We start from the raw sequence: 72089 nt of genomic DNA, 5'->3' as shown, positions 1-72089 counted from the left end.
TCTGTCCCGAAGCAAGCACCAGCTAGCCTCGAGCTAGGCCCATTTACCAGCTAATTCTAGGGCTACAATACCTCCTTTGCCAATTGGCCATCACGACTGGACTGCCGACGTGMTCGCTCAATGTGGTCTCAACAGGCTATTATGTTACCATATCGCCGAAAAACCATCTACTAGCCACGGCCCGCTAGCTTTTTTCAACGCTTTGACCCCTGCTCGCCTAGCGTAGTAGTGACTACCGAACGGCACCCTGACTCACCTATTGCTGCTCTTTTGACCCTATGATCACCCGGCTACACAGCTGATGCCCCTGGACTGTTTCAATAACACGGTACCTCATTTTGTTTACCTGTCGGCCCCAGCCTTGAACTCAGGTCCTGTATGTACTACCTTACTGACCCGCTCTGCCCATCCATCGCCATTTCTCCATTGTTGTCTTAGCTCTCCTGATCAACACCAGTGATTGCTTTATGCCTCTCTCTAATGTCAATATGCCTTGTCTACTGCTGTCTCAGCTAGTTCTTGTTTTATTTCACTGTATAGCCCTCAGTCCCACTCAAAATGCCTTATATAGCTCTTTTGTCCCACCCCACACACATGCGGAGACCTCACCTAGCTTAACTGGTGCCTCCAGAGACTAAACCTCTCATCGTCACTCAACGCCTAGGTTTACCTCCACTGTACTCACATCCTACCATACCATTGTCTGTACATTATGCCCTGAATCTATTCTACCACGCCCAGAAATCTTCTCCTTTTATTCTCTGTCCCCAATGCACTAGACGACCAGTTCTTATAGCSTTTAGCCGTACCCTTATCCAACTCCACCTCTTTTCCTCTGGTGATGTAGAGGTTAACCCAGGCCCTGTAGCCCCCAGTTCCACTCCTATTCCCCAGGCGCTATCATTTGTTGACTTCTGTAACCAAAAAAAGCCTTGGTTTCATGCATGTTAACATCAGAAGCCTCCTCCCTAAGTTTGTTTTATTCATCTGCTTTAGCACACTCCGCCAACCCTGATGTCCTAGCCGTGTCTGAATCCTGGCCTAGGAAGGCCACCAAAAATTCTGAAATTTCCATCCCCAACTACAACATTATCCGCCAAGATAGAACTGCCAAAGGGGGTGGAGATTTCTGTCATGCTATTCCGGTCTGTGCCCAAACAGTAAAAGCTTCTGCTTTTAAAAATCCACCTTTCCAGAAATAAGTCTCTCACTGTTGCTGCTTGTTATAGACTCCCCCTCAGCCCCMAGCTGTGCCCTGGACACCATATGTGAATTGATTGCCCCCCATCTATTGTCAGAGTTTGAACTGTTCGGTGACCTAAACTGGGATATGCTTAACACCCCGGCAGTCCTATAATCTAAGCTAGATGCCCTCAATCTCACACAAATTATCAAGGAACCTCCCAGGTACAACCCAAAATCCGTAAACACGGGCACCCTCGTAGATATCATCCTGATCAACCTGCCCTCTAAATACATTTCGGCTGTCTTCAACAAGGATCTCAGTGATCATTGCCTGTGTCCGTAATGGGTCCGCGGTCAAACGACCACCCCTCATCACTGTCAAACGCTCCCTAAAACACTTCAATGAGCAGGCCTTTCTAATCGACCTGGCCCGGGTATCTTGGAAGGATATTGACCTCATTCCGTCAGTAGAGAATGCCTGGTTGCTCTTTAAAAGTACTTTCCTCACCATCTTAAATAAGCATGCCCCATTTGAAAAAATGTAGAACCAGGAACAGATATAGCCCTTGGTTCACTCCAGACCTGACTGCCATTGACCAGCACAAAAACATCCTGTGGCGTACTGCATTAGCATCGAATAGCCCCCGCGATATGCAACTTTTCAGGGAAGTTAGGAACCAATATACACAGGCAGTTAGGAAAGCTAAGGCTAGCTTTTTCAAACAGAAATGTGCATCCTGTAGAAGAAACTCCAAAAAGTTCTGGGACACTGTAAAGTCCATGGAGAACAAGAGCACCTCCCCCCAGCTGCCCACTGCACTGAGGCTAGGAAACACTGTCATCACAAATAAATCTACGATAATCTAGAATTTCAATAAGAATTTTTCTACGGTTGGCCATACTTTCCACCTGGCTACCCCTACCCTGGTCAACAGCTCTGCAACCCCCCACAGAAACTTGCCCAAGCCTCCCCCATTTCTCCTTCACCCAAATCCAGATAGCTGATGTACTGAAAGAGCTGCAAAATCTGGATCCCTACAAATCAGCTGGGCTAGACAATCTGGACGCTCTCTTTCTAAAACTATCTGCTGCAATTGTTGCAACCCCTATTACTAGCCTGTTCAACCTCTCTTTTGTATCGTCTGAGATCCCTAAAGACTGGAAAGCTACCGCGGTCATCCCCCTCTTCAAAGGGGGAGACACTCTAGACCCAAACTGTTACAGACATAGGTCTATCCTACCATGCCTTTCTAAAGTCTTCGAAAGCCAAGTTAACAAACAGATCACCGACCATTTCGAATCCCACTGTACCTTCTCCGCTATGCAATCTGGATTCCGAGTGCACCTCAGCCACGCTCAAGGTCCTAAACGATATCATAACCGCCATCGATAAAAGACAGTACTGTGCAGCCGTCTTCATCGACCTGGCCAAGGCTTTCGACTCTGTCAATCACTGCATTCTTATCTGCAGACTCAACAGCCTTGGTTTCTCAAATGACTGCCTCGTCTGGTTCACCAACTACTGCTCAGATAGAGTTCAGTGTGTCAAACCGGATGCCAATTGCACACTCCCTCTACTTGAGACGTCTGTGGCATTGTGCTGTATTTGTAAAGGTGGTCTTGAGTTTGTGTGACAAAACTGCACATTTTAGAGCGTCCTTTTTATTTGTACAGAGAAATTAGTTTGGCGCCGGAGGGGATGACTGCCGTTTTACGGGCTCCTAAACAACTGTGCTATTTTTGTTTGTTTTTTCACATTGTTTGTAATTCATTTTGTACATAATGTTGCTGCTACTGTTTCTTATGACCAAGAGCTTCTGGACATCAGAACAGCGATTTACTCACCTCGAACTGGACAAATACTTTTTTTCCTTTAACGAGTCCGATTGCGAAGGATATACTGCTTTCTCGAGACCAGGTCCCTGTCATTCGTGTGAAGAAAAGGCAGTGAAAAAAGGGGCGGAGGTCGGGGTGCCTCGTGAGAATTCATAGGCGAGTGAGTAAACCTCCTACCATCCGTACTATTAGTCAAAGTGCAATCATTGGAAAATAAACTGTACGATCTACGATTAAGACTATCCTACCAACTGGACATTTAAAAACGAATATCTTAAGTTATAATATAGAGCTGGCTGGGTTTTCCGTGCATCGGCAGGACAGAGCAGCTACGTTTGATAAGACAAGGGGCAGGGGTGTGTGTCTATTTGTCAATAGCAGCTGTTGCGCAATGTCTAATATTACAGAATTTTTTWGTTATTGCTTGCCCGAGGTAGAGTACCTCATGATAAGCTGTAGACCACACTATCTACCAAGAGAGTACTCATCTATATTATTCGTAGCCGTCTATTTACCACCACGAAGCGATGCTGGCACTAAGACCTCTCTCAACGAGCTGTATAAGACCATAAGCAAATAAGAAAATGCTCTTCCAGAAGCGGCACTCCTAGTGTTCGGGGACTTTAATGCAGGAAAACTTACATTCGTTTTACCTCATTTCTACCAGCATGTCACGTGCAACCTGAGGAAAAAGCTCTAGACCACCTTTWCTCCACACACAGAGACATATACAAAGGTCTCCCTCGCCCTCCATTTAGCAAATCTGACCATAATTCTATCCTCCTGATTCCTGGTTACAAGTAAAAACTAAAGCAGGAAGTACCAGTGACTCGCTCAATATGGGAGTGGTCAGATGACACGAGTTCTAATCTACAGGACTGTTTTGCTAGCACCGACTGGAATATGTTCCAGGATTCATCCAATGGCATTGAGAAGTACACCACATCTGTCATTGGCTTCATCGATGATGTCGTCCCAACAATGACCGTACGTACATATCCCAACCAGAAGCCATGGATTACAGGCAACACCTGCACCGAGCTAAAGGCTAGAGCTGCCGCTTTCAAAGAGAGGGACACTAATCCGGATGCTTATAAGAAATCCCGCTACACCCATAGACGAACCATCAAACAGGCAAAGCATCAATACGGGACTAAGATTGAATCCTACTACACAGGCTCTGACGCTCGTCGGATGTGGCAGGGCTTGCAAACTATTACGGACTACAAAGGGCAACCCAGCCGCGAGCTGCCCAGTGACGCGAGCCTACCAAATGAGCTAAATGCCTTTTATGCTCGCATTGAGGCAAGCAACACTGAAGCATGTATGAGAGCACCAGCTGTTCCAGACGACTGTGTGATCACGCTCTCCGTAGCTGATGTGAGCAAGACCTTTTAAACAGGTCAACATTCACAAAGCCGCGGGGCCAGACGGATGACCAGAACGAGTACTCAAAGCAGGTGCGGACCAACTGGCAAGTGTATTCACTGACATTTTCAACCTCTCCCTGAACAAGTCTGTAATACCTACATGTTTCAAGCAGACCACCATAGTCCCTGTGCCCAATAAAGCGAAGGTAACCTGCTTAAATGATTACCGCCCCGTAGCACTCACGTCGGTAGCCATGAAGTGCTTTGAAAGGCTGGTCATGGCTCACATCATCCCGGAATCCCTAGACCTGCTCCAATTCGCATACCGCCCTAACAGATCCACAGATGACGCAATCTCAATCTCACTCCACACTGCCCTTTCCCACCTGGACTAAAGGAACACCTCTGTGAGAATGCTGTTCATTGACTACAGCTCAGCATTCAACACCATAGTGCCCACAAAGCTCATCACTAAGCTAACGACACTGGGACTAAACACCTTCCTCTGCAACTGGATCCTGGACTTCCTGACGGGCCGCCCCAAGGTGGTAAGGGTAGGTAACAACACATCTGCCACGCTGATCCTCAACACTGGGGCCCCTCAGGGGTGTGTGCTTAGTCCCCTCCTGTTCTCCATGTTCACCCACAACTGCGTGGCCAAACTCGACTTCACACCATCATTAAGTTTGCTGACGACACAACAATGATGAGACAGCCTATAGGGAGGAGGTCAGAGACCTGGAAGTGTGGTGCCAGGACAACAACCTCTCCGTCAATGTGAGCAAGACAAAGGAGCTGATCATGGACTACAGGAAAAGGCGGGCTGAACAGGCCCCCATTAAATCCGACGGGGCTGTAGTGGAGCGGGTCAAGAGGTTCAAGTTACTTGGTGTCCACATCACCTACGAACTATCATGGTCCAAACACACCTAGACAGTTGTGACAACACCTTTTTCCCTTCAGGAGACAGCTAGCACTGCGATAAGCACTGTGCCTTAGACCACTGCGCCACTCAGGAGGCCCTTCTTAATGCTTTTGAGCCAATCAGTTGTGTTGTGACAAGGTATGGTTGGTATACAGAAGATAGCCCTAATTGGTAAAAGACCAAGTCCATATTATGGTAAGAACAGCTCAAACAAGCTAAAAGAAACGACAGTCCATCATTACTTTAAGACCTGACGGTCAGTCAATCCGGAAAATGTCAAGAACTGCTAAGATTTCTTCAAGTGCAGTCACAAAAAACATCAATCGCTATGATGAAACTGGCTTTCATGAGGACCGCCACAGGAAAGGAAGACCCAGTGTTACCTCTGCTGCGAATGATAAGTTTAGAGTTAGAGTTAATTGCACCTCAGATTGCATCCCAAATAAATGCATCAAGTAACAGTCACATCTCAACATCAACTGTTCAGAGGACACTGTGTGAATCAGGCCTTCATAGTCGAACTGCTGCAAAGAAACCACTACTAAAGGACACCAATAATAATGAGACTTGCTTGTGCCAATAAATGGACATTAGACTCATGGAAATCAGTCCTTTGGGCTGATGATTCCAAATTTGGGGATTTTTGGTTGCAACTGCCGTGTCTTTGTGAGATGCAAAGTAGATGAACGGATGATCTCCGCATGTGTAGTTCCCACCGTGAAGCATGGAGGAGGAGGTGTGATGGTGTGAGGGTGCTTATTTATAATTCAAGGCACACTTAACCAGCATGGCTACCACAGCATTCTGCAGCGATACGCCATTCCATCTGGTTTGAGCTAAACATTTCACGGTAAGGTCTACACCGCATGTGACAAATTAAATTTGATTTGAATAGGCATTTTGTGAGTATGGACAATTTCTGGGATCTTTTATTTCAGCTCATGATGCATGGGACCAACACTTCTACTTGTTGAGTTTTATATTTTTGTTCAGTGTAGATTCTTGCACCTAGTATTGCAGCTCGTTTTACCTTCCTCTTCACAGAACCATAAGCTCTGGAGGAAATGTGCTTCGAGGTTGTGGAATTTGTGCGTGTCTCTTCCTCCTCCAATGTGAGGGCTGTGCTGAGACTTTCTTAAAAATATATATTTTTTAACCTTTATTTAACTAGACAAGTCATTTAAGAACAAATTCTTATTTACAATGACGGCTTACCCCAGCCAAACCCGGACGACGCTGGGCCAATATGGGACTCCCAATCATGGCCAGATGTGATGCAGCCTGATTTCGAACCAGCTACTGCAGTGATGCCTCTTGCACTGAGATGCAGTGTCTTAGACCACTGCACCACTCTGGAGCCCTAGACTTCCTGAGCAAACATTGTTGTAACATGTGGAGAGCAAACAGTCATTTCCCACACAGCAGCCTGACTGGCAAATAACACTCACTATTCAACTGCAGAATGACAAATCGTGTTCACGATGGTTSTGTCCCAAATGGCACCCTATTCCCCATGTAGTACACTACTTTTGAGCAGGGCCCATAGCTCTCTGGTCAAAAGAAGTGCACTATATAGGGAATAGGGTACGATTTTGGATTCAAACTCACGTCTATCAGCACCAATGGAAAGTGGTCTAATAGGCCATGTTGATGTTTGAGTAAATTAGAAGAGTTGTTTGAATGTAAAAAATATTCGATAAAGACTTGTGCCTTCCTGTTCAATGAACTCGTCCAAAGGCAATTCCATGGAGGGAATATACACTACAGTATGTTGCCAAGGCTGTCATAGAGCCTTGGTGAGTACTCTGGGATTATAAGAGATATGGCTGAACCGCTTATAAACCCTTAATAAATTATTCTAAGAATAGTGAAGTGTTACCTCTTTGTCTCTCATGTTATGAAACATGTCAAACTTGTTTTCTGGTAATTGCAGTTTAAATGTCTTTAAGTACGAATGCCCCTCCCTGGCTCTTTCGGTGAGGTGACTGGTGACATAATGGTTAAGGCCAATTATACACACACACACAACCGGCTCTCAAGTCAGCCACACCAGCTTTCGCCATACTGCAGACGTCATGACTTCTAATGCATTTCTTGTTGATGTTAAGAAAGCTGACCTTAAATCAGTTGTTAAAGGTAGAAGGTAACCAGAGTCCTTCATATGAGACAGAGGAGTAGGATATAGTTTCTTCTTGACACTGATCTAACGTTAGTTTTGTGTTTCTCCTCTTAATGGTTAAGGTTAGGATTTAGGTATGGTAAGCTGATCCTAGATCTGTGGCTACGGGCAACTTTTATACTTTACTCCGATCTATCCAGTCACGCCCCAGTTGGGTTGACCAGGCCTGACTGTAGCCTCCTACTACCGACTCACAGGGTCAGAGTGACCACTAGGTCCTGTTTCCTAAAGCCAGCTGTGGTTGACAGTTCGAAAGAACCTCTGCAACAGTGATAGTAGACTACTACTGACTTACAGAGTCAGTGACTCCTACAGTAAGTCCTGTGGCTGAGTGTTGGAACCACTGCAACTCCAGTGTGTGTCACACAAAACCTCACTGGAGAAGAACCAAAGAGAACAGGACACATCAAAAGTTCAAGCCAGGGCTGTATTCACTAGAGCACACACGAAGTAGGCCTACTGTATATATTAGTATTGATGGTGTCAGCCCTATGACTTGATGTAGTAGTCCACTGTATTTCCTAAAACTGTCATTGTGGATTTGATATGTTCAATGTTGTTTTTATGCTTCTTTGCTGCAAACCAATTGCCCTCTGGAACAAATTAAGTTGAAACTTGAACTTCTTATTTTGCAACGGAAAGCGAAAACAAAAACGGCGTTCTTATTGGACAAGTCGAGGTAGCTAGTCTCTCCCTGTTTCTGTCCGAATTCTCCCGTTGGATGGGAGTCAACCATTAACATGGGCTATCAGAGCAGGCTGATAGGTCACACACACACACACACGTACGTATACACACACACACACACACACACACACACACACACACACACACACACACACACGGATGGCAGTGTAATGGCGTTGGTGGAGAATCTGGAATGTTCTCTCAGCATCTGGCTGGCTATCCTTGGATGGAGCTGTGTTCTTGTCTCCTATCTGCATGTCTCTCTTCTCACTGTCTGTTGAACCATATGGGCCCTGGTCATCAGTGGTGAACTTTATAGGGCGTGGGCTGCCATTTGGGACGCATCCAATGTTTTACTTTTAGGAGCTGGATATGAGTCACATGGTGTTGCCAAAAATGAGGAAACGGAGCCAGAGGGCAAAGCAGCACAAAAACATAGGCTTCAGGGTCCGTGGTCATACTCTTAGTCTCAGTACAGGCCCAGGAAAGAAAGTGCTTCAGGCTCTCCTTCATGCTGGGTTGAACTTAAAGATGAAACACGCATGACTTGAACTGTGTTCCCCTTAGTCAGTTGGTTGGCACTTAAGGGTTATGCATCTGAAAGTACTTCACATGAGGCTCACACACCACAGAGCACTGAAGTGTAGTCTGTGTCAAGGGTAGAGTGCCTTCACAAAGTATTTACACCCCTTGACTTTTTCTAAATGTTGTTGTGTTACAGCCTGAATTTAAAATGGATTCAATTTAGATTTTGTGTCACTGATCTACACACTTACCCCATAATGTAAAAGTGGAATTATGTTTTGAGAAATGTTTACAAATGAATTACAAATGAAAAGTGAGTCAATAAGTATTCAACCCCTTTTGTGATGGCAAGTCTAAATAAGTTCAGGACTAAAAATGTGTTTAAGAACTCACATAATAAATTGCATGGACTCACTCTGTGTGCAATAATAGTGTTTAACATGATTTTTGAATGACTACCTAATCTCTGTACCCCACACATACAATTGTCTGTAAGGTCCCTCATTCGAGCAGTGAATTTTAAACACAAATTCAACCACAAAGGTGTTTGTGTTGTGCCCGCCATCAGTTGAGACACATGTTTTGGCTAATAAACATACTAAAATATGAATAAAATTGAAATTTTGTCTTTCAAATGRTACCACAAAGATGGTTGGAGGTTCACACGAGAGAATGTTGACTTGAATGGGAATATCTGTTGTTTTAAATTATACTGTCAATCCTCCATAGGAAACCTATTGAAATCATATAAATATAGATAATACAACAGACATAACATTCAACGGTGGGTGGGCCGGCGGTCATCTTTGTGGTAGTAATTAGTAGTAAAAATGTCAATTTTATTTAAATTTCAATGGTGTGCCAGCTAATGGTCTGTGGTCTGAAGGGATAGGCCCATTCTATAAATGTTATTTCTATGATTGAAATGCCCCGCTTTATTCAAGAGCATGTTGTGTCTCAACCGATGAGGGCACAACACAAAATCCTCAGACGATGTGAAATAGGGTCTAAGCTACAGTACAACCTATGCGGATAGATAATTGACATTAAAGTTTTTTTTATTTTATTACAATTTTAATTTAAAATATTTATTTCAAGAAATAATAAAGTTGTTTGAGAAGAGTGTTTGTAAGCTTTTAAATTATATCAAACTCAACCGTTTATCTTTCCCAGTGATGAAGACATGGATGTTTCATGGTATGGTGGGGTATTCAAAATGGACAACTTTGAGCACCTTAAACTYCTGAATGTTTTGGGATTCAGGTCCAAAAAGTCACTTTCCGACCACTTCTTCCATGGGCAAACATGTATGGAAAGTTTTGTTTAAATCAAAATGGATGCTGTCAAATAGTTATTGAATTAAAATGGATTGACACATATACTATAGCTATTATATATTTTATTTGTTTTACCTAGCAAAGACCCTTATAGATGACCTGGAGCCAGTGGGTTTGGCGACAAATATGAAGCGGGGGCCAGCCAACGAGAGGCATACAGGTCGCATACAGGCAGTATATGGAGCTTTGGTGATAAAACGGATGGCACTGTGATAGACTGCATCCAATTTGCTGAGTCGAGTGTTGGAGGCTATTTTGTAAATGACATCGCCGAAGTCAAGGATTGGTAGGATAGTCAGTTTTACGAGGGTATGTTTGGCAGCATGAGTGAAGGATGCTTTGCTGCGAAATAGGAAGCCGATTCTAGATTTAATTTTGGATTGGAGATGCTTAATGTGAGTCTGGAAGGAGAGTTTACAGTCTAACCAGACACCTAGGTATTTGTAGTTGTCCACATATTCTAAGTCAGAACCGTCCAGAGTAGTCATGCTAGACGTGCAGGCAGGTGCAGGGCAGCGATCGGTTGAAGAGCATGCATTTAGTTTTACTTGTATTCAAGATCAGTTGGAGGCCACGGAAGGAGAGTTGTATGGCATTGAAGCTCGTCTGGAGGTTTGTTAACACAGTGTCCAAAGGGCCAGAAGTATACAGAATGGTGTCGTCTGCGTAGAGGTGGATCAGAGAATCACCAGCAGCAAGAGCGACATCATTGATGTAGAGAGAAAAGAGTTGCCTGAGAATTTAACCCTGTGGCACCCCCATAGAGACTGGCCAGAGGTCCGGACAACAGGCCCTCCGATTTGACACACTGAACTCTGTCTGAGAAGTAGTTGGTGAACCAGGCGAGGCAGTCATTTGAGAAACCAAGGCTATAGAGTCTGCCGATAAGAATGTGGGGATTGACAGAGTCGAAAGCCTTGGCCAGGTTGATGAATACAGCTGCACAGTATTGTCTTTTATCAATGGCGGTTATGATATCGTTTAGGACCTTGAGTGTGGCTGAGGTGCACCCATAACTTGCTCGGAAACCAGATTGCATAGCAACATACTGTGGTAGGCTGTATTGTAAATGCTGTATCGGGCTGGTGTTGGGCCCAACATGCATCAAMATGTTTAACATCATTATACAGTATGTTCACTAATCATGGATCAAATTAATAAATCCTAAGCAGTACTTTTAGCATTTCCTTTCATTAATTCAGCGTTTCCTTTTTTTAGGTTATGTATGCAGTTATAGTTTTTACTGTGTCACTGGTAAACAAATATTTTTGTGTGCACAAGAACAATTAATTTGTCAACATTGGAGGATTGACCGGATTCCGTTCTTCGTTTTATGACTTTGTGTATATAGCAACAATGCCTTATGGTAAAAACAATCTCTAAAATGCCCGCAAAGACATGACTCCGATCCATATGGGGATGTATTGATTAATCTCTATGACAATCTGAAGCTAAACTGCAGCCTATAATATTCGAGGGGATACAAAAAAATTATATTTGGTGTTCTGTCCCTATTAATTGAGCTTTTCTCTTTTTGAAACGAGAATATGTTTGTTTACACCCAGGCAGCTTTTAGGGAAGAACTTCTATTGGTTATACATTTTATTGTCTTGATTTTTGCCTTGCCTAGGGCGGCAGAACGTCCAGGACCAGCCCTGTATGTAAGCTTCAACAGCATTGTAATAGATGGAGTTGAATATGGCTACAGCATTACCAAAATATGACCTTTCTCTCATAGGAGCTGATATGTCATAGACGCCTGAGAGAAGCAGTCTTTTGTGTTCAGTAGAAAGGACGGAAAGGAGAAAGAGAAGGTGAGGTGTTGAGTACAGGCAAGGCTGACAAGGTTATTATACCCTGATGAAGACAACTTGTCTGTCGAAACGTTGGTTATTAGGTTAATAAATTATTGCATCTGAGCTCCTAGAGTGTGCGGCTCTATTTTATTTTTCAAGTGTTCTACTCCGCTAGTCAGCACCTCGCCTAAACAGGTGTGCGTTTCTTTCGCTAACAGATAAGGCTGACAAGGTAACACACACACACACACTAACAGCAGCAGCAGACGTCCGAAAAACAGAGACGTCACTGCGGTGCTGACAGTGTTTCTAACAGTGTTATCCTGGTGCCTGCAGCTAGCTGTGTGAGAAAATTACATTTTGGCACACATCAGGAAGTGTGTGTGTGTAGCCTACATTGTTATCCTGGTGACTGCAGCTAGCAGTTGGAGAAAATTACATTTTGGCACACGTCAGGAAGTGTGTGTGTGTAGCCTACAGCGACCAATGACATTTCAGCACATCCAACAGGTGCAGTTGTGATGGCCCTGGAGTGGATGGTTTGGAACAGCACTGTCAGTGGTGAAGGTAGAGGATACTGTATTCCCTAAAGGGAAATGTAAGAGCTCTGTTGAATGCACAGGTTGCTGCCATCACTTCACAGCACAGAGATCTATTTCCATCTATTTTCTTTGTGTGATAGGTGTGGTTGTGACGCATTAGAAGGTGATGGCTGAACAGAGGCTGTAGTGCTGAAGTGACATATTTGACAGCATAGAGATCTATTTCCATCTATTATCTTTGTGTGACGTATGTGACGTATGTGGAAGGTTCTCTGACCTAAAGTTTGGATCAAGTTGTCACATTGAACTTTCTTTAACGAAAAGATCATTAGAAAACAAATTACAGACTCCTCTTTGAATACCGGTATGTGTACTTTTTACAGAACTCCTGGCTGTTCCTGTACCCAATCCACCTTGTCATGTTGCTGTTACGACTGCAGCTGTAGACCCTTGACCTAACCTGACTTCACAGGGCGTGCTACCTTCTCCCGGATAGAGCCCCACCATCCTAACCGTTATCTACTCGGTACAGGCAGAAGAGGACAGGCCACCCCCTCTGAGCCTGGTTCCTCTCTAGGTTTCTTCCTAGGTTCCTCCCTTCTAGGGAGATTTTCCTAGACAATGTGCTTCTGCCTCTGCATTGCTTGCTGTTTGGGGTTTTAGGCTGGGTTTCTGTATAGCACTTTGTGAGAACTGCTAATGTAAAAAGGGCTTTTTAAAATAGATTTGATTGATTGATGGTCACTTCTTGTGTAACTCTGGATGACTGTCTGCGTGATCTCGGTTTTTCTTCACATGGTTGCCTGGGAAAAGGGATGGCAACCATCATGGTCAATTCACCCTGAAAACAAAGTTATTCTATTCAGTTCTATTCTATTGTACTCACCACAAACTCCAAAATGACCTAATCTGATTAGATATAGGCTACTCAAAAGACAGAGGACTGTTTCATATTCCTATTCTCTATGGAATTCAATATCTGACTTGGAATTCTCTATTCTACCCTATGTTGCAGAGCAAAGCACTGCAATGTTACACCTCTGGACATCCAGAAACCAGTGGAGGCTGCTTAGGGGAAGACGGCTCATCATACGGGCCGAAACAGAGCAAATGGATTGGCATTTGATACCATACCACTTATTCTGCTCCAGCCATTACCAAGAGCCCATCCTTCTCAATGAAGGTGCCACCAACCTCCTGTGCCAGAAACAGATGTGCATAGCTACCTTGAATATTCTCGAATGAAATCGTGTCCACAAAGGGGGCATGGAAATAATATGTGATGCTCACACCCTTGCCAGTGTGCCTAGTCTCCACATCTGTTGTAGTTTTAAGAACGAGCTTTCACCGTTCAAGCCAAGTAATTCCAACGAGTATTTAAACAACAACTCCCAGAAACACTTTCCATTGTGAGCTACAGACATCGTTGGTTCCATTGATTGAGTAGATTTAGCCAATTAGGAATCTTGTGGATTAATGATGGGATTCATGTTTAGTAGTGGCGGTGTGGCCGTGTTTAGCACAAATTGATTGCATTAGTTTTGGGACCGGGTTGCCTCCGGGATGTGAGCCAGGTGCCCCATTCAAAGTCCACGGCGAAATCGGCTCAAAACAAAAGTGACGTAATTAAGCACGAGAAGTAATGAAGGATTTTGATGAAAATGCTTTATCTGCCTTCCCAATGAATAACATATTTTATGGAAAATAAATGTTATTTGTTTGTGGACGATGCACCATGCTGCCTTGATGACAACATGACTGAACTGCGCAGATTACTGTTCGATTTGAGAAAGGCGCTCCTCCCTCACCGCTTTTGCCCGGCACGTCACGGGCCATGGACCGGTGCCGTGCTGTTCAGCATAATCGCACCAGCCCAATATCTAACAGGGACATGGGCACAAAATCAGAGTCGGTGTTTAAGCAAATGCCGTCAAACATCGGGCGAACGCGGGGAGGGAGGAGCACCATTCTCTAATCTGTGCGCGGCTCAGTCATTTTGTCAACATAAAATAAATGTTTGCATTTAAAAAAACAAATCTTTGGGAAAGCAGATAAAGCGTTTTTAAAATAAAAATCAATCACTTTTCCATGGGAAAAMACAGAATCCTACCAATTTACACACGTACTTAATTAAGTCACTTTTGTTTTGAGCCGATTTCGCCGTGGGTTTTGAACCGGGCGCCTGGCTCACGCCGGGAACAGCCCGGTTTAAAATCGAAAGCAATTAATTTTCAGTCGTTGCAAAACACCTCTACACGGGCGACCGGGCGATATTAATCGAACCCCCTCACTGGCCCGATGCGAGCCAGCTCAAAGTGCCACGACTCCATTTAAAGGAAGAGGATTCCCAGACGGACTGCCTGAAAGAGATAATTTTGGGAAATAGCTGCATATTTGACTTCAGATTGAAAGAAATTCAACGACAAAATCCGTGCTTCTTCAACCGCCTCCAGAAGCGGTCTACAGTAGCTACATCAGCAGGTATATATAAAAAATAAGGTATGAATTCTGAAGAGCTCTAGAATACTATTCTGAAAAATCAGAACCTTATTCCATATTTCATATGGATGGAAGTCAGACTAACTAACTAGCTGTTTGGCTAATGATGCCTGTAACTATTTAGCATGTGATTCTTACAAGGCAGCAGCTGACAACTTCGCAATTKTATAATAATAAACTAGCAATGAAACTAAGTTAACTGGCTAAAAAGTCAGCTAACTAACGTGTTGTAGCCTACTAGCCTAGCTAACGTTAGCTAGCCAGCTCCTAGCTGATCATTCTCAACTCGAGATGTGATGTAGCGACATAGCAGATAAACTCTGTGTAACGGTAGTTACATAGATTTGGGGAGTTGCGAATTCTCAGCTGGCTATCTCGACTTTCTTGCTAATGCGTTAGCTTTGCTAGTTACGACAGTTTCCCACAAGATGCCAGTTAGTCATGACACAACTTAATTTCCATTTCATGCCATGATAAAATATTTCGAAATTACATGACAGCGTTTTTATGACAAACATGCTGAATACAGGACCTGACTGACCACCGCATTTGGGGCTCCAGGGCACCTACCGAAACTTTTTTTTGGGGGGGGCAGTAGGAATTTGGCACTATATAATGCCAAGCACACACACATCTCCCCCAGCTGCACAGCGTGAGATAATTGAAGTGTACGTAGCCTACTCTTTTGGTGATCCAGAAAAATAAGAGAACACTTATGTGACTGTTTTATGAAAATCTGGGAATATTTGGCCAAGGAAACATTTCTGGTTGGTGTCAGGGAATGTAAACTGTTAGGGAGACTTTTAAAACAGGATTGAATAAAGTAGCAGTAAATATGTTGAATGAGCGTTTGACAAAATTACCTTATGTCTTGAAGTCTAATATGGTTATTTACTTACTTTCGTAGCTCTTTGTTAGATGCACGCTTTTTGTAAGTACCGGTAGTTAACTCTCCACTCCTAGTTTAGCTGGAATGTAGCCCGAAAGGATTTTACAAATGTATTTGGTTGACAATATGAAATTGGCCAACGCCTCTTCTTGCACTGCGCAGAATTTTTTTATTTTTAATTTCACCTTTATTTAACCAGGTAGGCTAGTTGAGAACAAGTTCTCATTTACAACTGCAACCTGGCCAAGATAAAGCAAAGCAGTGCGACACAAACAACAACACAGAGTTACACATGGAATAAACAAGCGTACAGTTAATAACACAATATAAAAAAAGAAAGTCTATATACAGTGTGTAAATGGCGTGAGGAGGTAAGGCAATAAATAGGACATAGTAAGTAGCAAGTAATTACAATTTAGCAAAATTAACACTGAAGTGATGGATATGCAGATGATGATGTGCAAGTAGARATACTGGTGTGCAAAAGAGCAGAAAAGTAAATGAAAACAATATGGGGAAGAGGGAAGGTAGATTGGGTGGGCTATTTACAGATTGGCTATGTACAGCTGCAGCGTATCTGTTAGCTGCTCGGATAGCTGATGTTTAAAGTTAGTGAGGGAGATATAAGTCTCCAGCTTCAGCGATTTTTGCAATTCGTCCCAGCCATTGGCAGCAGTGAACTGGAAGGAAAGGCGGCCAAGAGAACTGGAAGGAAAGGCGGCCAAAGGAGGTGTTGGCTTTGGGGATGACCAGTGAGATATACCTGCTGGAGCGTTTGCTACGGGTGGGTGTTGTTATCGTGACCWGTGAGCTGAGATAAGGCGCAGCTTTACCTAGCAAAGACTTATAGATGACCTGGAACCAGTGGGTCTGGCGACAAATATGTAGCGAGGGCCAGCCGACGAGAGCATACAGGTCGCAGTGGTGGGTGGTATATGGGGCTTTGGTGACAAAACGGATGGCACTGTGATAGACTGCATCCAGTTTGCTGAGTAGAGTGTTGGAGGCTATTTTGTAAATGACATCGTCGAGGATCGGTAGGATAGTCAGTTTCACAAGGGTATGTTTGGTGGTGTGAGTGAAGTAGGCTTTGTTGCGGAATAGGAAGCAGATTCTTGATTTAATTTTTGATTGGAGATGTTTAATATGAGTCTGGAAGGAGAGTTTACAGTCTAGCCAGACACCTAGGTATTTGTAATTGTCCACATATTCTAAGTCAGAACCGTCCAGAGCAGTGATGCTAGTCGGGCGGGTGCAGGCAGCGATCGGTTGAAAAGCATGCATTTAGTTTTACTAGAGCTTAACTTCTCTGCGCTACAGATCCCTTTTACGGGATCACTTTTCTAAACAACCGCTAGAATTGCAGGGCGCCAAATGCAAAAATATTACAAAAAATATTTATAATCATGCAATCACAAGTGAAATATACCAAAACACAGCCTAGCTTGTTGTTAATCCACCTATCGTGTCAGATTTTGAAAATATATTTTACAGCGAAAGAAATCCAAGCTTTTGTGAGTGTAGCTCTCAATGCTACAACAGCTAGCCCCAAATTAGCATGGTCACGAAAGTCAGAAAAGCAATAAAATTAATCGCTTACCTTTGATAATCTTCGTATGTTTCCACTCACGAGACTCCCAGTTACACAACAAATGTTATTTTTGTTCGATAAATATTACTTCTATCACAAAAAAACGCTATTTGGGTTGCGCATTATGTTGAGAAAACCAAAGCCGTGTTCCGTTCGACAAATTTCAAAAAGTATCCGTAATGGTCGTAGAAACATGTCAAATGTTTTTTATAATCAATCCTCAGGTTGTTTTTAACAAACATAATCGATAATATTTCAACCGGACCATAACCTATTCTTTAAGAGACAAAAGGAAAATGGAGAGCTCCTCTCGCGCGCGCAGGAACTATTCAGAGGACACCTGACTACTTATGAAACATCTCGCTCATTTTTCTAAATAAAAGCCTGAAACTATGTCTAAAGCCTGGTCACAGCCTGAGGAAGCCATTGGAAATGGAATCTGGTTGATACCCCTTTAAATGGAAGAAAGACGGGCCAGGAAACACAGTAAAAAAATCACTTCCGGGTTATGTTTTCGTCTGCAGAATACGTTTTGTTATACTCACAGACAATATTTTGACAGTTTTGGAAACTTTGGAGTGTTTTCTATCCTAATCTGTAAATTATATGCATATTCTACGATCTGGGCCAGAGAAAATGTACATTTACCTTGGAATGATATTTTAAGAAAAAAAAAATTCTGACCCCTAGCGTCAAGAGGTTTTTAAGAGCAGTTGGAGGCCACGGAAGGAGTGTTGTATGGCATTGAAGCTCGTTTGGAGGTTTGTTAACACAGTGTCCAAAGAAGGGCCAGATGAATACAGAATGGTGTCGTCTGCATAGAGGTGGATCAGAGAATCACCCGCAGCAAGAGCAATATTATTGATATATACAGAGAAAAGAGTCGGCCTGAGAATTGAACCGTGTGGTTTCCCCATAGAGACTGCCAGAAGTCCGGACAACAGGACCTCCGATTTGACACACTGAACTCTGTCTGAGAAGTAGTTGGTGAATCAGGCGAGGCAGTCATTTGAGAAACAAAGGCTATTGAGTCTGCCGATAAGAATGTGGTGATTGACAGAGTCGAAAGCCTTGGCCAGGTCGATGAATACGGCTGCACAGTACAATCTTTTATCGATGGTGGTTATGATATCGTTTAGTACCTTGAGCGTGGATGAGGTGCACCCGTGACCAGCTCGGAAACCAGATTGCACAGCGGAGAAGGTACGGTGGGATTCGAAATGGTCAGTGATCTGTTTCTTAACTTGGCTTTCGAAGACTTTAGAAAGGCAGTGCAGGATGGATATAGGTCTATAACAGTTTGGGGCTGTAGAGAAATGCTTATTGAAATTCTCGATTTATTGTGGATTTATCGGTGGTGACAGTGTTTCCTAGCCTCAGAGCAGTGGGCAGCTGGGAGGAGGTGCTCTTGTTCTCCATGGACTTTACAGTGTCCCAGAACTTTTTGTAGTTAGAGCTACAGGATGCAAATTTCTGTTTGAAAAAGCTAGCCTTTGCTTTCTTGACTGACTGTGTATATTGGTTCCAGACTTCCCTGAACAGTTGCATATCGCGGGGACTATTCGATGCTATTGCAGTCTGCCACAGGATGTTTTTGTGCTGGTGGAGGGCAGTCAGGTCTGGAGTGAACCAAGGGCTATATCTGTTCTTAGTTAAAAAATAAATTAACGGGGCATGCTTATTAAAGATGGTGAGGAAAGTACTTTTTAAGGAGTAACCAGGCATCCTCTACTGACAGGATGAGGTCAATATTYTTCCAGGWCACCCGGGCCAGGTCGATTAGAAAGGCCTGCTTGCAGAAGTGTTTTTAGGAGCGTTTAACAGTGATGAGGGGTGGTCGTTTGACCGCGGACCCATCACTGAGATCCTGATTGAAAACAGCAGAGGTGTATTTGGAGGGCATGTTTACGTATTTTGGGTTGTACCTGGTGGGTTCCGTGATAATTTGTGTGAGATTGAGGGCATCTAGCTTAGATTGTAGGACTGCCGGGGTGTTAAGCATATCCCAGTTTAGGTCACCTAACAGAACGAACTCTGAAGATAGATGGGGGGCAATCAATTCACATATGGTGTCCAGGGCACAGCTGGGAGCTGAGGGGGGTCTAAAACAGTGAGAGATTTATTTCTGGGGAGGATCATTTTTAAAATTAGAAGCTCAAACTGTTTGGGCATAGACCTGGAAAGTATGACAGAACTTTGCAAGCTATCTCTGCAGTAGATTGCAACTCATCCCACTTTGACAGTTCTATCTTGATGGAACATTTTGTAGTTGGGGATGGAAACCTCAGAATTTTTGGTGGCCTTCCTAAGCCAGGATTCAGACACGGTAAGGACATCAGGGWTGGCGGAGTGTGCTAAAGCAGATGAGTAAAACAAACTTAGGGAGGAGGCTTCTGATGTTAACATGCATGAAACCAAGGCTTTTTTGGTCACAGAAGTCAACAAATGAGAGTGTCTGGGGACACGCAGGGCCTGGGTTAACCTCCACATCACCCGAGGAGGACTAGGATAAGGGTACGGCTAAAGGTTATCAAAACTGGTCGTGTAGTGCGTTAGGGACAGAGAATAAAAGGAGCAAATTTCTGGGCATGGTAGAATAGATTCAGGCCATAATGTATAGACGGGTATGGTGGGGTGCGGGTACAGTGGAGGTGAACCCAGGCATTTTGTGAAGATAAGAGAGGTTGCATCTCTGGACATCCTAGTTATGCTGGGTGAGGTCACCGCATGTGTGCGAGGTGGGACAAAGGAGGTATCTGAGGCATGTTGAGTGGGTCTCGGGGCTCCGGAATAAACTAAAACAATGATAACTATCCTAAACAACAATATACAAGGCATATTGATATTTGAGATAGGCATAAAGCAATCACAGGTGTTAATTGGAAGACATAGCTAAGGCAACAACGGGTAAGACAACAACAGCTAATCAGCTAAGACTACAACCGGTAAAATGGTGATGAATGGGCATAGAGGGGTCAGTTAACTACACACAGGGCCTGAGTTCGAGGCTGGGGCCGACAGATAAACAAAAAAATAAACAAGATGGAGTACCGTGATTATCAGATCTCAACATTGATTGGAGAAGTGTATAACATCACCAGCACCACATCTTTATCATATAATATCTTTTCATACAGTGGGGAGAAGAAGTATTTGATACACTGCCGATTTTGCAGGTTTTCCTACTTACAAAGCATGTAGAGGTCTGTAATTTATATCATAGGTACACTTCAACTGTGAGAGACGGAATCTAAAACAAWAATCCAGAAAATCACATTGTATGATTTTAAAGTAATTAATTTGCATTTTATTGCATGACATAAGTATTTGATACATCAGAAAAGYAGAACTTAATATTTGGTACAGAAACCTTTGTTTGCAATTACAGAGATCATACGTTTCCTGTAGTTCTTGACCAGGTTTGCACACACTGCAGCAGGGATTTTGGCCCACTCCTCCATACAGACCTTCTCCAGATCCTTCAGGTTTCGGGGCTGTCGCTGGGCAATACGGACTTTCAGCTCCCTCCAAAGATTTTCTATTGGGTTCAGGTCTGGAGACTGGCTAGGCCACATTTTTTACATCAATTTTCCATTATTAAAGTGGCTGGAGTTGAGTCCGTATGTTGGCAGCAGCCACTCAATGTTAGTGTTGGCTGTTTAACAGTCTGATGGCCTTGAGATAGAAGCTGTTTTTTAGTCTCTCGGTCCCTGCTTTGATGCACCTGTACTGACCTCGCCTTCTGGATGATAGCGGGGTGAACAGGCAGTGGCTCGGGTGGTTGTTGTTCTTGATGATCTTTATGGTCTTCCTGTGACATCGGGTGGTGTAGGTGTCCTGGAGGGCAGGTAGTTTGCCCCCGGTGATGCGTTGTGCAGACCTCACTACCCTCTGGAGAGCCTTACGGTTGTGGGCGGAGCAGTTGCTGTACCAGGCGGTGATACAGCCCAACAGGATGCTCTCGATTGTGCATTTGTAGAAGTTTGTGAGTGCTTTTGGTGACAAGCTCAATTTCTTCAGCCTCCTGAGGTTGTAGAGGTGCTGCTGCGCCTTCTTCACCCCGCTGTCTGTGTGGGTGGACCAATTCAGTTTGTCCGTGATGTGTACACCGAGGAACTTAAAACTTACTACSCTCTCTACTACTGTCCCGTCGATGTGGATAGGGGGGTGCTCCCTCTGCTGTTTCCTGAAGTCCACAATCATCTCCTTTGTTTTGTTGACGTTGAGTGTGAGGTTATTTTCCTGACACCACACTCCGAGGGCCCTCACCACCTCCCTCTAGGCCGTCTCGTCGTTGCTGGTAATCAAGCCTACCAGTGTAGTGTCATGGTAAGATAACTTGATGATTGAGTTGGAGGCGTGCATGGCCACGCAGTCGTGGGTGAACAGGGAGTACAGGAGAGGGCTCAGAACGCACCCTTGTGGGGCACCAGTGTCGAGGATCAGCGGGTTGGAGATGTTGTTACCTACCCTCACCACCTGGGGGTGGCCCGTCAGGAACTCCAGTACCCAGTTGCACAGGGCGTGGTCGAGACCCAGGGTCTCGAGCTTGATGACGAGTTTGGAGGGTGCAATGGTGTTAAATGCTGAGCTGTTGTGGATGAACAGCATTCTCACATAGGTATTCCTCTTGTCCATATGGGTTAGGGCAGTGTGGTAGTCATTTACAACATTAACAAGGTCTACACTGTATTTTTGATCAATTTGATTCTATTTTAATGGTCAAAAAATGTGTTTTAATTTTTTTTAAACAAGGACATTTCTAAGTGATCCCAAACATGTGTGCGTGTGCGTGCGGCAGGTAGCCTAGTGGTTAGAGCGTTGGGCCAGTAACAAAGTTTGCTGGATCGAATCCCTGAGCTGACAAGGTAAAAATCTGTCGTTCTGCCCCTGAACAAGGCAGTTAACCCACTGGTCCTCGGTAGGCCGTCATTGTAAATAAGAATTTGTTCTTAACTGACTTGCCTAGTTAAATAAATAAATGTATGAATGTTATCTGATGTTAGCAAGTTATTGATTTTATGAACCTTATTTCTAAGGCTACATTAATATCGGCTATTCTTAGCCCTTTCCTGGGTAGCTTATCACCGATAGACATATGGAGAAATGTTTTTGTAAAATAAAAACATTGACTACAATATATTAGCCAAACAATCAGGCACTTGTGAGTGTCAGTGTGTGATGTTAGCCTGAAGCTCTCACTCCTCCCAGACTTTTGAGAGGGTGGACAATGAGCTTGTCGTAGCAGATGTAAGCAATGTCCCCACGCTCTGTGGCAGCTTTCATAGCTGGGATAAGTTCTTTCTGACGCACAGCTTCAGAGAAGTTCTCATTGAGGAAGATGTTGATTCCTCTCAAGGTCTTGTCTCTCTCCAGAACAGCCATCTTGTCCTTGAACCATAAGAACTTGACCACTATAGACCTGGGTCTGTCACCTGGGCTGATTATAGGTTTGCCCATTGAAGAAGTGCTCAGAAAGTGACTTTGTACCTGAATATCAAAACATTCAAGAGATAAGGCTGCTCAAAGTTGACCTATTTTGCATACCATGGCTTCATCAATGTAAAGATCAATGGTTGAGATTTGATGTAATTTAAAAGCTTGTCAAATGATTTTAAAATGTTTTTTTAATGTCATTTTTAACCTTAAAGGGCGACTGCACTTCTTGATTTGGCCTGGTTTTTAGATTTGGTTCATTAAGAAATGCTAGCGACCATGACTGAATTCAAACGTGCGTTGGGTTTTGGGGGTATGGTTTGATGTGGGTGTCTCTTGTGTGTGTTCGTAGGTGGGAAAAGTTTGCGAAATTATTAAGCCAATTAGCGACTGTGGCAAAGTTGGTTAGGCTATCCAAAGTCAAACCATCTCTGGGGATAGTTAGGGACCGTCAATACATTACACAAGGTAAACAGGACAATATTTTCATGTTACTCTTTTAGTTTCAATATTTGTATATAAAAAAAAAAATCAATTCATAGTTGGAGGTTTTTTAAATCATTGAAATTTGGAGCTATTGACTTTTAAAAATATTGTCCCATGTACATTGTGTAATTTACTGATGGTCCCTAACTAGCCCCATAGGGATATCAAATTGACCATGGGCGTTATGATCAAGTCGCGTGCAGCTGTGCTCCGAATTGATGATTACTTGGGTGCTGGATTAAAATGAACCCTTCATTCTGTGACAACCCTTTTTTTTTTTTTACTATCTCGCAAATCTTAGTTTTGGACGAGACTGACTTTATGATCAAAATTAACCTATTTACACTTTAGTCCATTTTGTCACTAGAATAAATATTTGACTAGAATCGATGCCACATAGGCCATTTTCAAAAGGAGAAGTTGCTTTTTAGGGGCAGTTGCTCACTAAACGTAAATCAAAAAACTATAAAATAGTTTTGCAACCCTGTTTGTAAGCTTTTAAATGATATTAAACTCAACAGTTTGTTTTCCAGTGATGAAGACATGGATGTCTCATGGTATGGTGGGGTATACAAAATGGGTAAACTTTTATCTCCTGAAAGTTTTGTCATTCAGGTCCGGAAGATCACTTTCTGACCACTTCTTCCAATGGAAAACATGAATGTAAATCAAAGGGGATGCTGTCAAAATGTGATTGAATTTCAAATGGATTCACCCTTTATTAAACATGTTGTAGTCTGTAACACMATTTGCCATTGCAGTTGAAAGAAAATGCGAGGTGTAGGTTCTCTTATGTAGGGAATCCCAGATACTGTGCTAGAGGTGCAAACTTTGTACTTTGAACTTGAAAGCAAAGGTTGTCTTAAGATCTAGATGAGAGAGCTGAAGACAACTTGGAGTTAGACCAACTGCCCTTTTTAATTAGGCTAGGCCTAACTATCCATTTCCCTGTGTGTTCAATGAAGTGAGTCCCTTTTGGATCACTTTGATATTTTAAGTATAAATTGTGCTCCAATATTGGATTTTAAAAGCCTGTGATATGAAATGAAGTGCCCTTTTGATATTCAGGGATTTTCTGCTATTGAACTACTTGGGTGTACAAGGTAAAAGAACTACAAGGTAAAAGATTTTAAGCAATTTTTTCTGGGTTGCATAAGTCAAAACAATATAATAAATAAAATACAAATTCAGGATGGAAAAATGCTTTCAGTGTAAGCTTAAATGACTAAAACCAGATATAAAGCATGTAGAAAATATAATGGACCTAATATATTTAAAAATAATATAATCTTTGTTAGTTCTCAATCACCAAAATGACAGCTAGACAGTCGGGGAGAATTGAAAATTCACAAAACAATGAATTTGGCAGTATTGAGATTATTATTATTATGTTTGAGTAAAACAACACAGCATTAGCCATGGCAAATGCATAGAATTGCAGAAAATTWGCTTTAAAAAAACTGCAATATTTTCTCAGCTCCATGGAGAAATTTATAGAATTGCAGAAAATGAAATGCAAAAATGTCTCTAGGCCAATGGGCCTCCAATGTCATTTAAAATTCAGCCGCATCAACGGGCCGATGTTTAATTTCTGATTTATTTATTTCTAGGGCTGTCAAACGATTAAAATAATTAATCGAGTTAATGTATTTTGTGGTCTTGTAGCTCAGTTGGTAGAGCATGGCGTTTGTAACACCAGGGTAGTGGGTGAAATTCCCGGGACCATCCATGTGTAAAATGTATGCGCGCATGACTAGAAGTCGCTTTTGGATTAAAGCATCTGCTAAATGGTATATTATTAATGGCGACACACATCCATAAGTACTGTTAAAGCTTGAAGCATTTTAAATGTGTGTAACTGTAGGAAAAATAAACTGTCTCTATGGATACAATAGAACAAAGAGCTTTTAAACTTGTCCAACAATTACCAGGACGTGTACTCCGAGCATGCGCTGACCAACTATCAAGTGTCTTCACTGACATGTTCAACCTCTCCCTGTCTGAGTCTGTAATACCAACATGTTTAAAGCAGACCACCATAGTCCTTTTGCCCAAGAACACTAAGGTAACCTGCCTAAGTGACGACCGACCCGTAGCACTCATGTCTGTAGCCATGAAATKCTTTGAAAGGCTGGTCATTGCTCACATCAACACCATTATCCCAGAAACCCTAGACCCACTCCAATTTGCATACCGCACCAACAGATCCACAGATGATGCAATCTCTATTGCACTCCACACTGCCCTTTCCCACCTGGACAAAAGGAACACCTACGTGAGAATGCTATTCATTGACTGCAGCTCAGCGTTCAACACCATAGTGCCCACAAAGCTCATCACTAAGCTAAGGACCCTGGGACTAAACACCTCCCTCTGCAACTGGATCCTGGACTTCCTGACAGGCCGCACCCAGTTGGTAAGGGTAGGCACCAACACATCTGATCACCAACAACGATGAGACAGCCTATAGGGAGGAGGTCAGAGACCTGACCGTGTGGTTCAAGGACAACAACCTCTCCCTCAACGTGATCAAGACAACGGAGATGATTGTGGACTACAGGAAAAGGAGGACCGAGCACAGCCCCATTCTCATCTACGGGGCTGTAATGGAGCAGGTTGAGAGCGTCAAGTTCCTTGGCGTCCACATCACCAACAAACTAACATGGTCCAAGCACACCAAGACAATCGTGAAGAGGGCACGACAACCTATTCCCCCTCAGGAGACTGAAAAGATTTTGGGTGGGTCCTCAGATCCTCAAAAGATTTTACAGCTGCACCATCAAGAGCATCCTGTCGGGTTGCATCACTGCCTGGTATGGCAACCCCAAGGCACTACAGAGGGTAGTGCGTATGGCCCAGTACATCACCGGGGCCAAGTTTCCTGCCATCCAGGACCTCTGTACCAGGTGGTGACAGAGGAAGGCCCTAAAAATTGTCAAAGACTCCAGCCACACTAGTCATGAACTGTTCTCTCTGCTACCGCACGGCAAGCGGTATCGGAGCGCCAAGTCTAGATCCAATAAGCTTAATCAAATAGCTACCCAATAAGGTTAATCAAATAGCTACCCAGACTATTTGCATTGCCCCCCCCCCCCCACGCTGCTGCTACTCTTATTATCAATGCATAGCCACTTTAATAACTACCTAAATGTACATAATTACCTCGACTAACCGGTTCCCCCACACATTGACACATTGACTCTGTAATGGTACCCCTGTATATAGCCCCACTATTGTTATTTATTGCTGCTCTTTAATTATTTGTTATTCTTCTCTTTTTGGGGGGGATTTTCTTAACTGCATTGTTGGTTAAGGGCTTGTAAGTAAGCATTTCACTGTAAGGTTTACACCTGTTGTATTCAGCGCATGTGACAATTTGATTTGAACAATGTTATAAAAACACTAACCATCTGTACTGATTACTTTACACATAGGCTTTCACACTCCCGCCCTCCCACACCCTCTCTATTTCACTGGGCGAGTTAGTCTACCCCGGGCACCGGGCCATTCAAAACTAAGTTTGCACCTTTTTTTAGGCCATTCCATTGGTCCTTTAAATAAAGGTGAAATACAATTCTAATAATTTCTGTTTTTCTTTCTCCCCATCCAACAGGACAGCTAACCCGTCATAGTGGTCATCATGGATGTGTATGACCCTCAGACGCTAGGCATTATGGTATTTGGAGGCTTCATGGTCATCTCAGCCCTCGGCATCGTCCTGGTCTCCACCTTCTCCATGAAGGTAGCCTAACTGTTGTTAATATAATAATCATAATGTATACCATTTAGCAGATCCAAAGCAACTTAGTCATGCGTGCGTGCATTTTTCTTATGGGTAGCCCCAGCAGCACTCAAACCCACAACACTGGCATTGCAAGCACCATGCTCTATCTTCTGAGATACACAGTTGTTGTTGTTGTGGTGGTGATCATGTATTATATTTAACTTATGTTTTCTCATTCTTCTCCATGAAGGAGACCTCRTATGAGGAGGCTCTGGCCCAGCAGCGTAGAGAGCTGGGCAAGATGGCGCCTCCCAGCCAACTGACCAAGAAGGAGAAGAAGAAGGACAAGGTAAAACGAGATAAAACACACCTCAACTCAAATGCCTTTTTGTAKAATTATTCTAGCTGTGTGTGTGTGTGCCTGCATTTTAATGCACATACTGTAGCGCATTTTGATTGTCATATAATGTTAGTGTGTTCTAAATTAAATGTATTATTATAATCATTAAGGTATCTGAGAAGAAGAACCGTGGTAAGAAGAAGGAAGACAAGCCCAATGGGAAGCTGCCAGAATCGGAACCAGAGGAGGTCCCAGTGGCCGAACCTGAACCAACCCCAGCCCCAGAAATAGTCACTGCTCCTGCCCCTGCCCCTGAACCAACCACTCACCATGCTCCAGTTCCCACTGCCGTAGAGGCCCCACCTGCCCCTGCACCAAAGGAGAAGAAGAAGAAGGAGAAGAAGGTGGCTAAGGTAGAGCCAGCTCAGGTGGCCACCACCCCCATTGCCCCCTCCAAGCCTGCACCAGTCCTGGAGGCTGTCACCAAGGAGGTCCCCGTGATGGCAGTGCCCCCAGTGGGCTCCCAGCAGACTGCAGCCAAGGCTCAGGAGGCCAAGGCTCAGGAGGCCAAGGCTCAGGAGGCCAAGGCTCAGGAGGCCAAGGCTCAGGAGGCCAAGGCTCAGGAGGCCCAGAACTCTTCTAAGAAGAAGGTATCTTCCAAGAAAAAAGCTGAGTCTGGTAAGGAAGCTTTGTCTATTTTCAATGTATTTCAATCATTTTACATATGTATTATTTCACATAACTAGAGAGCAACACAACTGTTGATAATATACATTTATTTTGTGTGACCAACTTTTTATTTAGTTTGTCATCTTTTGGGAAAGGGGTTACAGGTATAACATTAGAAAGGGGTTACAGGTATAACATTAGAAAGGGGTTACAGGTATAACATTAGAAGGGGTTACAGGTATAACATTAGAAGGGGTTACAGGTATAACATTAGAAGGGGTTACAGGTATAACATTAGAAAGGGGTTACAGGTATAACATTAGATAGGGGGGTTAGCAGTTAACATTTAGAAGGGGGTTACAGGTATAACATTAGAAGGGGGTTACAGGTATAACATTAGAAGGGGGTTACAGGTATAACATTAGAAGGGGGTTACAGGTATAACATTCAAAGTCATTCATATATTCAGTTATCATATTTGCATTTGATATTTCCTAGTAACTGTTGGCTGCCACTCAAAATAAAAACAGAGCAATGCATACAAAGATTTGAGGCCAATTTCATTATAAAACATTTATTGGGTGTTAGTATGTGAACAAAGTTGAAATTAATAAATTGATGGTCAGGATTACGGGATGCCAAGGTAATGTTTTTCTGTAGTCTGGTCCAGTTAAAGGATGATTGTTACATTTAGATCTGTGGGCCATACTTTTTTAATGGCTAGCTCAGAGTATGGGCTTTCCAATAGTTGATATGTTACAGAGATTAGTCCTTTAAGGAGACCAGATAGTCCGTTTACAAATTCCATATTGGACAGGTTGACAGCTGAGTTTCCCATGGAACTCCATAGGCCAGCATAGCTGACTTAAGTCAAAAAATATATATATATTTAAAAAATGCATCTTTCAGATCTTGGAATGTCCTAAAATCATTACTATCCATGATATCGCCACGGGTACGGATACTGCATTGGGGCGATGTGAAAGGCCGTCCTCTCGATCGCAAGACATCGCAAGACACAATGTAMATGTAAATGTAAATGTAAATATTGGCGTGTGGGCATGCCTTTTAGATTCCTAGTTGCATATTTTTTTTCAGTTTTGTGGAAAATAGAACTTGTTTGAGCAATAATAGGGACAAAGCGTAGTTTACATTAAGTGATATCAATGAACACCACCTCTTCCAGTTCCATTTCTAACTAGTAGGCTATTTGATTTAGAAAACGTCTCCTGGATGCTGATTGACGCAACGCGGCGTGCCTGGACACAGCCCTTAGCCGTGGAATATTAGCCATATATCACAAACCCCCGAGGTGCCTTATTTCTATTATAAACTGGTTACCTACGTAATTAGAGCAGTAAAAACAAATGTTTTGTCATACCCGTGGTATCTGATATACCACGGCTTTCAGCCAATCAGCATTCAGGGCTCGAACCACACAGTTATATATCAGACAATATACAATGGGTATGATGCAAAACTACTTGTTTACTGTTCTAATTACGTTGGTAACCAGTTTATAGTAGCAATAAGGCACGTCAAGGGTTTGTGGTATATGGCCAATATACCGCACCTCCTCGGGCCTTATTGCTTAATTGTATAATAGACCGGACTATATCATATCTGCAGAGAGACTTGTGCTCCTACACTGCAGAACAAAGCTCAGCTGTTTTCTCTGTGGTGGACTGATTAGAAAGAGGAATTGGTGTGCTCAGCTGAAGTTTGTCGTAACAGTGTTTGGGTGCCGGGTTCTAAAGGTATACACTGGAAGAAAGAAAAGCCTGCACTCACTGAAATATTCTTTAAGTTTTTCTTTTTAGCAGCACATGTCAGAGCAAACGGACGCGTTTCGGCGGCATCTGACGAAGGCTGCCGTGGTGGACTCTGATCTTAGCCAGTCTAACTGGGTGTGGTCTGGTCGAAAGACTACTACTGCACACATTATGCAGGACATGGTCAGGGCCCAAGGCCTCTGTGTGTGTTGGGTTATGTGTGTGTGTGCGTGCCACCAAACAGAGTAGGTCTTCAAAGAAAAGCTTCCCTCATTCTGTGTGCCAGCTACTACAGCTGCACAACAACAACAGGACTACAATTACAGGACCACAAGTACAGTAGTTTCTCCTAGGGTTGTAAAATTCCAGGAACTTTCAATAAATTCCATGGTTTTCCCGAAATCCCTGTTGGAGGAATCCTGGAATCAGGAGGGAATAAGCAGGAAATCCGGAATCCTCCAACCAGGATTTCTGGAAAAACAGGGAAGTATGTTGTCTGTCTGTAGATGTCATTCTTCCTTATATGGGTTGTGTTTTTGTGACTGACAGACAGACCAACACAGGAAGTGAGGTAACTGCTAGCTAGGCTGTTAAAAACATATCTTTCTGTTTTTAATGAGTGGAAATGGTAGTCTAGGCAGGAACTACTTTAGCCAAAACACAAGCACTACTGTAACACTCTTACTACAACAATGACAACGTGTGTGTGGTACCCTGTTCAATTCTCAGTCTGTTCTTGGCTGCAGTAGCGCCCTCCTGCTCAGTGTGTGTATGTGTGCACAGCTCTGGCTCTGTTGTGCTAGCTGACAAAGCCTCTCAGTAACTCAGACAATAGGGAGTTTCTCTGGTGCCACAGGGGCTGTGTCTGCCTGGTACCACTCTGCCCTCTCAGCCAGGGTTTCAGCTGCCCAGTTCCCACCCACTCTGCCCTGAGCCATGGGAATTTACTCAGTCTCGTGATGACAAACATATTAAGCATATTAGACATACAGTTGAAGTTGGAAGTTTTAAATACACTTAGGTTGGAGTCCATTAACTCGTTTTTCAACAACTCCACAAATTTCTTGTTAACAAACTATAGTTTTGGAACATCTACTTTGTGCATGACACATACTTTTTCCAACAATTGTTTACAGACAGATTCTTTCACTTATAATTCACTGTATCACAACTCCAGTGGGTCAGAACTTTACATACACTATTGACTGTGCCTTTAAACGGCTTGGTAAATTCCAGAAAATGTCATGGCTTTAGAAGCTTCTGATAGGCTAATTGACATCATTTGAGTCAATTGGAGGTGTACCTGTGGATGTATCCAGACCTACCTTCAAACTCAGTGCCTCTTTGCTTGACATCATGGGTAAATCAAAAGAAATCAGCCAAAAATTATAGACCTCCACAATTCTGGTTCATCCTTGGGAGCAATTTCCAAAAGCCTGAAAGTACCACGTTCAAACAATAGTACGCAAGTATAAACACCATGGGACCACGCAGCCGTCATAACGCTCAGGAAGGAGGCGCGTGTCTCCTAGAGATGAACGTACTTTGGTGCGAAAAGTGCAAATCAATCCCAGAACAACAGAAAAGGACCTTGTGAAGATGCTGGAGGAAACCGGTACAAAAGTATCTATATCCCCAGTAAAACGAGTCCTATATCGACATAACCTGAAAGGCCACTCAGCAAGGAAGAAGCCACTGCTCCAAAACCGCCATAAAAAAGCCAGACTACGGTTTGCAACTGCACATGGGGACCAAGATCATACTTTTTGGAGAAATGTCCTTTGGTCTGATGAAACAAAAGTAGAACTGTTTGGCCATAATGACCATCGTTATGTTTGGAGGAAAAAGAGGTGAGGCTTGCAAGCCGAAGAACACCATCCCAACTGTGAAGCACGGGGGTGGCAGCATCATGTTGTGGGGGTGCTTTGCTGCAGGAGGGACTGGTGCACTTCACAAAATAGATGGCATCGTGAGGGAGGAAAATTGTGGATATATTGAAGCAACATCTCAAGACCTCAGTTAGGAAGTTAAAGCTTGGTCGCAAATGGGTCTTCCAAATGGACAATGACCCCAAGCATACTTCCAAAGTTGTGGCAAAATGGCTTAAGGACAACAAAGTCAAGGTATTGGAGTGGCCATCACAAAGCCCTGACCTCAATCCTATAGAAAATGTGGGCAGAACTGAAAAAGCGTGTGCGAGCAAGTGGGCCTACAAACCTGACTCAGTTACACCAGCTCTGTCAGGAGGAATGGGCCAAAATTCCCCCAACTTATTGTGGGAAGCTTGTGGAAGGCTACCCAAAACATTTGACCCAAGTTAAACAATTTAAAAGCAATGCTACCAAATACTAATTGAGTGCATGTAAACTTCTGACCCACTAGGAATGTGATGAAAGAAATAAAAGCTGAAATAAATAATTTTCTCTACTATTATTCTGACATTTCACATTCTTAAAATAAAGTGGTGATCCTAACTGACCTAAGACAGGGATTTTTTACTAGGATTAAATGTCAGGAGTTGTGAAACTGAGTTTACATACACCTTAGCCAAATACATTTAAACTTCCAACTTCAACTGTATTTAGCCTTCATTTATTGCCTTTTACCCCACAAACACCCCACGAAGACAACTGACTTCTGTCAAATATCAGTCAAACCTAATAGAATAGAATGCCCTACTAGGCTGCCCACAGTGCCCAGTTCCCTCCCCTGTTACTGACCGGGCCCTAGCCTGGTGGCAGTGTGAGAACCCACAATCTTACGATGGCAGGCAATCTGTATCAGACAGTAGGAATATTCCACATGGCCTTTTACCCCTTAACTTCCCAAGTTCTGCCAACATTGTATTCCTGTGCACAGTAACTGCCCTTTTGATAAGTGCTTTTCTCAGTAGGGAAGGATGTTTTATTAATAGCTATGATTTCCTCTCCTTACTTGTAGCAGCTGACTCTCTGGGTGCTTGTAATAATATGTAATAACATCTCTCTCCCTGTCGTGCTCTCTGTTTAGCCATAGCAGTGGACTCTGGTCTGGATTCCCCCCTGTACCTGCCCTACAGGGCCCTGGTCTCTACCGTTAGCAGTATGGTGATCAGTCAGGGAGAGGCCCAGCGCCTCATAGAGATCCTGTCTGACAAGGCTGGCATCAGACAAGACACCTGGCACATGGTACGACCTGTGGCGGGGATGGGAGATACTGTTGGGGGGGCTGACAGACATGTCAGTCTGGGGGTGGAGAGGGGTGATATGAAATCACTCTGAGGGGGTTGGGGGAGGACATCATGCATGACATTGTGGTATGACCCGGGATGGGAGATACCATTGTGGAGTTGAAGGGGGGTTGACAAATGTAAGGCTTGAGTTGGAGGGTAGGGAATCCGGCAGGGCATCTAATACAATCTGGTCAGGACTGGATGGGAGATGAGGGGGTTGGACTGGGAGTGTGTGGTGGGGGGGGGGGGGGGGGGGGGGGGGGGGGGGGGGGGGGGGGGGGGGGGTACTGCATGGGACGGGAGAAACCACTGGGAGGGGTGGTGACACTGACACACGTTATGCATGAGGAGGATGGGTGATTGGTCAGACACTCACAAATACACTACAGTTGTTGATATTGATTGTGACTAACTTCCTGTGTGCGCGTGCTACTCAGGCTACTCAGAAGGGCGACCCGGTGGCTGTGATGAAGAAACAGTTAGAGGAGAATCAGAAACAGCTGGCAACTCAGCAAGAGGACGCCACCGCAGCCAAGAACAGACTGAGGGAACTCACCAAGGTAACACTCACGCACGCACACACACAATGCGCAGGAGTGTGTCACCGCAGCCAAGAACAGACTCTGAGAACTCACCAGGGTAAAAAACACATTCTCACACATTGAGAATATCTCTGAAAATACTACTTATTTTACCACATAACTAGAATCCCCTCCCATGGATGAGTTGACCAATTGTTTACCACTGTTGTATGTGTGTAGGAGCCATGGTTAGGGTCAATTCGAATTGAAGTCAGTCAATTCAGGAAGGGATTTGGAATTTCACATGAAATATTTTCAATTTTTTTAATCATTGAATTACTTCCTGAATTGACCCCAGTCCTTCTAGGAGCTGTCTGACAGTCTGTATTTCTCCTCCTGTAGGAGCTGTCTGCTGAGAAGTCCAAGGTGGCCAGTGTGGAAACCAGGCTGAGTTCCCAGCTCTCGTCCAGGGAGCAAGAGATGATCGCTCTGCAGGCTCGGATGCAGGCCTCCTACCAGGACCACGTAGCACAGACACAGAAACTCACCGCCAAGGTACTGTAAATAGAATAGAATGCAGGTCTGTCTCTTTCTGTCAGCTACTGTCTTTTTCTAATTTGAATTCAGTATACTTTATTGGATTTAAATTAGTTATGTAAAGATTTTCAAAGCATTCCAAAACTAAGTCAAAAGTCCCTCCCTACTCTCAGGTCATCAGTCTTCAGGAGCAGTTGGAGTCAGGTCCCACTGCCCAGCTGGCTTGTCTGCAGCAAGAGAACTCCATCCTCAGAGATGCCTTGAACCAGGCCACCAGCCAGGCAGAGAGCAAGTAGGTGTCTGTTCCTAACCTAAACCCTAACCCTGAATCAGGCCACCAGTCAGGCAGAAAGCAAGTAGGTGGGTTCCTGGCCCCTGTCCCAAAACGTTTTAGTATTTGACACTACAAAGAATATGTTTTGTTTTGAGATTGCAGATGTAAATTCGTATGGAACACAGTAAATTAGGATTACTAGGTCTAGGATTAGTGTGTCTGACTAAAAGACTGTCTACTGTGAAGCCTGCTCTGAGGTACACTACATGGCCAAAGGTATGTGGACACCCCTTCAAATGAGTGGATTCTGCTTTTTCAGCCACACCCGTTGCTGACAGGTGTATACAATCGAGCATGAGGCCCATGCAATCCCCATAGATAAACATTGGCAGTAGAATGGATTTACTGAAGAGCTCGGTGACTTTCAACGTGGCACCGTCATAGGATGGCACCTTTCCAACAAGTCAGTTCGTCAAATTTCTGTCCTGCTAGAGCTGCCCCAGTCAACTGTAAGTGCTGTTATTGTGAAGTGGAAATGTCTACGAGCGACAATGGCTCAGCTGCGAAGTGGTAGGTCACACAAGCTCACAGAACGGGACTGCCGTTCTGTGAGCGTAACAAGTAAAAATCGTCTGTCCTTAGTTGCAACACTCACTCAAGTTCCAAACTGCCTCTGGAAGCAAAGTCAGCACAAGAGCTTCATGAAGTGGGTTTCCATGGCCTAGCAGCTGCACACAAGCCTAATATCACCATGCGCAATGCCAAGCGTGAGCTGGAGTGGTGTAAAGCACGCCACCATTGGACTGGAGCAGGGGGAACGCGTTCTCTGGAGTGGTGTAAAGCACGCCACCATTGGACTGGAGCAGGGGAAACGCGTTCTCTGGAGTGGTGTAAAGCACGCCACCATTGGACTGGAGCAGGGGAAACGCATTCTCTGGAGTGGTGTAAAGCACACCACCATTGGACTGGAGCAGGGTAAACGCCTTCTCTGGAGTGGTGTAAAGCACACCACCATTGGACTGGAGCAGGGGAAACGCGTTCTCTGGAGTGATGAATCACGCTTCAACATCTCTCAGTCCAACGGATGAATCTGCGTTTCGTGGATGCCAGGAGAACGCTACCTACCCAAGTGCATAGTGCCAACTGTTACATTTGGTGGAAGAGGAATAATGGTCTGGAGCTGTTTTTCATAGTTCGGGATAGGCGCCTTAGTTCCAGTAAAGGGTGACCTTAACGCTACAGAATACAATGACATTCTAGACAATTCTGTGCTTCTAACTTTGTTTCAGCATGACAATGCCCCTTTGCACAAAGTAAAGTCCATACAGAAAAGGTTTATCGAGATCGGTGTGGAAGAACTTGACTGGCCTGCACAGAGCCCTGACCTCAATCCCATCGAACACCTTTGGGATGAATTGGAACACCGACTGCGAGCCATGCCTAATTGCCAAACATCAGTGGCCGACCTCACTAGTGCTCTTGTGGCTGAATGTGAGAAAGTCCCCGCAGCAATGTTCCAACATCTAGTGGAAAGCCTTCCCAGAAGAGTGGAGGCTGTTTATAGCAGCAAAGGGGGGACCAACTCCATATTAATACCTGTGCTTTTGGAATGAGTTGTTTGACGAGCAGGTGTCCACATACTTTTAGCCATGTGTATTTTCCTGACTGACCTGGCCTCCCTCTCTTTTCACTCCTCAGACAGAATGCAGAGCTTGCCAAGCTGAGACAGGACTGTGCCAGACTGACCAAGGAGCTGGGGGAGAGGAGTGAGAGCCTTCAAGCTGATGAGAAGGTCAAGAGAGGGCTGGAGACTAAGGTGTCTTCTGTAGAGAAACAACTTGCTCTACTGCAGGTAGGACTGGAAAACACATGCACACGGACGCACATGCACACGCGCACACACGGATGCACACGGACATGGAAACGCACACGTTCAGACTAATGACAACATCTGGAGAGGGCTGGAGGTACTGGCCCTGCTGCTATAAGTAGTATCGCACCAGATTTTGCTAGTCTGTTCTGTGACCTAGGAAAATGTAACATTCTGTAAGTAGTTGTCATGACTTTACTTTCATTAATCTGATGACTGTTATTTATCTAATCAACTAACTGTTTAATTGTTACCCGATTTTTAAGTTAATCATGTAACAATAAACTAATTAGGAATTTGGGGCACCACGAGAGCGGTTGTTTAAAGAGTTACCATGTCCCGAATTAAACTCTAAAGGTCTTTACCTATCACATCCATAAAACAGTCAACGTATTAATCATAACCTTGTATCATATCATCATTCGGAACAGTTGTATCTTCCAGCAAGCTCAGTCCGATGATGCTGTGACACACCGCCCCAGACCATGACAGACCCTCCACCTCCAAATGTATCCCGCTTCAGAGTACAGGCCTCAGTGTAACGCTCATTCCTTCGACGATAAACGCGAATCCAACCATCACCCCTGGTGAGACAAAACCGCGACTCGTCAGTGAAGAGCACTTTTTGCCAGTCCTGTCTGGTTCAGCGACGGTGGATTTGTGCCCATAGGCGACGTTGTTGCCGGTGTTGTCTGGTGAGGATCTGTCTTACAACAGGCCTACAAGCCCTCAGTCCAGCCTCTCTCAGCCTATTGCGGACAGTTTGAGCACTGATGGAGGGATTGTGCGTTCCTGGTGTAACTCGGGCAGTTGTTGTTGCCATCCTGTACCTGTCCCGCAGGTGTGATGTTCGGATGTACCGATCCTGTGCAGGTGTTGTTACATGTGTTCTGCCACTGCGAGGACGATCAGCTGTCCGTCCTGTCTCCCTGTAGCTCTGTCTTAGGCATCTCACAGTACGGACATTGCAATTTATTGCCCTGGCCACATCTGCAGTCCTCATGCCTCCTTGCAGCATGCCTAAGGCATGTTCGCGCAAATGAGCAGGGACCCTGGGCATCTTTCGTTTGATGTTTTTCAGAGTCAGTAGAAAGGTCTCTTTAGTGTCCTACGTTTTCATAACTGTGACCTTAATTGCCTACCGTCTGTAAGCTGTTAGTGTAACGACCGTTCCACAGGTGCATATTCATTAATTGTTTATGGTTCATTGAACAAGCAGGGGAAACAATGTTTAAACCCTTTACAATGAAGATCTGTGAAGTTATTTGGATTTTTATGAATTATCTTTGAAAGACGTTTCTTCTTTTGCTGAGTTTACATGGTGTTCAGGTCAGGAAAACAAAAACATTTCTTTATTGAAGACTATCAGAAAGAATGTTGGTACTTATTTATTTTGATCCAAAGCCATGAATGAGTGAGTCACTCAGCTTTATGTAGGTGCCAAGGCTATATGACTGCGCCATCGACTTGATTATTTAGCAGACATCACTTGCTTATATTCAGTCAACACATATCTTAAGAATATAATTGAGCATTTTGTTTCTCTTAGAATAAAAACCTTTGTAACAATAGTTTTAGTAAATAATACTGACGAGTAGAAACAAAATGATCTGTTTCTATTTGGTTTGTCGCCCATTCATTGTCAGTTAGAGCTTTTGGGTCCCTGGACGCTGGACTGGAGCAGTGACGTATGGTACCGTACTAAACCACAAATTACATCTAAAACACTCTGTGCAACCACTGTACGTCCATGGTCTTGGCTAAATGACTCATGGCATTTTGTCTGTCATATTTAGGGTGATCCTAAGTTGATAACTACATGATAAGTCTACATCTGTAAGGCACTAGATTTGGACCGTCTACAGGGATGACCAATGGACCTCTGGGGAGAAACTGGTGATTAATGTAGCTTTAGAGTCGAAGGGCTTCAGGGTCTATTTTCAACTTTAGCAAGACTGGTATTTTGCTCGGACCCTTAAGTGATCCTAGTATAAATCCTCATTTAAAATGTTTTGTGGCGCATGTGCGTTTATGCTTGCACAAGTGCACATGTCAAGGGCAAGAAAACTAAGCATCCTGGTAGGCTGCATCCTGGGCAGAATGAGTCTGACGTCATCAGATCATTTCCATGTCAATGACCGTGTGTCAGTAAGAATCGGTGCTGACCTCAAGCCATATGCCAAGAGGACCTGTAGTGGTTTTACTAAGTGTCTTACACCATTGTAGTCGCGAAAGATATGAAGGAGTCTATTTCAAAGCTATATTATCCATGGAGGAGAACCTCACGACGGAAGTACTGAACCAGTTGTATGCGGTGTGAACATGGTTCATGACTTCTAATAACTTTCCTCCTGAATGGAGGGTTCTATTTATTAGTGGCATCTGTGTTAACCATCAGAAGAGTGTTTTGGAGATTCCCTTACACGTGTTGCAATCTGAGTGACTACTACCGCTGTTATCAATGGCAATTCGAATTGTTAGGTCTCTAACCTTCTTACTGACTGTTGCTGGCATTGGTACCCAAGGGGTCCAGCTACCCTACCAATTTATCCCAAAATGTTATCCTACCGGAACACATGACTAGAGCATTTTACTAGTAGCATTGTAGTTGAGACTACACATGGCAAGAAATTATTATTGTTGCCATTTTGTTTTTGGAGGTAGAAAGTCCACTGGACTTATTTTACAACGAGTGTAACACCTCTGATGTCAGATGTATTCTATAAGTTTATCCCCGTCGAGGGGCTTGTCCACTCCTCTGTTCTCGTGGGGAAGTTTACAACTTGATTTGTTGGGTGATCGGGTGGCCTCGTACAGTGTTGCACGTAGTCTCGAACCTTTGAACGGCCCCTTTGTACGAGTTGTCAGCAGTCACATTGTTAGTAGATTGGCTGTAACCTTTCAACCAAATCTCCTGGTGTTTGTGCTTCAAAAAGCTCAGTGGTTGTCGTGGCCTGCCATTAACCACAGTGTCTGCGTGTGGCAACCATTCCAGTACCTGCAAGCTGAGAGGAGGATATCTTTCGGCGATATCGCACAGTGTTTCACCAGTTGGAGTCACCGGGTTAGTGGCGGGACTGACACCGTTAGTTTCATTGTAGGGCGTTTCAGTCCCTCTCAAAGCAGAACATGTATCATCGGAAGCAGAGTCCACTCTGAACGTTGATGATTTGTTTCCTGAGACGGCCGCGGTGCTTGCCGAAGTATCTGAAGGACAAGAGAAGTTAATCTTAGATACAGTATCGCATGACTCCAAGGAAGAGGAAAGTTGCTCACTCACGGAGACTGCTGGCTCGAAATCATGAAAAGAATAGCCAATCAGGTTTGCTGATTGAATGTGACGAGATATCGTAATATCTGCTTGAGTCAGATTCTCCACCAAGGTATCGAAACGTCTTTTTCCCCCAGGGGTCTTTTCAACCGATACTCCTTGTGGATGACTATTGCAGCCTGCGTTAGGAGAAGACAGTGTGGTCATTAGAGATGGCACTGTTAACTGTGACCACAATTGGTTGTTTTTTCAATCCATCAGTGGGACCAAACGATCCATAAAGTCTGCTCCGAGTAGCAGGTGTTCAGTTTCGAGGCTGGTAACATACACAGGATGAACAAGCGATACGTCATGGAAGTGTAGTTTCAGCAGGAGTCGCATTGTGAGAGGCGAGGTAGTCTGAGTGAAACCTCAAAGTTTAGTTTCTCCATCGTTCAGCTGGGTTCAAAGCCCTTGTGAGATCATTGAACAATGTTGGAGAGATGAGCGATATTGTTGAGCCCGACTCATTTAGCACATCACAGGTTGTGAGGTATCCCCACAAAGTGGAGTGATTGTTCGCAACGGCGTGATGTCATAGTGAAAAAAGATTGACTTGTCAGCGTTTGAGTGGAACTGGCTATTGCGATGTTGTTTACCTTGTGCGTTGCAACATTTGTATCTGAGGCTATAGTCAATGCCCGTGGACTTGTTTCTTGATCAAGCGGGCCCTGGATTGGGTTTCGAGTAAGAGCGGGAGTAATTTGATCGTTTTACATCCTCGCTAATGGAGATAATTTTGGCGGACCTGTTCTCCGGCAAATCCACGACTAGTCATGGTGACTTACCTTTCTCATTTTGGGCGCTTTTGTACATTTCTTAACAGAGCTTCTAGAGAGCATCGGTCTCTGATTTGATCATCATTGAACCCTTTGTTACCCTTGTGCCCTGGCACTTTGTGTGGGTTGGGTGCAGAAACGTAAAGATCAGGTTGATTGTTGCGGTAGTTGTTTCGCTGGCAACGTACTTTATAGTTATTTTGACCGCGGTGGTTATTGTTATTGTGGTTTTGTGGTAGATACCGTTGTTGTGCGTCATCTCTCAATGCTCCTATCCCTGATTACGCACCGTCTAACTGGAGTGAGTGCTCCTGCTCAATATTCAAACCTGAGATGTCAGGTCTATTAGCGCGACTCACTTTTGATGCCTCAAAAGTTCTGAGATTGTCAAACCAACGTGGGCTCTAGGGCCCAAGTATCCCCACTTCGTTAACTACATGTTCGACAGAAACATATTTGTTTGAATGGTAATATCTCTTCCATTCCTGTTTCAGTGAGTAGGCAGTAAGCTGAATGAAGCCGATGATAGTATGCTTGTGGGTGTTCATTCCAAGCTTGTTTGACAGTGTTAGCCAGCAAGCTGTCATGTTTGCGATTCACAGAACCACTGAATTCTATATTCAAAGCCGTGGCAAGTTTTACGTAGTCGTTTTGCGACTCCGTTGTAGACGGATGAACCTTGTCACGTGTGTCTTCGACGTTCGCTTCAACAGGTAAAGCCTGTCAGTACCCGTAGTGATCGGGTAGCCATCCAAGACGTCTTCTATGTCTGCTAAGAACGTCTGTGTTTGGCTTCCCTGGAACGGGGTCAAAGGTGCAGAAGTTTATGTTTAGACATTCACAGAAGTAGCTACAGCATAACACAATCCTCCAAACAGGAAAATGTAGGCTACACCTATCCTAGTGCTAACTGAGGAGCGATTGACTTAACACAAGCAGTCATATTTTTATAACTCTCGGCTGACAGAAACTACAATATGAATTAGCTAATAGCAATGACTATTTATAATTAATCACATCATGGGTGAGGTCACCATTGATCAAAACACTTTCTATAAATCGAAAGTAATCCGACGATGGGTAGTTTTTGTGCGCCGCCATGTTTGGTTTTTTCGGTCTGTTTATAGTATGCATGTTGAAGGGGGTGTGTCGTCTGCGATCATTCACTTCCGAAAGTTTACCCGAAAGATGAGTGAACCATTCCTTCACCTCCATTATAATGTCTTTGGTCTGACAGACACCAAGAATGCATTGTATAATGTCAACAAACATGGCACCACACATACATATAGCTGGCAAATAGCTTAGCATTAGCTCATTATAATCAGTACAACGTTCAAAAAAGTATTTTACACACGTCGTAGGTGTCCATTTAAAATGTATGCAATAATCGGAATGCATTATTTGTCACCAGTACTTGAAACCGTGAATAAAACTGTAAATACATTACATACATACAGCGCCGAATACAACATCCGGTGCCGACAGAGATGGCCGCATTGCTTTGCGTTCAAAGGAAACTATGCAGTATTTTGTTTTTTTATGTATTATTTCTTACATTGTTACCCCAGGAAATCTTAGGTTTTATTACATACAGCCGGGAGGAACTATTGGATATAAGAGCAACGTCAACTTACAACCAGGAATACGACTTTCCTGAAGCGGATCCTGTGTTTGGCCCACACCCAGGACAATGGATCGAATCCCAGCCGGAGACCCAAAACAACGGCGCCACAGGAGGGGCAGAAGAAGTGGTCTTCTGGTCAGGCTCCATAGACGGGCACATCGCACACCGCTTCCGAGTTTACTACTCGCCAACGTCCAGTCTCTTGACAACAAGGTAGGCGAAATCCGAGCAAGGGTTGCCTTCCAGAGAGACATCAGAGATTGTAACGTTCTTTGTTTCACGGAAACGTGGCTCACTCGAGACACGCTATCGGAGTCGGTACAGCCCCCTGGTTTCTTCACGCATCGAGCCGACAGAAACAAACATCTCTGGTAAGAAGAAGGGCGGGGGAGTATGCCCTATGATTAACGAGACGTGGTGTGATCTTAACAACATACAGGAACTCAAGTCCTTTTGCTCAACTGACCTAGAATTCCTTACAATCAAATGTCAACCGCATTATCTACCAAGAGAATTCTCTTCGATTATAATCACAGCCGTATATATCCCCCCCCCCCCCCCCCAAGCAGACACATCGATGGCCCTGAATGAACTTCATTGGACTCAATGTAAACCGGAAACCACATATCCTGAGGCTGCATTCATTGTAGCTGGGGATTTTAACAAAGCTAATCTGAAAACAAGACTCCCTAAATTTTATCAGCATATCGTAAGCACTACCCAGGCGGAAAAAATCCTGGACCATTGTTACTCTAACTTCCGCGACGCATACAAAGCCCTGCCCCGCCCTCTTTTAGGAAAATCTGACCACGACTCCATTTTGTTGCTCCCAGCCTATAGACGGAAACTAAAACAGGAAACGCCCATCTCTGGTCGGACCAGCGTTGAACAGACCTATCTGATGCCACGCTTCAAGATTGCTTCGATCACGTGGACTGGGATATGTTCCGCATAGCGTCGGACAACAACGTTGATGTATACGCTGATTTGGTGAGCGAGCTTATTAGCAAGTGCATCGGTGATATTGTACACACAGCAACTATTAAAACCTTCCCCAACCAGAAACTGTGGAATGATGGCAATATTCGTGCAAAACTGAAAGTGCGAACCACTGCTTTTAATCAGGGCAAGGCGACCGGTAACGTGACCGAATACCAACAGTGTAGCTATTCCCTCCGCAAGGAAATCAAACAAGCTAAGCGTCAGTATAGAGACAAAGTAGAGTCGCAATTCAACGGCTCAGACACGAGGTATGTGGCAGGGTCTACAGTCAATCACGGACTACAAAAAGAAAACCAGCCCCGTTGCGGACCATGATGTCCTGCTCCCAGACAAACTAAACAACTTCTTTGCTCGCTTTGAGGTCAAGACAGTGCCAACGACACGGCCCGCTACCAAAACTTGCGGGCTCTCCTTCACCGCAGCCAACGTGAGTAAAGCATTTAAACGTGTTAACCCTCGCAAGCCTACCGGCCCAGACGGCATCCCTAGCCGTGTTCTCGGAGCATGCGCAGACCAGCTGGCTGGTTTGTTTACGGACATATTCAATCAATCCTTATCCCAGTCTGCTGTTCCCACATGCTTCAAGAGGGCCACCATTGTTCCAGTTCCCAAGAAAGCTAAATGACTATCGCCCCGTAGCACTCACCTCCGTCATGAAGTGCTTTGAGAGACTAGTCAAGGATCATATCACCTCCACCCTACCTGACACCCTAGACCCACTCCAATTTGCTTACCGCTCCAATAGGTCCACAGACGACGCAATCGCAATCACACTGCACACTGCCCTAACCCACCTGGACAAGAGGAAAACCTATGTAAGAATGCTGTTCATCGACTACAGCTCAGCATTTAACACCATAGTACCCTCCAAACTCGTCATTAATCTCGAGACCCTGGGTCTCGATCCCGCCCTGTGCAACTGGGTCCTGGACTTCCTGACGGGCCTCCTCGTCAGAGGGTAGGAAACATCTTCACCCCGCTGATCCTCAACACTGGGGCCCCACAAGGGTGCGTTCTCCTGTACTCCCTGTTCACCCATGACTGCGTGGCCATGCACGCCTCCAACTCAATCATCAAGTTTGCAGACGACACTAGTGGTAGGCTTGATTACCAACAACGACGAGACGGCCTACAGGGGGGAGGTGAGGGCCCTCGGAGTGTGGTGTCAGGAAAATAACCTCTCGCTCACTGTCAACAAAATAAAGGAGATGATCGTGGACTTTAGGAAACAGCAGAGGGTGCACCCCCCCCTATCCACATCGACTGAACAGTAGTGGAGAAGGTGTAAAGTTTTAAGTTCCTCAGCGTACACATCACGGACAAACTGAAATGGTCCACCCACACAGACAGCTTGGTGTCAATAGCGCCTCTTCAACTTCAGGAGGCTGAAAAAATGTGGCTTGTCACCAAAAACAATCACAAACTTTTACAGATGCACAATCGAGAGCATCCTGTCGGGCTGTATCACCGCCTGGTACGGCAACTGCTCCGCCCACAACCGTAAGGCTCTCCAGAGGGTAGTGTAGGTCTGCCACAACGCATCACCGGGGGCAAACTACCTGATCTCCAGGACACCTACACCACCCGATGTCACAGGAAGGCCAAAAAGATCATCAAGGACAACACCATCTGAGACACTGCCTGTTCACCCCGCTACCATCAGAAGGTGAGGTCAGTACAGGTGCATCAAAGCTGGGACCGAGAGACTAAAAAACACCTTCTATCTCAAGGCCATCAGACTGTTAAACAGCCATCACTAACATTGAGTGGCTGCTGCCAACATACTGACTCAATCTCTAGCCACTTTAATAATGGAACATTTATGTAAAAAATGTATCACTAGTCACTTTAAACTATGCCACTTTATATAAGTTTACATACCCTACACTATAACTCAAGTATATACTGTACTCTATACCATCTACTGCATCTTGCCAATGCCGTTCGCCATCTCTCATCCATATATATTTTATGTACATTTCTTATTCATTCCTTTACACTTGTGTGTGTGTGTATAAGGTAGTTGTAAGGTAGTTGTTGTGAAATTGTAGATTACTTGTTAGATATTACTGCGATGGTCGGAACTAGAAACAAGCATTCGCTAACTCGCATTAACATCTGCTAACCATGCGTATGTGACATAAAATTTGATTTGATTGAAGTCGGAAGTTTACATACACTTAGGTTGAGTCATTAAAACTCGTTTTCAACCCACTCCACAAATTTCTTGTTTAACAAACTATAGTTTTGGCAAGTCTGTTTAGACATCAACATGTGCATGAGACAAGTTGTTTTTCCAACAATTGTTTACAGACAGATTATTTCACTTATAATCCACTGTATCACAATCCAGTCGGGTCAGAAGTTTACATTCCACAAGTTGACTGACTTTAAACAGCTTGGAAAACTCAGAAAATGATGTCATGGCTTTAGAAGCTTCTGATAGGCTAATTAACATAATTTGAGTCAATTGGAGGTGTACCTGTGGATGTATTTCAAGGCTACCTTCAAAACTCAATGCCTCTTGCTTGACATCATGGGAAAAATCAAAAGAAATCAGCCAGAAAAATAATTTGTAGACACCCTTCACAAGTCTGGTTCATCCTTGGGAGCAATTTCCAAATGCCTGAAGGTACCACGTTCATCTTTACAAACAATGGCATGCAAGTTTAAACACCATGGACCACGCAGCCGTCATACCGCTCAGGAAGGAGAAAGCGTTCTGTTTCCTGTGCCGAAAGTGCAAATCAATCCCCAGAACAGCAAATTAACTTGTGAAGATGCTGGAGGAAACCGGTACTAAAGTATCTGTATCCACAGTAAAACGAGTCCTATATCGACACCGCTCAGGCAAGGAAGAAGCCATTGCTCCAAAACCCGCCCATAAAAAGTCAGACTACGTTTGCCAAACTGCACATGGGGACAAAGATTGTACTTTTTGGAGAAATGTCCTCTGGTCTCATGAAACAAAAATATAACTGTTTGGCCATAAATGGGGCGGAGGTAGCCTACTGGTTAGAGCGATGGACTTGTAACGAAAGTTTGAAAGATCGATATTCCGAGCTGACAAGGTAAAAAGCTTTCATTCTCCCCTGAACAAGGCAAGGTTAACCCACTGTTCCTAGGCCATCATTGAAAATAAGAATTTGTTCTAACTGACTTGCCTAGTTAAATAAAGATAAATAAAAAAAATATATATATATGTTTAAAGAATAATGACAATTGTTATTTTGGAGAAAAAGGGAAAGCTTGCATGCCGAAACACCATCCCAACCGTGAAGCATGGGGGTGGCAGCATCATGTTGTGGTGTGCTTTGCTGCAGGAGGGACTGGTGCACTCACAAAATAGAGGCATCATGTGGCAGGAAAATTATGTGGATATATTGAAGCAACATCTCAAGACATCAGTCAGGAAGTTAAAGCTTGGTTGCAAATGGGTCTTCAAATGGGACAATGAGCCCAAGCTACTTCCAAAGTTGTGGCAAAATGGCTTAAGGACAACAAAGTCAAGGTATTGGAGTGGCCATCACAAAGCCCTGACTTCAATCCCATAGAAAATTTGTTGGCAGAACTGAAAAAACGTGTGCGAGCAAGGAGGCCTACAAACCTGACTGTTACACCAGCTCTGTCAGAAGGAATGGGCCAAAATTCACCCAATTTATTGTGGGAAACTTGTGGAAGGCTACCCAAAACGTTTAACCCAAGTTAAACAATTTAAAGGCAATGCTACCAAATACTAATTGAGTGTATAAACTTCTGACCCATTAGAAATCTCTACTATTATACTGACATTTCACATTCTTAAAATAAAGTGGTGACCCTAACTGACCTAAGACAGGGAATTTTTACTAGGATTAAATGTCAGGAATTGTAAAAAACGGAGTTTAAATTTATTTGGCTAAGGTGTATGTTAACTTCCGACTTCAACTGTACATACATACATACATACATACATACATACATACATACATACATACATACATACATACATACATACATACATACATACATACAGTAGAAAGAACAACACGATATACAGAAAATAAGGAACTTTGATGGGAACGCACGCGTGTCCATAGTTATTATTTGCCAGCCAGAAAATGTTCCAATTCGTGCAAGACTGCGCAAATATCTGCATACTTGATCTGCGCAAACATTGGTAAAATGCTTGGGCTCTCCTTGAAGAGAGAACTTTGTCCGGCTCAGTAAAGCCTCAAACATAAATTGTCCACACCGCTGAAAAGGGCTACTTCTATGTAAATGAATGAAGAGACGGAACACACCTCAATTCAAACTGTTAGAAAATACAACTTGTTAGAAAATAATTTTGACAAGTTGAAACACAGCCTATAGATAATTAGCAGGCAGCGCGTGTTAACTGTCCTGTTGCGTAATAATCACATTTTGGAACAGTTAGTGCATTCTGACATCACGTGCATAAAACAACTCACGCTGGGGCGACCGTTAGAGATATTTGGAACTCGCGTATGAAAAGGTTAACAAAAACATACACAACGTAAAGGATGGAGACTTCGTACATGTAGTGTGTATATACTTTTCAAGTTACAGTATTTCCTTTATAACATTTGTCATTTTGTGATGTCATTACATTCTTCTTTAGATCACCTCTGACCATTCCTCACGTTCTATATTAGAAATATTGTTCCAGTATTCGCTTTAGAACGTGTTAGAGTTTCAGCGAGAAACGTTCCTGTGTGAATTTGGAGAGGGAGAAAGCTGAACGTTCTAATCCCTGATTTACAACAGGGTGTGAACTGTCAACCAACCACCAGTCTGGCTGAAGTCATCTACTGCAAAGCTGATCCGACCCATCCGGATCCTCACAGGACAGTCATGACATAGTATTGCACTAGATTTAGCTAGTCTGTTGTGTGATGTAGGAAAATGTTACATACTGTAAGTGGTATCGCACCAGATTTAGCTAGTCTGTTGTGTGATCAAGTAAAATTAGGAATTCCAATATATCCAAGGGTATGTTGAACTGCAAGGCTGCACCCTAGTTCTAGAACTGCCAGTTTGCTGTGAGCCTTCGCCTTACCCACCGGCTGGTCCCCCACCCCTCTAAAGCCTTACCCACCGGCTGGTCCCCCACCCCTCTAAAGCCTTACCCACCGGCTGGTCCCCCACCCCTCTAAACGCTTACAATGCACCGGCTGGTCCCCCACCCTCTAAGCCTGTCCCACGCGGCTGGTCCCCCACCCTCTAAAGCCGCTTACCCACCGCGCTGGTCCCCTCCCCTCTAAAGCTTACCACCGCTGGTCCCCACCCTCTAAAGCCTCTTACCCACCGGCTGGTCCCCCACCCTCTAAAGCCTTGCCACCGGCTGGTCCACCCCCTCTAAGCCCTTACCTCCGGCTTGGTCCCCTCCCTCTAAAGCCTTACACTCCAGCTGGTCCCCCACCCCTCTAAACCCTTACCCACCGGCTGGTCCCCCACCCCTCTAAACCCTTACACTCCGGCTGGTCCCCTTACCCTCCTGCTGGTCCCCCTCCCCTCTAAACCCTTATAGAGCTGTGTGTTGAACTGGAATGCAGCCACACAATAATGGGGCTGAATGACTAGCTGGTTGGCAGGTTGGTTGCTGACTGGTTGGCTGGCTCAAGGGCTGACTAATTGGCAGATTGGCTGGCTGGCTGGCTGGCTGGCAGGCACCAGATGGAATGTGTGCTATGTGCCCAAGCAAAGTTTAAAACATTACTAGACACCAGCTGTGTTTAGTCCATTCGGTAAATCCTAATGGAATGGTGTGTGTACTATTATGAGGTGTGTGTGTGTGTGTGTACTATTATGGGATGTGTGAAGTGAGTGAGTCAATGTTTTACTTCCTGGCAGTCAAGAGTTCATGTTATTTAATCATTTAATTATCATGTCCTCCTGGACCAGTCCCGAGGTTTATCAACAGAATGTTACATGCCCATTAGTGAATATACACATGTCACTATCCTTAGCCCTCACAGATTCTAGTCTTTCTCTTTTGCTCTCTCTCACACACACACACACACACAGCAGTTGTATACCTATTACTAACTCTCTGTAGCTGGATAATAATGTAGATATGTTTTGTATTTAGCCCTCTGCTGCCCTCTGGTGGTTAGTAACATACAATGCGCCCCCACCCTTCATCCTCAGGCCAGACCCTGGGAATAATGTCATACTGTTATAATCATAGAAATACAATCTCATTCTAGTTGTGGTCATATCTTACCCTGAGCATGTGGTCACAATGCTTACTGTAGTATGACAGAATTTTAAAATATGTCTAACTCTACCTCAGGCCAGCCGTGTAGAGAGTGAGCAGGTGCTGCAGAGGAGGCTGGAGGAGATTAGTGAGGAGTTGAGGAGTTCACAGAGCACCCTGGAGAAAGCCCAGCAGGACTCTACCACCCTCTCAGGTAAGACATTATTCACGTTTCGGCCATGTTTGTTGGAATTCCAGTGGACTAACGGAGTATGAAGCGAAAATGCTCAATTGAAACTTTCCTCAAATTTGATCATTAAATTGAACCGTCAGATTTAATAAAACGACCAAAMGAAGAAATCGGATTAGCTATAGTCACGTTATTTGACTGCCAACCTTAACCAATTGTATTTTATTCTTCAAAATTGCAGTGAATAAGATCTATTGATTGAACAGCGTTAATCAAATTTTATTTGTCACATGCGCCGAATACAACAGGTGTAGTAGACCTTACCGTGAAATGCTTACTTACAAGCCCTTAACCAACAATGCAGTTCAAGAAATAGAGTTAAAATATTTACTAAATAAAGTGATTATTATAAAAAAAAATATATATATACAATCTTATAGTAGCACAAGAAAATTACATAACAATAACGAGGCTATATAGAGGGGGTACCGGTACATAGTCAATGTGCGGGGGCACAGGTTAGTATAGGTCATTTGTAAATCGACTATGCATAGATAATAAACAGCGTGTAGCAGCAGTGTAAAAACAAAGGGGGGCGTCAGTCAATGTAAATAGTCCGGGTGGCCATTTGATTAGTTGTTCAGCAGTCTTATGGCTTGGGGGTAGAAGCTGTTAAGGAGCCTTTTGATCCTAGACTTGATGCTCTGGTACTGCTTGCCGTGCGGTAGCAGAGAGAACAGTCTATGACTTGGGCGACTGGAGTCTTTGACAATTTTTTGGGCCTTCCTCTGACACTGCCTAGTGCATATAGGTCCTGGATGTCAGGAAGCTTGGCCCCAGTGATGTACTGGGTCGTACACACTACCCTCTGTAGCGCCTTACGGTCAGATGCCGAGCAGTTGCCATACCAGGCAGTGACGCAACCGGTCAGGATGCTCTCGATGGTGCAGCTGTAGAAGTTTGAGGATCTGGGGCCCATGCCAAATCTTTTCAGTCTCCTGAGGGGGAAAAGGTTTTGTTGTTCCCTGTTCACGACTGTCTTGGTGTGTTTGGACCATGATCGTTCGTAGGTGATGTGAACACCAAGGAACTTAACTCTCGACCCGCTCTACTATAGCATCGTCGATGTTAATGGGGGTCTGTTCGGCCCGCCTTTTCCTGTAGTCCACGATCAGCTCCTTTTGTCTTGCTCACATTGAGGGAGAGGTTGTTGTCCTGGCAACCATACTGCCAAGTCTCTGACCTCCTCCCTATAGGCTGTCTCATCGTTGTCGGTGATCAGGCCTACCACTGTTGTCAGCAAACTTAATGATGGTGTTGGAGTCATGCTTGGCCATGCAGTCGTGGGTGAACAGGGAGGACAGAAGGGGACTAAGCACGCACCCCTGAGGGGCCCCAGTGTTGAGGATCAGCGTGGCAGATGTGTTGTTGCCTACTACCCTCACCACCTGGGGTCTGTCCGTCAGGAAGTCCAGGATCCAGTTGCAGAGGGAGGTGTTTAGTCCTATGGTTCTTAGCTTAGTGTTGAGCTTTGTGGGCACTATGGTGTTGAACGCTGAGCTGTAGTCAATGAACAGCATTCTCACATAGGTGTTCCTTTTGTCTAGGTGGGAAAGGGCAGTGTGGAGTGCGATTGTGTCATCTGTGAATCTTGTGTTTTCGGCATGAAGGTGTTGACGTGAGCCTTTCATGGCTACCGACGTGAGTGCTACGGGGCAGTAATCATTTAGGCAGGTTACCTTCGCTTTCTTGGGCACAGGGACTATGGTGGTCTGTTTAAAACATGTAGGTATTACAGACTCGGTCAGGGAGAGGTTGAAAATGTCAGTGAAGACACTTGATAGTTGGTCTGCGCATGCTTTGAGTACACATCCTGGTAATCCGTCTGGCCCCGCGGCTTTGAATGTTGACCTGTTTAAAGGTCTTGCTCACATCGGCTACAGAGAGCGTGATCACAGTCGTCCAGAACAGCTGGTGCTCTATAAATATATAGTTTATAAGTGAGTGTTGTCTGCCATCCCTCCAGACATTCAGGTCCATGTGGGCAGGATAGAGGCTGATCTGAAAGAGCGTAGTGCCCAGGTGGAGGCCCTAACAGCCCAGCTGGAGCAGACCGAGCTGGAGAAGGGACAACTGGAGGATCAGGTAGAATCCATCAACGTACTGCTGGAGGCCAGCCACAACAGAGACGTGGACGAGGACACGGAGGTGAGTTATCAGATTAGGGTAAGCGCCTAGACTGCTCCCAACCAGCACTTGCACACTCTGCGTGAGCCAGTGCTTACTAGTGCCAGAGGTTGTTAACTGAGAGACTCAAAATGCGATGACTTTCTGTAAACACCCATGATGAAGATTCAGAGCACTGTCAATGGCAAATTTGTTCACAAAGTATTTGCAGGAGGTAATCACAAATTGAGTGTCTGTTTCAAACCTCTCTGGTGCTAATGAGCAATGGCTTGTCCGGAGGTGATGTGGTGGTGAAAACCATGCTATCAACGTTTTTTGGGGGTCCACTTCTGAATTCATGTTTATTTATGTTTTACAGGGTAACTCCACTGAGTTGGAACAGCTAAAGAGCAGGTATGGTTTTGATAATCTGTCCCTCATAATTCTCTTTATAGATGTGGAGTTGGTCTTTTCTCAACAACACCAATCATTTATCTTCCAGTCTTCAGGACAGAGACAGTCAGTTGGCATCACTCCAACAGAAGCTGAAGCAGCTCCAAGAAATGAAACAGGAGGCTACTGTAAGTTCTGTAAGTAGTCTCTCTTCTGTTTTCATTGTGCTAGCTAGTTGGATGGCCATGCACTTTGGTTAACTGAATCTGTTATTTCTCTATTGATTTCCTCTCTTGGTTTCTTCCTAGGTTCTGGCCTTTCTAGGGAGTTTTTCCTAGACACCATGCTTCTACATCCTGCATTGCTTGCGGTTTTAGGCTGGGTTTCTGTACAGGGCTTTATAAATACATTTATTTGATTGATTTCCTAGCTGAATCAGTTAGTTGTCTCTTGATTTCCTAGCTGAATCAGTTAGTTGTCTCTTGATTTCCTAGCTGAATCAGTCAGTTGTCTCTTGATTTCCTAGCTGAATCAGTCAGTTGTCTCTTGATTTCCTAGCTGAATCAGTTAGTTGTCTCTTGATTTCCTAGCTGAATGAGTTATTTATATTTACTGAATGTATTTGGACATTTCTAGGCAGAATTGTATCCATTGGGAAGAGACATTTGGTTTCCAAAGGGGGGTATTGAGAACCATAATGTTGTCTTTTTATCTTTCATTATCTTCTTACTCTGTCCCGGCAGGCAGTCGCTACAGCTGAGAGAGAGCGGGCACCTAACAGGTATGTCTGGAGGAAGTCCACTGCTATTTCAGTTTAAATCACCCATTTGAAGCTGAAACTGTCACCAACTTTGTTCAATTCTGCTATTATGTACCTGAACATCCTCATATGCATCTCTCTTCATTTCAGTGAGGAAGCAAGCCTGGTGGCATCACTTCAGGAAGAACTGAAGCAGCTTAAAGAAGAGATGGAGCAACTTAAAAACTCTCCCGTAAGTTTCTTTGAGCTAAAAGCGGTACATTTCTATATTTACACGACAGCTTTTCCATTATGAATATTGACATGTTTTCTCAAAGTTGACTGCTTTTTTGTCAGGCTGATGTCACTGGAGAGACTGAACAGCTGCTCAACAGGTGAGTTATGGTTTTATTGAAACCTAGTTTCAGAAGAATATACTTACTAGAAGGGACAGAACATTGTCTTGAATGGGACTGTTAGTTCTAGTAATTATAGTTATATGCCTTGTGCTTACTTGGATCAACAACAAACAAAAAAAGATATGTTTCAATAAAACTTCATTACAACACACCATTGCCTAATGCTGGTTAACAATGTGCTCCTTCATTCCAGAATGAAGGAGAGAACGAGCCAGGAAGTGAAGCAACTCAAAGAAACATCAGAGCAGGCCCAGAGCAGCACTGCTGTAAGTGTGCCATTCCTCTCCTACAGTTAACCTAGTCTGGTTCCAGGCCCATTTGTGCTGTTTTACCAATCTCCTATGGTCGTTTGGCATGACAACAACCATAGGAGTTGGCAAGACCTCACAAACAGATCTGGGACCAGGCTATAGTTGCCCTTCTTGTGTATCAACTTGATCTGTACTACTGTAGGATATCTGTACTACTGTAGGATATAGTTATCTGAATTCTTGCTTTATGTTTCAGCAGTCCGACAACACCGCAGAACTGGCGGCGCTACAAACCAGGTACAAAAAGCATTGTTCATCACCTAACCCATTGATTTTAACTTTGTTTTTGTCTTGTGGAATATCAAATCAAACTGTATTTAAAGTGTCTTTAAAAATCGCAACACATTTTACAGTAAAACAATACAAATGTTGATTAAAAGCTATATGGAATATTTGCTTTTGGCTCTTCTATATAAAAAGGATACTAAAGTAAACTGTGTTTCTGGCCATCTGGTTGTTTATTAGTCTGGCAGAGAGGGACGCTATGATGGCATCACTACAGGTGGAGCTAAGGGAAGCCAGGGACCAATCGCAGAAGGTACAGGAGACCCTTGCTCAGGTCCAGCAGAGCCAGGAATCAGAGCCTAGCACAGAGCTGCCGGTAAGACATGATGTACAAATCTGACTGAGCCATGATCATAACTTGATTGGTCTGGTCTGACAGAAGTCATGGGGCCCGTTTATGAAACGTTTAGATAGAAATAGGCCTTGTCGAACAAACGTGCCTCTCTGACATGTAGAATAAGGAATCACGTCTGCTCTATTCACGGCAGTTCTATATGCGTTATTTGACAAAGATTGGCTGCCGAATATATTCCTGGTTATGTAGTCTGTATATTATGTACACTATATATAATGCTTCATATACAGTACCAGTCAAAAGTTTGGACACACCTACTCATTCAAGGGGTTTTCTTTATTTTTACTATTTTCTACATTGTAGAATAATAGTGAAGACATCAAAACTATGAAATAACACATATGGAATCATGTAGTAACCAAAAAAATGTTAACCAAATCAAAGTAGCCACCCTTTGCCTTGATGACAGCTTTGCACACTCTTGGTATTCTTTCAACCAGCTTCACCTGGAATGCTTTTCCAACAGTCTTGAAGGAGTTCCCACATATGCTGAGCACTTGTTGGCTGCTTTTCCTTCACTCTGCGGTCCAACTCATCCCAAACCATCTCAATTGGGGTGAGGTTGGGTGATTGTGGAGGCCAGGTCATCTGATGCAGCACTCCATCACTCTCCTTCTTGATCTAATAGCCCTTACACAGCCGGGATGTGTGTTGGGTCATTGTCCTGTTGAAAAACAAATGATAGTCCCACTAAGCGCAAACCAGATTGGATGGCGTATCGCTGCAGAATGCTGTGGTAGCAATGCTGGTTAAGTGTGCCTTAAATTCTAAATGCATCACAGGTGGTGTCACCAGCAAAGCACCATCACGCCACCACCTCTATTCTTCACGGTGGGAACCACACATGTGGAGATCATCCATTCACCTACTCTGCATCTAAAAAAGACACGGCAGTTGGAACCAAAAATCGCAAATTTGGACTCATCAGATCTAATGTCACCGGTCTAATGTCCATTGCTCGTGTTTCTTGGCCCAAGCAAGTCTCTTCTTCTTATTGGTGTCCTTTAGTAGTGGTTTCTTTGCAGCAATTCGACCATGAAAGCCTGATTCACGCAGTCTCCTCTGAACAGTAGATGTTGAGATGTCTGTTACTTGAACTCTGAAGCATTTATTTGAGCTGCAATTTCTGAGGCTGGTAACTCTAATGAACTTATCCTCTGCAGCAGAGGTAACTCTGGGTCTTCCTTTCCTGTGGCAGTCCTCATGAGAGCAAGTTTCATCATAGTGCTTTGATGGTTTTTGCGACTGCACTTGAAGAAACTTTCAAAGTTCTTGACATTTTCTGAATTGACTGACCTTCATGTCTTAAAGTAAAGATGGACTGTCATTTCCCTTTGCTTATTTGAACTGTTCTTGCCATAATATGGACTTGGTTTTTTACCTAATAGGGCTATCTTCTGTATACCACCCCTACCTTGTCACAATACAACTGATTGGCACAAACGCATTAAATTACACAAATTAACTTTTAACAAGGCACACCTGTTAATTGAAATACATTCCAGGTGACTACCTCATGAAGCTGGTTGAGATAATGCCAAGAGTGTGCAAAGCTGTCATCAAGGCAACGGGTGGCTACTTTTAAGAATCTCMMATATAAAATATATTTAGATTTGTTTAACACTTTTTTGGTTACCACATTATTCCATATGTGTTATTTGATAGTTTTGATGTCTTCACTATTATTCTACAATGTAGAAAATAGTTTAAAAAATAAAGGGAAAACCTACTCATTCCAGGTTGTGTCAGCTTTGACTGGTACTATATATCGTTTGTCTGCTTTTACCTGTAAGCCAAAGCGCCACAGAAAAATATCACATTTGTAGAAAATGTAATGGACATGAATGTTTTCTCATTTGTTCTGACTGACTATGGTGTTTTGATTCCAGGAGCTGTTGGAGAAACTTAAGGAAGCAGAGGACAGCCACGGGACACTGCAGGCAGAGTGTGACCAGTACAGAACGGTCCTGGCTGAAACAGTGAGTACCTACAACAACACAACACGCCCAGTTGGTTTACACATCGGCATATCTAGATCCCTCAAATTAAAATCTGCATCTTGAAACCAGTTCCACTGCTTTTTTCATTATTCCCTCTAATTAGGGACTGATTTAATTGGGACACCAGGTGGGTGCAATTAATTTTGGTAGAACAGAAAACCAGCAGTACTTTGGACCTCGTAGTGTAAGATTTGAATACCCCTGCTCTAGATTAACTTAAAAATGGGCCTACAACATAAGACAATTACATGTTTGTGTGAGTGAGAGACAGGTGTAAATGGGGGATAGATCTACTGAATTTATCACCCAAAACCTGCATCTATAAAGATGTGAAATTTGACCTCAAGCAAAACCTTCTCTTGCATAAAAATACAAGTGTGTGAGTGCGCGAGAGAGCGAGTTGTGGTCTACAAGATTTCATCCTGCAAAAAAAAGAAAAAAAGAAATACTCACACAATCATGTATCTGTCTCTACACAGGAAGGAATGCTGAAGTGCCTTCAGAAGAGTGTTGAAGAGGAGGAGCTGGTGTGGAAATCCAAGATGGCTGACTCTGAGGACCAATTGAAGAAGGTGAAGAAGCAGTGTTTTCTCTCCTCTCCAACTGTAATATTGGCCCTGCAGTGTATTAGTGGGCGGGGCCAATGTTGCAGTCTCCGACCCAACATTTTAAAGGCCCTTTTCTTGGCCAAAGAGACAAAATGTTGCTATTTTAAAGCAAATTTCCTGAAATTCTTCACATTTTGCCATTGCTTATTCTGTGTTCGTATGTTATCTGAGTGACTCAAACATTATGACACAATCAATGGGGGCCCCATGCCAGGACATATTTGGGATTTTAGATTCTCTCTGACTGTCTAGTTTTTATTGGTGATTGTTACTTCTCAAAGATGATCTTATTTAAAAATACACTGCTCAAAAAAATAAAGGGAACACTTAAACAACACAATGTAACTCCAAGTCAATCACACTTCTGTGAAATCAAACTGTCCACTTAGGACGCAACACTGATTGACAATACATTTCACATGCTGTTGTGCAAATGGAATAGACAAAAGGTGGAAATTATAGGCAATTAGCAAGACACCCCCAATAAAGGAGTGGTTCTGCAGGTGGTGACCACAGACCACTTCTCAGTTCCTATGCTTCCTGGCTGATGTTTTGGTCCGCCACTGTTTAAGTGTTCCCTTTATTTTTTTGAGCAGTGTATATAGCTCTATATACCAAAGCCAGATATAAAGTATGTAGAAATATATTCTCTACATAGTCGTTTAAGTTTACACTGAAAACATTTACATTCCGAAAATTACCACAAATGTATTTTTAAAAAGCACCCCGCCACTGCTCAATGATTATTGGGCAAACACTGCCATGTTCTAAACCACACCCACTCTACTCACACTAGGCCCTGGAACAAGTGCACACTCTGAAGGAGACTGCAGATAGCTTGAAGGCAGAGAACCAAAGCATAGAACAGGTATAATAAATATATCGACATTTTATAAAATAATCTGTTCATTAATTTCCACCTGAATGGGTTGATCATAATATCAGGCTGATTTCAACTACAGTCCAGTAGGTGTGTAGTGCTGGACTGGTACTGTCTGTACTGAATTGTACTTAAGTAATGGACCTCTCCTCTCCCTCCAGATGAAGGAGCAGTTGATGCTGTTGGAAGCCCAGTTGGAGAAACAGTCCGAGACAGCCCCGACAGAGGAGGAAATGGCACCGGTACACATCTACATCCATACAGTACACCATAGGTACACTAGCTATACACATCTACATCCATACAGTACACCATAGGTACACTAGCTATACACACCAGCATTCATGTAGTAGAAACAGTCCGAGACCGTCCCGACAGAGGAGGAAATGGCACCGGTACACATCTACGTCCATACAGTACACCATAGGTACACTAGCTATACACATCTACATCCATACAGTACACCATAGGTACACTAGCTATACACACCAGCATTCATGTAGTAGAAACAGTCAGAGACCATCCAGACACAGGGGATTGATGACACCGATACACTGACTAGTAAAGACATCATCATCCCATATCACCAGCTAGTTTGTGCTCTTGTCTCACTAAATCACATGGCTGACCAAATAATCTAGTACATTGCTGAGACTCTTATTTGGTTCCTCTAGGGCAATTCACACTGCTGATTGAGGATATATTTACTGAAGAATGATTGGGTTTTCTATTCTTTTTTTGCATTTCCTAATTGTATCTTTGTAATTGCAGGGCTCATTTGCAAAAGAGACCTTGGTCTCAATATGACTCCCTGTCAAATAAAGATTAAGTAAAATTGTTCTGGTCTGTCTTCTCCAGTTGAAGCAGCTACTGTCAGAGTCTCAGAGTCCGCTRGAGTCAGCCCATACGGAAGCCCAGACGCACAAGGAAGAGCTGGCTACGGTAGGAGAAAGAAGTCCCCACTAGAATAGTAAACAAACAAAAATGTGACCACCTGGGGACATTTTGTTAGTCCCCACAAGGAAAAAGGTTAGGGGTTTAAGGTTAGGTTTTGGGACTAGGGAAAATAGGGAATGGGAATCAATCCCCACAAGGTTAGTTAAACAAGACTGTGTGTACGCGCCCCTGTGATCCTGATAGGAAACGCAGTGGGCTGCCTATTGAGGTCTACTTAGTATGTATCACAATTTTCCCCCTCCCCTCTTGTCCCTAACCCTTGGAGCTTCCTTATCCAGGTCAGAGGTCAGCTGAGCGAGGCGATGATGTGTGCTCAGAGGCAGGAGGCAGTCCCTGAAACCAGGGCACAGAACAGCCAATCAGAGCCTGAGGTCAGAGTGCACCGGAGGTTATAGGTCATGGGGCACCCTTCACTGCTTGTCTGTTTTACTGGGGGGTACTAGACTTTCTGGAAACTGGTCACTGGACAGCAATGGTTACCATAACCAGGGAATAGAGAGATATACAAATACTACTGGCTGATGTCATGACCATAGACAGCTGCCAGAGTTTTTAAAATGTTATAGTAATGGCAGCCATCTTGGCATGTCATAAATAGGGACTAACTCATAAATAAAATGACTAGATTTTTATTTATATGGACTAAATTCTAAAGGAGTATCTCTCCTGCTGTTAAACCATGTATCTGTGGAGTTGGGATCCATCGGATCACAGTAGAAAAGTCCCCTGTTCTTTTACTGACACATTTTGATTGATAAAAACATTACAGCAATAAAAGAAACAGAAGGGCAATCTGGTATGCCTGTGCTTCAGACGTGGATCATCACTAGCTCCAGAATGTTGCTTCCTCTGAAACAGACCGTTTGTCTAGTCTGTCCAGTCCTCTCCATACACAGCAGCTGCTAACCATGGTGTGTGTTTAACCAGCCAGTGTGTGTTGACTACCAGCTGCAGCTAACTTAAACCAGTGATGAGCGTCTGCTTAAATGATCTGTAAATGTTAAATGGAATATGCTGTGTGTTTTATACCAGCCAGTGATCGTGTGTTGACTACCAGTGCAGCTATAACTCTAACCAGTTGTGTTGTGTTTAACCAAGCCAGTGTGTGTTGACTACCAACTCAAGCTAACTCTTACATGTGCTGTGTTAAACAGCCAATGTGTGTTATTGTGTTGGACTACCATGCTGCAGCTAACTCTATACTTGGTGGGTGTTAACCAGCCAGTGTGTGTTGACTACCAGCTGCAGCAACTAAACCGTGGGTTGTGGGTGTTTTTAAACTGCAGCCACGTGGGTGACTACCAGCTGCAGCTAATCTCTAACCATCGGCTTCTATCACTCTCATCTTAGCATGATCACTCACTCATGGTTCAGTTTTCCCACTGATTTTAGATTTTTCACTGAAGAACCACACTGTTTGTTTTGGACTGACGCTGCGTCTTGCCTTGGTGTGGAGTGAGTGGGCACTAACATGACACAAGGTGGTGTGTGTTGGTGTGCCAAGTCACAACATATCATAGTGCTTTTACATGCTTTTATCTATTTTTGTCTGTAGCAAGGAGGAACACACAACATCTCTAGCGTCTGTTACAGATTTCATCTTCTTATACTATATTTCTGCAGCTCAAGGTCCAGTCCCAGTTGAATCAGACCACAAGAGGAGTTTGTAACAGGTACTAAAATCTTCTCCCACCCCTCACTACATACCAATCGGAAGAGGGTAGCTCTTGCTAGCAAGTTGACATTTGCCTAACAACAAATTTGCTTAGTTAAGACACAGCGATTTGTTTGGATCGACTGTATGTTTGACTGTTTCTTCTGACTGACTGTTTTGTCTTGATTCCCCCCCCCCACCCCCAGCTCAGAAGACGTTCCAGAGCTCCAGGCTCTGCTGAAAGAGGCAGGAGACTCCCCACAGGCCGACACAGAGGACGTAGCCCAGCTAAAGGTACCCACATAGCGCTGAACATGACCCTTGGCTGTGTTCATTAGGACACAATGCTGTGGAACTTTCAGATAGAAATATGTTATGTAGAACAAACATGCCTCTGACGTGTAGGATGAAAATAGTAATCATGTTGGCTCTATTCATTACATTTCTAACCCTAACCCTGCAACATTGGACAACGTTTGCCTACTAAATGTGGACCAAGGCCAGTATTCATCAAGTGTCTCTGAATAGGAGTTCTGATCTAGGATTTATAATTATCTCTGGGGTGAGGACTCTAGTGCCCAAATGCCTGTTTTAGCATGGTCACCGCCATGGAGGACTTTTATAATTTTAAAGTAGTCAACTGGGTGGGACTTATTATGGGTCAAGGAAGGATCACATGATTCCATCCAGGTCATCAGGAGGAATCAGCCAATGAATCATACTCTTGAGCTAACATTCCATAACTGTAGGTGGCAATAAATCACCAACCTTGGGTTTATACCTGTTCAAACAACACACTCCAGGTGGCAGTATGCTCCCTTAAAGTTAGTTTACCAGCTCATAGAAGTAGTAGAACAAATTGACTAATTCAAAATGGAGCCTGAATAGCGCTACCCATGCTGTCACAGATGCTATAATGGGATATACAGTAGCCTATTCAATGTTGCGATCGTTATACATCTCTATGGGTCACCCCTGTCCATTCACTATAGTCTAAAAGGAAAAACGGATCCTAGATCAGCACTCCTACTCTGAGACGCTTTATGAATAAATGCCCTGGTCAGTACTGAAGCCGATGGAGGTTGTGTGAGGTCCGAAGGATCACCTTCTGTCCCTCTTCTTTTCTCCTCAGGTGCACCTGCAGAAAGAGAGAAAACTAATCAAAGATCTTGGCCAAGCAGCCACCAAACTCCAGCAGCTCTTAAAGTCCACTCAGGAGCAGCTCGCCAAAGAGAGGAACAAACACTGCACACTACAGGACCACTCTGATGAGACCAAGGTGGCTATTACAATCTATTACTCATTTATTATGCTACGGTTGTGGATTCAATTCCCGCAGGGATCACATACCCAAACTAAAAATGTATGCACTCTCTGTACTGACACTTGTTTTGGATATCTGCGTCTGCTTAGTGGAATACAGAGTCAAATATATATTATTATTATTGTACACTTAGCCTGAATGACTACAGTAATACTGTTTTGAACTGCTGCATGGGTGTGGTTAGGTCATGTCTTTTCTATATTTTTTTGTAATGTCCATCAATGATTGTTTTGATTCATGTATGTATTGTTTGGGTGTGGTTGTAAATTTCTATTTTTGTGTCTGACTTTCAGAGTACAGTGCTGAAGGAAGGAACATCTGTTTAAGAGACTGAAGACAAGACATTAAAACATTCCAAAAAGGCCTTCATATGATTCCTATTACCATAGTTATGCATTCCAAAACCATTCTTATTTCTTTGTACTGTAGTAGTTGATTTCGGCAACTCCTGTAAGAATCAAAGGACCAGTTTCCCAGACACAGATGCATGCTCAATGGAGAATCTCAATTTAAAATAACTTTTTAGTCCAGGACTAGGCTTAATCAAGTCTGTGAAACCGGACCAAAATGTTTAGCTATTGCTATGAACATTTCATTGTATGATCTATGATGAGGGAAAAAAGACTATGCTGCAAACAAAACTTTGTTGAAGAAAAACCTCCATTCCATCAATGATTCTGGCTATGTCAGAAGTTACACCTAATACTAGCTTTGGTCCAGGGCATTAGTGCACGTTCCTCCACTACGCCCTGTATCGCTATCGATTAACGCCCTGGACCAGAGTTAACCTATTACCTACTCTGCCTTATATTCACAATGACCCCCCCCCCCCCCCCCCCMMCCAGAGTCCAGTGTTAAAAGGGAAAACAATTGTGCATTAACGCACTTTTTGTCTGTATCTTGTTGTCTGTATTGTGCCATTTTGTCTGTATCCAAAATGGCACCCTATTCCCTATATAGCACATTACTTTTGATCACGGCCCTCGACGAAACGCAATGGGCCCTTGGTGAACTATATAGGGAATAAATATGGTGCCACTTTCGGACACACATTTTGTGTGTCTTTTCTAAGAGGTTGGTTGAATGGTGGGTAGATTTTATGGTACACACAATGGATGGGCGAATGCAATACAGTGAGTGCCTCCTGCAGTAGCTGGCTGCCAACACGCATTAATGACTTTGATAAAGAATAAACTACAATGTAGCTATGTGTAATGACTCGGTCCTGCTTGAACCTGTTGTTGACATTTAAACAAAGGATTGATGAAAGAAACCTTGTGGCTGTTCCAGAAAGCAGGATTGTTACATTAGCCAACTAATATTGATAAACATCCAGCTAATTTGGATAAATTGCCACATAACGGCCACACAGAGGCTATGCTACAGGACTTCTTTGCTAGCACTGACAGGTATATGTTCCGGGACTCCGCCGATAGCATCGACGAGCTAACCACCTCCATCACAGTGAATGCTCGCTGCTTCCTCGATCAAAAGACCGGGATTAACACCGAGGTTGGAGCTAAAATAAAGGACAGGGCTACTGCACACAGGGCTATGTATTGCAGCCAACCCCGAAGCTACAGCTGAGGACACAAACAAGTACAATACATCCCTCTACAACCTCTGCAGAGCCATCAAACAAGCAAGGACGATATAGGAACAAGGAGGAATCCTATTACAGAGACTAAAATGCCGCATTTTGGGCTCCTGAGTGGCACAGCGGTCTAAGGCACTGCATCTCAGTGCTAGATGCGTCACTACAGAACCTGGTTCTATCCCGAACTGTATCACAACCAGCTGTGATCTTGAGTCCCATAGGGCGCCGCACAATTGGTCCAGCATCGGGAGGGTTTGGCTGTGGTAGGCCGTCATTGACTTGCCTAGTTAAATAAAATGTCAGGGGCTACAGTCCATTGGGTCCTTAAGAGTCTATTGATGCACCAGTGCGTCAATCAAAGTAACAAAAAAATCCCCATTAAAATCTGGAAATTTAAACTCTCAATCCATCCCATCTGCCTATGTCAGTTTTCTGCACCTGCGGTGGACGAGCTGCAGCGGTGTTAGTCAGACCATGAGACATCCCGAAAATCGGTCTTCTCACGAAAACGTTTGATAGCGTCCGAATGGTAATATGACCACTATATGGAAAGATAACTCTCGCAAACATAATAGTATTCTCCGATTTGCTCTTCATCCTCCTGAAGTGTCACTGAACTATGGAGGTAGTTGCCCTGGAAGGGCAATAGTAAAGGGCTTTAATGTGTTACATAAATATACTGTATGTTACAGGAGAAGGTCAATTTGGGAAATATATACGTTACAAAAGTAAGCGGTTAAACGTTACAAAAGTAAGCGGTTAAATGTGTCCAAAAAAACTACAATATTTCCTGAGCTTTCTTATCTCCTAAATATAGGACGGACACTTCAAAAGCGTATTTTTTTAAATGTATTTTTTGCCATTTTATGAATGTTATTCAATGCGTTTCTATGGGCTACAGTAGTAAAAGCCAAATTCAATATTTTAACAAATCATTTAAAATAAAAAGATATTGATAGCCGAAGTCCTAAAGTCCTAAAATTCAAAATAACATTTTATTGGTCAGATAATACAACCGGTGTTGACTTTACCATGAAATGCTTAATTACGAGCCTATTCTCAACATTGCAGAGTTAAAAAGTTAGACAAATATTTTCTAAATATAAAAGGAAATAGTAATACAATAAAATAACAATAAGGCAAAATACAAGGGGTATCAGTACTGTCAATGTGCAGGGGTACGAGGTAATACAGTATGTAGATGTCGGTAGGGGTAAAAGTGGCGAGGCTCTCAGGATATACAGTACCAGTCAAAAGTTTGTACACACCTACTCATTCAAGGGTTTTTCTTTATTTTTACTATTTTTCTACATTGTACAATAATAGTGAAGACATCAGTGGGTCAGAAGTTTACATACACTAAGTTGACTGTGCCTTTTGGAGAAATGTCCTCTGGTCTGATGAAACAAAAATAGAACTGTTTGGCCATAATGACCATTGTTATATTTGGAGGAAAAAGAGGTGATGCTTGCAAGCTGAAAAACACCATCCCAACCGTGAAGCATGGGGGTGGCAGCATCATGTTGTGGGGGTGCTTTGCTGCAGGAGGGACTGGTGCACTTCACAAAATAGATGGCATCATGAGGGAGGAAAATTAGGTGGATGTATTGAAGCAACATCTCAAGACATCAGTCAGCTTGGTCGCAAATGGGTCTTCCAAATGGACAATGACCCCAAGCATACTTCCAAAGTTGTGGCAAAATGTCTTAAGGACAACAATGTCAAGGTATTGGAGTGGCCATCACAAAGTCCTGACCCCATCCTGTAGAACATTTGTGGGCAGCACTGAAAAAGTGTGTGTGAGCAAGGTGGCCTACAAACCTGACTCAGTTACACCAGCTCTGTCAGGAGGAATGTGAATTGTGGAAGGCTACCCGAAACGTTTGACCCAAGTTAAAAAATTTAAAGGTAATGCTACCAAATACTAATTGAGTGTATGTAAACTTCTGACCCACTGGGAATGTGAAATAAATCATTCTCTCTACTATTATTCTGACATTTCACATTCTTAAAATAAAGTGGTGATCCTAACTGACCTAAGACAGGGAATTTTTACTAGGATTAAATGTCAGGAATTGTGAAAAACTGAGTTTAAATGTATTTGACTAAGGTGTATGTAAACTTCCGACTTCAACTGTATATTTATTTTTATATTTGAGATTCTTTACCTTTTGCCTTGATGACAGCTTTGCATACTCTTGGCATTCTCTCAACCAGCTACATAAGGAATGCTTTTCCAACAGGCTTGAAGGAGTTCCAACATATGCTGAGCACTTGTTGGCTGCTTTTCCTTCACTCTGCGGTCCAACTTATCCCAAACCATCTCAATTGGGTTGAGGTTGGGTGATTGACTCTCCTTGGTCAAATAGCCCTTACACAGCCTGGCGGTGTGTTGGGTCATTGTCCTTTTGAAAAACAAAATATGTCTCACTAAGCGCCCAACCAGATGGGATGGTATATCGCTGCAGAATGCTGTGGTAGCCATGCTGGTTAAGTGTGCCTTGAATTCTAAATGAATCACAGACAGTGTCACCAGAAAAGCACCACCACACCACCTCCTCCATGCTTCACGGTAGGAACCACACATGCGGAGATCATCCGTTCACCTACTCTGCGTCTCACAAAGAGACACCGGTTGGAACCAGAAATCTCATATTTGTACTTATCAGACCAAAGGACAGATTTCCACCGGTCTAATGTCCATTGCTCGTGTTTCTTGGCACAAGCAAATCTCTTCTTATTGTTGTCCTTTAGTAGTGGTTTCTTTGCAGCAATTCAACCATGAAGGCCTAATTCACGCAGTCTCCTCTGAACAGTTGATGTTGAGATGTGTCTGTTACTTGACACATTTATTTGGGAAGCAATCTGAGGTGCAATWAACTATAATCAATTTATCCTCTGCAGCAGAGGTAACTCTGGATCTTCCTTTTCTGTGGCGGTTCTTATGAGAGCCAGTTTCATCATAGGGCTTGATGGTTTTTGCGACTGCACTTGAAGAAACGTTAAAAGTTTTCCGAATTGACTGAACTTCTTGTCTTAAAGTAATGATGGACTGTCGTTTTCTTTACTTATTTGAGCTGTTCTTGCCATAATATGGACTTGGTCTTTTACCAAATAGGGCTATCTTCTGTATACCAACCCTACCTTTGGCTCAAAAGCATTAATTAGGCATTAGGATTTACTTTTAACATGGCACACCTGTAAATTGAAATGCATTCCAGGTGACTACCTCATGAAGGTGGTTGAGAGAATGCCAAGAGTTTGCAAAGCTGTCGTCAAGGCAAAGGGTGGCTACTTTGAAGAAACTCAAATATAAAATATATTTTGATTTGTTTAACACTTTTTTGGTTACTACATGATTCCATATGTGTTATTTCATATTGTTGATGTCTTCAATATTATTCTACAATGTAGAAAATAGTAAAAATTWATAAAAACCCTTGAATGAGTAGGTGTGTCCAAACTTTTGACTGGTACTGTATAATAAACAGAGTAGCAGCTGTGTGTATGTGGCGTCAATATGCGTGTGTGTGTCTGTTAGTGTCAGTGTAGTATGTGTGAGTGTGCATAGAGTCAGTGCAAGAGAGTCAGTGCAAAAAAAATAATTAACTACAGGGGTCAATAATCCCGGGTAGAAAGAGGAGGAAGGGAAGCGCTACTAAGGTACACTATAGTAGATTTTGGTAGATAGAAGGTGCTCTTTGGTAAAAGGGGTAAATTGGTCATCAAAAAGAAAGGAGGACCAAGGCACTCTTCATATAATTAATTTAAATGCCTTTATTAGTAAGGCATGTTCAATAGAAACAACGTTTTTTTTAAACCGACGTGTTTCGGCTGCATGGCCTTCGTCAGGGAATCGCGGGTAGCCATTTGATTAACTGTTCAGCAGTCTTATGACTTTGGGGTAGAAGCTGTTCAGGAGCCTTTTAGTCCCAGACTTGGCACTCCGGTATCGCTTGTCGTGCGGTAGCAGAGAGAACAGTCTATGACTTAGGTGGCTGGAGTCTTAGACAATTTTTAGGGCCTTCCTCTGACAATGCCTGGTATAGAGGTCCTGGATAGCAGGAAGTTTGGCCCCAGTGACGTACTGGGCCGTACGTACTAACCTCTAGCGCCTTGCTGTCGGATGCCGAGCAGTTGCCATAMCAAGTGGTGATGCAGCCAGTCAAGATGCTCTCAATGGTGCAGCTGTAGAACTTTTTCAGGATCTGAGGGCCCATGCCAAATCTTTTCAGCCTCCGAGGGTGAAGAGGCATTGTCGTGCCCTATTCACAACTTTGTTTTGACCATGACAGGTCCTTAGCGATGTGGACAACTAGGAATTGAAGCTCTCAGCCAGATCCACTACAACCCTGTCGATGTGAATGAGGTGTGTTCGGCTCTCTGTTTCCTGTAGTCCAAAATAAGCTCCTTTGCCTTGCCCACGTTGATGGAGAGGTTGTTGTCCTGGCACCAACCTGCYAGGTCTCTGACCTYCCTATAGGCTGTCACATCGTTGTCAATGATCAGGCCTAACACTGTTGTCATTGGTAAACTTAATGATGGCGTTGGAGTCGTGTTTGGCCATGCAGTCCTGTGTGAACAAGGAGTACAGGAGGGTACTAAGCACGCACCCCTCAGGGGCCTCCGTGTTGAGGATCAGCGTGGCAGATGTGTTGTTGCCTACCCTCACCACCTGGGGGCGGGCCATCAGGAAGTCCAGGATCCAGTTGCAGAGGGAGGTGTTCAGTCCCTGGCTTCTTAGCTTAGTGATGAGCTTGGAAGGCACTATGGTGTTGAACAATAAAGATTGTGTTATCTGTGGATCCGTTGGGCAGTATGCGAATTGGAGTGGGCCTAGGGTTTCTAGGATGATGGTATTGATGTGATCCATGACCATCCTTTCAAAAGATTTCATGGCTACAGATGTGAGTGCTATGGGGCGGTTGTCATTTAGACAGGTTACCTTGGGCACAGTGACTATGGTGGTTTGCTTGAAACACGTAGGTGTTACACTGTTAGTCTACACCTGTTGTTTACGAAGCATGTGACAAATAACATTTGATTTGAAGTTCCTCTGTGTCCAAATCACTAAGGACTTAAAATGGTCCACACACACGCAAACAGTCTGGCTGCATCACTGCTTGGTATGGCAACTGCTAAGCCCCCGATCGCATGGCGCTACAGATGGTGGTGCAGACAGCCCAGTACATCACTGGGGTTGAGATCCCTGCCATCCAGGACCTCTATATCATGAAAGGAAGGCCCGGAAAATGTTGCAAGACTCCAGACACCTAAGTCATTGACTGTTCTCTCTGCTTCCGCACGGCAAGTGGTACCGGAGCAACAAGTCTGACACCAACAGGCTCCTGAACAGCTTATATCCCCAAGCCATAAGACTGCTAAATAGTTAACAAAATGGCTGCACGGACCATCTACATTGACTTTTCACTCACACACACACACTCACTTAATTTGCTCACATACTGAACATAACAAGCACACACATTCATCATACTGTATACGCTTCTGGTACTCTGTTTATAATATATCCTGATGCCTAGTCACCTTACCCCTATACATATCTACCCCTACCACTCCTTACCACTCCTTTATCCTTGCACATTGTAAATATGGTATTGGCACTGACCCTGGAACTGACCCTGTATATAGCTACTGACCCTGGAACTGACCCTGTATATAGCTACTGACCCTGGAACTGACCTTGTATATAGTTACTGACCCTGGAACTGACCCTGTATATACACTGCTCAAAAAAATAAAGGGAACACTAAAATAACACATCCTAGATCTGAATGAATGAAATATTCTTATTAAATACTTTTTTCTTTACATAGTTGAATGTGCTGACAACAAAATCACACAAAAATTATCAATGGAAATCAAATTTATCAACCCATGGAGGTCTGGATTTGGAGTCACACTCAAAATTAAAGTGGAAAACCACACTACAGGCTGATCCAACTTTGATGTAATGTCCTTAAAACAAGTCAAAATGAGTCTCAGTAGTGTGTGTGGCATCCACGTGCCTGTATGACCTCCCTACAACGCCTGGGCATGCTCCTGATGAGGTGGCAGATGGTCTCTTGAGGGATCTCCTCCCAGACCTGGACTAAAGCATCCGCCAACTCCTGGACATTTCTGTGGTGCAACGTGGCGTTGGTGGATGGAGCGAGACATGATGTCCCAGATGTGCTCAATTGGATTCAGGTCTGGGAACGGGCGGCCAGTCCATAGCATCAATGCTTCCTCTTGCAGGAACTGCTGACACACTCCAGCCACATGAGGTCTAGCATTGTCTTGCATTAGGAGGAACCCAGGGCCAACCGCACCAGCATATGGTCTCACAAGGGTCTGAGGATCTCATCTCGGTACCTAATGGCAGTCAGGCTACCTCTGGCGAGCACATGGAGCTGTGCGGCCCCCCAAAGAAATGCCACCCCACACCATGACTGACCCACTGCCAAACCGGTCATGCTGGAGGATGTTGCAGGCAGCAGAACGTTCTCCACGGCGTCTCCAGGCTCTGTCACGTCTGTCACATGTGCGTGTGAACCTGCTTTCATCTGTGAAGCACAGGGCGCCAGTGGCGAATTTGCCAATCTTGGTGTTCTCTGGCAAATGTCAAACGTCCTGCACGGTGTTGGCTGTAAGCACAACCCCCACCTGTGCACGTCGGGCCTCATACCACCTCATGGAGTCTGTTCTTGACCGTTTGAGCAGACACATGCACATTTTGTGGCCTGCTGGAGGTCATTTTGCAGGGTCCTGGCAGTGCTCCTCCTTCTCCTCCTTTGCACAAAGGCGGAGGTAGCGGTCCTGCTGCTGGTTGTTGCCCTCCTACGCCTCCTCGACGTCTCCTATGTACTGGCCTGATCTCCTGTAGCGCCTCCATGCTCTGGACACTACACTTACAGACACAGCAAACCTTCTTGCCACAGCTCGCATTGATTGCCATCCTGGATGAGCTGCACTACCTGAGCCACTTGTGTGGGTTGTAGACTCCGTCTCATGCTACCACTAGAGTGAAAGCACCGCCAGCATTCAAAGTGACCAAAACAATCAAGCATGGAAAGCATAGGAACTGAGAAGTGGTCTGTGGTCACCACCTGCAGAACCACTCCTTTATTGGGGATGTCTTGCTAATTGCCTATAATTTCCACCTGATGTCTATTCCATTTGCACAACAGCATGTGACATTTATTGTCAATCAGTGTTGCTTCCTAAGTGGACAGTTTGATTTCACAGAAGTGTGATTGACTTGGAGTTACATTGTGTTGTTTAAGTGTTCCCTTTATTTTTTTGAGCAGTGTAGTTAAAGACCCTGGAACTGACCCTGTATATAGCTACTGACTTTCTACTTTATGTTTTAAATATTTTTACTACTGATCTTGATTACTGCACTGGTTTCATTGTACTTGTGCACGTAACAATAAMACTTGAGACTTATCTCTCAAAGTCCTTCTGACTTCAGGGTCTGGAATGGCACTTTGGTGTTGAAGGCACAGTGCCTCGATAATGAAGGGAGCTGTGCTTTTACTAGTTGGCTCTCATCTCATCATCAACACCCAACAGACCCCGAGCGCCGCCCCCTTCCATTACAACGGTTGGATTTTGCATATATTGTTCGTCTTTGATCATATAGCATTTTATAGGGCTTTTTTTTTATCAGTTATTTTGTTGTTTGTAACAAACTACTGAGTGTGCCTTAACAGGTTAATTTATTTGGATTAAACCTACAGTTTGGCTGGATTGTACTTGAATATTGTATAATAATGTGATTTGGGAGAAAATATAAATGTATGTGTATGTTATTGTAAGTTTATTTAAATTAGGATAAAATACAAATGTATAGATAGACTTTGAATGATGATGTAAATATGTTAAATTAAAGTATGCCGTCAGAAAAAATATATAGACCTCGACACACTGACGTCACGCACAGACTTTTGACCTTAGTAAGAAAGATATCAGGGAGGGCCAAGATGGCGTTGCTGTGAGAGGGAGTGTGTTCTCGCCTGTCAAAGCAATATTGAGGGTTAGGCGGTTAAGTCTAATATTGGCTATCAATGTTGAAAGAAACTAACTATAACTTGTTTTAGCAACATAGGATAATTTTAGAGTTCGTTTTTGTCAAGTTGAATGGGAAGAACACAACAGAAAGACAATAGTTGACGGAATATCCAAGCCTCACAGAAGACGGCAGACATGCTAGCTAGCCACGACGAGAGCCAGAGCAGCATGGATACACAAGATGCCGCGAGCTCAAACAATAGAAAGAAGAAAACTGACCAGGATGTAATCCTTGCAACCTCTTTACCTCAGACGCCAATAAAAAATCCACCGGTGAAAAAAGTAAAAGAGGACATTTCCATGTCTGAACTTTTCTCTGCAATCCAGTCCCTGTCTACTAAATAAGATGCCACGTTCTCCAAAGTGTCCATCATAGAGCGAGCCACCGAAGTAACATCAAAGAGGATCGATAATTTGTCAGAAACTGTCAGTCAGCTTCACAAAATTGTGAGCGAGAACAAGGAAAAGATAACGTTCCTAGAGAATGAGTTCAAGAAACTGCAATCCCAAAATAATGAGCTGTGTAAGAATGTAGCTGAACTTCAAAGGTACTCTCGCAGGTGGAATCTGAAAATCCAAGGTGTAAAAGAAGTAGAGGATATTAGGGAAGCAGTCATTAATATCCTGGGAAAGGTGGCTCTGTGCATCAAAGACAAGCTAAGAGACGTGATTGATGTGGTACATCGACTTGGGAAACGAAGATCTGATGGACCCCCTCGCAATATCATCTTGCGCTTAACTATGAGCCATTACAGGGACATCATCTGGAAAATGGCCAAGGGGAACAAGTTTCTGGATGAGAAGAAGCTCTGCATCAAAGAGCCTATGATACCGCAGGATCAGATATCATCCTGACCAACTTGCCGTCTAAATACACCTCTGCTGTCTTCAACCAGGATCTCAGCGATCACTGCCTCATTGCCTGCGTGCGTAATGGGTCCGCRGTCAAACACTCCCTAAAACACTTCAGCGAGCAGGCCTTTCTAATCGTCCTGGCCCGGGTATCCTGGAAGGATATTG

General features: G+C 43.7%; 1 protein-coding gene across 1 annotated transcript; it reads left to right on the top strand.

The window, feature by feature from the left end:
* The first annotated feature begins 14648 nt into the window (after positions 1-14648).
* rrbp1a (ribosome binding protein 1a) lies at positions 14649-62609 on the top strand. Its single transcript, XM_070448713.1, has 29 exons — positions 14649-14881; positions 26897-27025; positions 27258-27356; positions 27518-28025; positions 32798-32955; positions 33437-33559; positions 33923-34075; positions 34231-34349; positions 36030-36183; positions 49215-49332; positions 51335-51516; positions 51854-51888; positions 51977-52064; positions 52611-52648; positions 52778-52859; positions 52964-53001; positions 53219-53291; positions 53533-53573; positions 53802-53937; positions 55866-55955; positions 56456-56548; positions 57381-57452; positions 57626-57706; positions 58323-58406; positions 58700-58792; positions 60045-60094; positions 60282-60369; positions 61208-61354; positions 61693-62609. The coding sequence occupies exons 2-29, from the start codon at positions 26924-26926 to the stop codon at positions 61723-61725; spliced, it is 3078 nt and encodes a 1025-aa protein (XP_070304814.1). The 5' UTR covers positions 14649-14881; positions 26897-26923; the 3' UTR covers positions 61726-62609.
* Positions 62610-72089: the final 9480 nt, after the last annotated feature.

This window comes from Salvelinus sp. IW2-2015, linkage group LG18 (genome assembly GCF_002910315.2).
Source record: "Salvelinus sp. IW2-2015 linkage group LG18, ASM291031v2, whole genome shotgun sequence".
Taxonomy (NCBI): domain Eukaryota; kingdom Metazoa; phylum Chordata; class Actinopteri; order Salmoniformes; family Salmonidae; genus Salvelinus; species Salvelinus sp. IW2-2015.
This window is presented reverse-complemented; position numbering and strand designations above follow the sequence as displayed.